Genomic DNA, 55,966 nt, shown 5'->3' on the forward strand with positions numbered 1-55,966 from the left:
TTACCTTCACAGGAGATCACACGTGGGACAATTAGAAGAAAAACTAGAGCATGGGTTGTAAACTAAAAAATAAAAAAATGTTTAATCTACAGCGGACTCATCTTCCGTTTGCAAACTGCGTGTTGAGGTGTGTGGAGGAGGAGAGCTGCAGACTCACTGACTCTCTGGATGCTCTCAGTCTGCAGCCTGGTCACATGCAAGGTCCTCCTCAGGACTCTTGTTTGGAATTATCCGAGTTTACAGCGACCCCCAGTGGAGGGAGATGAAACTCCCTCTGTGGCTGTTCTTCTCTTCTTGTTGTCAATGTATGTTTAATGTTATTGTTTTTATTGTACAGCACTTTGTAACCATGGTGTTAAAAAGTGCTATACAATATGATCCATCCATCTTCTATATCACTCCATTGAATCACACGATGCTGCAATCCCAGCTAATTAATGGGAAAAGGCAGATCACACCCTGGACAGGTCATCAGTCCACTTTGATCCATATTTGTATTGAAGTTTTTAAGTAATAGTAAAACTTCATACCCGAGCATGGACACCAGATATATCCAAGTGCAAATACCAACAAGCGACACCATAAGAATATTCCAAATGACCAAATTGACTAATACACGGACGCGCTTGTAAACTGAATTTTAGTAACACGTCCCTTCTATGAGGTCAATTGGTGATTCCAAATTACCTCTCGGTGTGAATGTGGCCTGACAGACGAAATGGGATCGCTCACACACTCCCAGTCCCTCATGAATACACAATTAAACAGATGTGCTGTGAATGGCTAATAAATGTCAAATCAAGAACAAGAATTGAAACATCTTTTACTTTAAAGCATTTTTATCGAAAATATGGAAATATACAGAATCCAAAGTCATGGCCATTGTTTTACAGGATCTTTTAAGCAGAAGAAAAAGCAACGTGATGCGGTGTGTCGCCAAACTACGACAACACTTATCACTCATTTTCCTTATGACAAAGATTTATATCAAATTTGCTTACAAAATGAAGCCTGATATGAAAACACAAACCAGTCATGTGGAACTTGTTAAAACACTCAATCGCGCACACACACACATTGAAAATTGAAAGTGTTGTGAAAACTTAAAAAACAACAACAATGCTTTACATCCACACAGTCACAGATGCTTCAGTCAACACATTCTACCAATTACCTGCAACGTCATCGAGTTAAAACACCAGCACGAGACCATGACTTCATCAGTCTCCTAAAACTTGTACCAAATGTTTCTTTGGTCAAGACTTTGACAAATACGCTGTCATATCAAGAAGTTTGTGTCTGTTGGTTTTTAGAGTTGTATGATCACTCTAAAGTCGAAACCAGTTTCTCCACATGTGACTTTCAGGTGGCTTGAAGCTGAGGTCTGGAGGTACTCGCTTCTTCCTGTGCCAGGCCATTAAACCTGCTGATGCCCGAGCACGGCACCTCTGTCCTTGGGAGGGAGGAGGCAAACAGAGTGTCCAACATCCCCAGGACCTCCAGCAGGTCTTTCTGGAAGTCGATCTCCTTCTCTAGCAGCTCCTGCAGGCGCAGTAGCTGTCTGTCCACCACTGGCGACTGTCCAATGACTGAGCGATAGATGTCCAGGATCATCTCGGCTGCCGGTACGAGAACAGGGGCAAACCTGGGGTCAACCACGTTACTGGAAAAGAAACAAACACAAAGTTTCATTAAACAAATCCATTTTTTCCCCCAGTAGATTCTTGTTTTCAGTATAACTCTAACCCTAAATTACCTGTATGTGTAAATGTGATCAATTGTCTTTCTGTGTTTGTCCTGTGACAGATTCAGCGTACGACCTGACTTCAGAAGTCGGTAGGTATTGGCTCCAGCGCCATGCTAGCCTAAGTTGGATGTTTCGTCTAAATTCAACTCAGCCATCTGTGCTGCTGTTACACAAAATTAATCGTTTGTTCACCCCTGAGACATTCTTAGTTTATCCCCTCATTTTCACCCGATAAGGCCTTCTCGATTAATGAAGGCTGGCGTTATGTGGCTCTTACCCTATTATGAAGTGGAGCAGCTGAGACACCCCCTGTTCATCCCTTCCCGCCAGTGCGTTCTTTAACTTTCCTCTCCGATCCAGCTCTTTCACAACAGCAACAGCGACCTCTGGCTTTTTCACTCTGGTCCACATCTGCAAACAAATGTCATTGTATTGTACTTTCTGCTCAGCTTTTTATTTGTTTGAATTACAGCTGCACATGTTCGGGACACACACCTCCAGAGCTGTATCCAAGGCTTTGGATACATTAAATTTCTTCAGTTGCTTGTCATATTTGGCCAAATGCTGTTTCACCGGCTTACTGACAAGATAATCATCCTGGAAAAAAAAAAGAAAACCCAAGACAATAAGCTCACAAAAGTTGAAACTGAAACTCCGTGGGCACAAATCACAAACGTATTCTACTGCTCGTCTCTGATCACACAGATTTAATCTCTTAACATATTCTGAAAATTATATATAAGCAAATGAAAACAAACCTGTTTAGGGACATAATTCTTCCCTTTTACAAAAACTCGATAGGCTGGTCGCCGCCTCTGTTGGCCTGACATTCCCTTAGACTCTTCAGAGCTTTTCCTGTGTTTGATATTCAGAATACTGTTGGTCATACCAACCACAATGGATTCATCATCCGGCTGAGGAGAAAGACAGAAAAGTGTCAGTGTAAGAGAGTCACTCATTTTCAACACGTCGTCATAAAGTGGAGCAAGTCGCTTCAAGAAGCTCCAATTATTGCAGCGCCGAGTCTGGTCCACCTGCTGCCAGTTTGATATTGTGTACCAAATTCTTACATCTTTGTGGCACCTCAAACAGGAAAAAATATGCAATTCAATGTTTGAAGTTCCCAAATGAAGATTGTGTGCCAAAATAACGTTTCCATGAATGTTAGAATTAGTTCCTTACAGCCAAAGCCAGACTGAGGATGGCCGCGGCGTAGTCGAAGTTGTGGACCACTTTATAGTTGGTTGTGTTGTACACTTTAACGTGCCTGAAAGACAAAGAGAGAATCTGCTTCAGAATCATTCATACGGGCTTTATTTACACAGGGCGGTCACAGTGAGAGCGGTTTCACTCACTTGAGAACAGACGCCCTTCGTAAACATAAAGAAACTTGTAAGAGAAATGTCTCTCGCTCACCTGTCCAGAGAAGCAGACAGCAGTCTTTGTCCATTACTGCTGAGACATACACACGTGACAGTTTTGTGATGATTTCTTAGCGATACCAATGGCTGACCTCCTTTAAGCAAATCCCACACTTTCACATAGCGGCCCCCTGAAGAAAAGACATTGGAATAAAGTTTCACCATCTTCGCATGAGCATGAATAAATACACAGTTATGTCTTAAAAGTGCAGTCTGTTTCAGGAAATGAATAAAAAGAAAGCAACAATTTAAAATGTATTCAGACTGAAAACAAAAGAACATGGCAGTGATGCGACATGGGGTCGGTACACTGAGTTATCGAGGAGGTCACCCAGCTGATTACCTGCAGAGACGAGAAGTCCTTCAGAGGGATAAAGGAGAAGACTCTCCACTGGTTGGCCATGATCCATAGTGAGCACACTCTTATCTGCTCTGGCATCAAACAGTTTCACCGTGTGGTCATACGATCCTGGGATAAAAACATAGTTAGTCAAACCACACATCTTCTGATCTGCGGCCGCACACAATGAAAGACTTCTTCAGCAGCGAATAGGCGCTCGCTTGAAATTACAAGCTACACAGTAATATCCAGTTACTATTTCTATATTTGTTTCCACATTAGGGCTGCAACAACAAATTGATAAAAATTTTTATTAAAAGTGTTGGCAACGAATTTCATTATTCGTCGTGCAATTCATGCGCCACTCGGCCGGTGTTCGCTCTCTCGAAATCATCAAAGTTACGACGCGGCACTCGAGGGAACCGGCAAGCACGCTCCGATGTGGGGAGACAAAACAAAACAACTAGTGCAAAGCAGAGAATGTAAACAACAGAGGATTCATAAGGTCTGCCGCCGCAGCTGAGATTACTGTTGTAACGTCGCATATCTGTGGCGCTCGAAACCCCGCCTACTTTTTAACCTACTCTCTGCGGAGGAAACGCACCAGATTTGGCTCTGATTTACCTTACCGCTGTTTGATCTTGCAAAAATATAGACAATTTCATTCCATACACTGTGACCACAACAAAGAAAAACGTTGAAGTTTAAATTTAAAGGCTATAATAGCAATATTTTACCAGTCTGGTCACTCAGGATGAAACTGGAATGTATGTGGTCCCTGAAGTACATTAAATCTTATTTAACAATTATCTTGTACACATCTTATATACATGTGTATATATGCATTTATAGTGCATACATCTTTGTATTGGTTCAGTTATGTACTTTTAAATAATCATAACATATTTGATGTTTGGTTCGTTCAATATCAACTGTTCCCTTTTTTACCGACATATAAGCCACTTTCAACTCATGCCTCTTCAAAACATTAACAACAGCTTTTAAAATATTCAGATGATTGTGAGATGTCCAATACACAAATGTTAATAGGCAACCAATTTCCCTCAACGTTTTTTCTTTAATCAATTTAAGACACTGCTCTTCTATCTCACCTGTTATGAAGAGATCTCTGTTAAGTTTGCTCGTGACACCACAGCGGATATAATCTGTGTGTTCCTGGTAGGTGTTGAGCTCGGTGGCATTTGGCATGTCCCACAGACGGCAGGTGTAGTCGTCTGACCCAGTGAGGATCTGATAACGGTCTGAGGTGAAGTCTGTTACATGTACAGCTCTGAACAAAAAAATTAAAATAAAAGTGAGATAAAAAAAACATCAGTTTGCCTTCTTGAACAGACATTCACAGATTGGTAACGGCTTGTTGTCAGAGATCTTGGGAATCATCATGAAATTCAGTCGATGGATCACTCAAGAAATCATCATTCAACAATCTGCTGTCTCTCTATTGCAAATAAAAGTTTGGACATGACACACCCCAATAATTATATGAAGTCAATTGAGTCCACCTTTCATTGTTGAACAAAACAATTACAATACATACGGACAGCATCATGGACACTTACTTTGTGTGTCCTTTAAACATCCTGAGTGCCACCTTGCCGCTGATATCAAACAGCCGGACGACGGAGTCCTCACATCCCGCCACGAGCAACTGACCGTCTGATCTGAACCTGCCACAGTATGCTGTGTCCTTAAATTTTGTGAATGATTTGATGGGCTCCTGGGAGAACGGCCCGTAAATGTGAATCTGCACAGGAGCAAGAGTGGTAATCAGAACACAAGACATTGATGAAAACTGTTTAAAAACAAAAAGGACCGATGCAGCAAAACTGGTCTTACAGAGTAAAAATAGAAAAACTTTAAATTTACACATGCAAACAAACTTTTTTGAAACATACTCTTGTGAATGCTGTCACAGCGAAATTATGTGGAGCCACAGGAGAGAAGTCAACGTTTGTGACTGCACCAAATTCTTTGATCTGCACTGGAGCCTTAAAGACAGAGAGCCACATTATCGACATTAGCAAATGAACATACACAACATTTTTAACAGATCACATTGAGGCAAAATACATTAATTTTTATCCCTTCACAAAATACCCGATAAGAGTCTTACCTTATAGTTTTTCCAGTACAGTGTGTCTTGTGTGACTTTCTCTCCAAGTTTAGGGTAGACTTGGATTTTTGTAGGTTTAAAGGACGCCATCGGTGTGCTGACCAGAATAGCCTAAACCTTTGGGAATGCAGGAAACAAGCTGAATAGCGTCATAGAGCGTCCAACACATAGGCATAGCTCTTTATGTCGAGCTCACTCAGATTAAAAGTACACACGCGTCACAGGTTTAATTTGACTTATTCGCATGTTCAGTTATCAATGGAAACGTGAAACAGTACCCTTAACCACAAAAAAGACAACAGAGATGGAGCAGCACCCGAAGTCTTATTCAACGCGGCACAAATAAAGAAAAATGGGTTCCATCAAAGAAATAGCCATTCTCTGCTCTCTCCAAATAACAATCAATTAAACATAGATATATGGGCTTGAAGTTTATAAAGTAAAACCGGATCATTAAAACAGATAGACACAACGTGCTCGCGACAGCTCAACTTAGCACAGTGTTTAGCCTGTTAGCATTTCTTCATAAACTTCGCTCTGATGACTCTCACCTTAAAATTAAGAGGCCCGGCAGTGAAAACGTGTTGTTTTTTCCCGTAAGCTGTTCTAAGATGAACTGGTGGCGATATGATATTTCGGAGAAAAGTAGTCGATATAGTCATTTCAATCTGCAATCACGTTGCCTCTCAGCACACAGGGCGACGCCATGACTGTATACTAGTGATGATCAAATTTGAACGAATCGTTCAAAACCCGCGAGTCACTTTACTGAACGGTGACTCACGAGTTTTCACGTTCATTAACTCGTTCACTGAGTCATTTTTGCTACAGCCTCCTTGTAGCTGGGCCGCTAAGCACAGCAGCTTCCGGCTCCTGACATTCACGTGCGGCAGTTTCAGCACACTCGAGTCAGCTTGTCGGTGTCGTTCAGCGCGAATGACCGACTCACCTTCCCTCAATCGTTCAGCTCACATGCCCGAGTCAGCTCGCTCCAATCGTTCAGCTCACATGAACGACTCACCTCCCTTCAATCGTTCAGCGCACATGACCGACTCCCCTCGAAACTCGAAAGAGTCGTTCACTGAATCGGTCAGTAGCACTTCCGCTGTATCGTTCACCTCATGAGCGGTGAGCGGTGAGCCCTCCCCCCCTCCCTCACCTGAAAATCTGCAGCGGCGCTCCGCTCAGAAAGTTTCTGAGTGACAGCGGAGAAGAAAAAAAAATACATTGTTTGTTTCACAAAGCTTGAAGAAATAAATACACAATAAATTATGTTAAAAATACGACTTTGTTGCCTTCAATGCTGTCCCCTATAATTAGTTTCACCCTTTATAAATCACGTTATTTATTAATAGAATTAAAACTATTTTTGAGAGTTGTGAGAAGAAAATCAAAATGCTGGAAGTGAAAGGTTTCCTATCTGAGCAACTCCTTCCCCGAACGGCCGACCTTCTTGTGTGGTGGAGATCTGGTGCCCCAGTGTTCAAAAACACAGTGGAGGTTATGAAAACCAAACTGTGCATAGTGGCAACATCAGTGCCTTCAGAACGGATCTTTTCCATTTACTTTGGAAGATTGTTTACGAGATTTGCACTAATTCATAATTTGTGAAACGCCTTCATTTACATTTTGCACATAGTTATTTTATTCGTATTTATTCATTTAAGTGTAAGTTCCAGTTTCTGTTTACTTTCTATTCCAAATTTTCGTTTTTGACGTTTCAATTGTGATGTTTCACATTTACCTTTGAGGTTGTGACAGAAAAAAAAATCAACATTTGCATTTTAAGAATTTTTTATCTTTCTGTCTTTTTTCTGCTAAAAGCAGCTTGTAGCTGTAACGCCAGCTGCTAAGCACAGCAGCTTCCGGCTCCTGACATTCACATGAGGCTTTCAGCACACTCGAGTCAGCTTGGAGGTGTAGTTCAGCCCGAATGACCGACTCACATCCCGTCAATCGTTCAGCTCACATGACCGACTCCCCTCGCTTCAGTCGTTCAGCGCACATGACCGACTCCCCTCGAAACTCGAAAGAGTCGTTCACTGAATCGGTCAGTAGCACTTCCGCTGTGTCGTTCACCTCATGAGCGGTGAGCGGTGAGTCCTCCCCCCCTCCCTCACCTGAAAATCTCCGAGTGACGGCGGAGAAAAAAATAATACATTGTTTGTTTCACAAAGCTTGTAGAGATAAATACATGAATAATACATGGCTAAATACACAATAAACAATGTTAAAATACCACTGTAGCGTGTATTGTGTTACATTTAATATTGTCCCCTATAATTAGTTCTGCCCTATGAACGTCACATTATTTATTATTAGATTATTTATTAGATACTAGTAAAAAAAGAAAATCAGAATGTTGGAAGAAAAAAAACTATAAAAACATATGTATACATTAATATATACTGTATATCTGCCATTCTGGATGCCAGGTATTTATTCAGTTTAATCATTTATCTAATTTATTTTCTGATTCAACTAAACCTTAAAAACAAAACACATAATCTAGAATAAGGAGACCAGGATCACTAAAAACTAGTGTGTACTTATTGTTTATTTTCCTCAGAAGTGTTTCATCATTTTACTATGAACACATGATTCTCCCCCTGGTTCATGTCGCAGTTCAGCTGAGCCTCCAGGTCCTGGAGCGGGTGGAAATAGTGCGCATGCGCAACTGAATCAAATGACTCAAATGACTCAAATGACCGATTCACTTGGATGAACGACTCAAAAACCCGTGAGTCCGTTCGAGGAGTCGGGTTTCTCATCACTACTGTATACGTAACCGCGTTGCTCTTCTTCTCTGGGCGCTTTGCGTAATGGATAGCGCCGCCTTTGGGACAGGAGGACCATGTGCAAAACACCGTCAGTTTCATTGATTCTCTTTATATTTCTACATTTATTTCCTTTTAATTTTGGCACTCCTGTGATTCCATTGGAAATGGGTCTTATTGTCTCCAGCTGAAGTCGAACGTGATGGTGACTAAATCATAACGAAGGAAAATAAACAAATATATTCAAAGCCACATAGTATAGTATAGTATAGTATAGTATAGTATAGTATAGTATAGTATAGTATAGTAAAACCGTGAGTCAGATATAAATACAACAAAGAAAGTAGGCCAAAGGTTAAAATATTTATAAGCATGATGCATGAGGCCAGGCAATGATCAGCACAGTTTGGGCCCAGCCGGTTGTCGTTTTTCTGTTGAGATGGTAGGGGTGTTGTCCATGGCTGCAGATAGTAACTAAACAAGTCTGATGTAATCTAACGTTGTTATTTTTAATGATAAGTAATCAATTAAGTAAGTGGGTTACTGTTCCTGGCGATGATGGGTAACCATACAGGAGAATGAGCTCCTCGTTTTATGCCAGCCACAAGGAGCAGATGCTTAAACTTTGATATATATAAGAACACCATGACAGATTAGACACAAAACTCCTGGTTGCCAATTTGTGATGAATAAAATATCTATATATATTCCAGTCTGTGTAGAGTAACACTGTAAGGAAATCCCGCTGGGATCATTCTATTCTATTCCATTCTATTCTATTCTAACTTCTTAAAATATGGTTCATCCCCAAAACATTGTAATTAATATCATAGCTGACATAAGTGACATAAATGGAGATGCAATCTCAGGTTGTAATCTACTCATATGCAATGAACAATTTTGAAACAACAACTTTGAAAGGTTGTGTACATCCTGCTCTCGGCCCATGTCACGACGTCACTTCCGGCCGTCCCCCCTTTTCTCCGAGCCTCTGCCGCCTGTGTGAGCCGCGTGTTTACACACTCCCAGGTCAGTTCACGTCTGTTCAGCGCTTTCTGGCAGTCTCCAGTTGTTATCATTAAAATCAAAAACAAAGTAAACACGCACCCGGTTCACACTGACCCTGAAAATGTGACAAAAGAGGCAAAAACACTGGAATGGTGTCACGCTTCTGAAGAGGCCTGCACTCGCTTCGTTAGCTCGGTTTGCTAATTTAGCACTTCGGGTGTCAGATTTGGAAGAGTTGTGTTTTTAAGTAGTAAAACCTCACAGTCATCAAAGGTGCTGCTGCTCGAATCAAAGTGGAGAATGTCCGGGCTCATTCAGCACTGATCCTTGAGAGAAAAGCCTGACTTGTCCGATTCATGTGCAGCTATTTCTGGCCTGGCAGCTGCGCTTTCGTTTGTTCCTACACGATCATTTCTTAGCCATTGCAAAGGTCATGTGTTCTACGATCTCCTGAAGAAATACTGTCGATGATCGTTTTACTTGGTTAAAAAATGCTCAAGCTGTTGCTTGTTACAAATGCTTATGTTTGAAGGTTTAATGTAAAGCTCACTGCAGTTGAGAAGCAGTGTTGATAAATTAAGTCAAGAGTTTTTTTATGCATTTTCCAAGTCCGTTGGTGAGAATTAATTTCTCCATAATAATACAAGAAAAGAATGAAAACGACATAATAAACTCTTCTCTCTCTTTTCAGATGAAGGAGACTATAATGAACCAGGAGAAGCTTTCCAAACTGCAGGCACAGGTCCGCATAGGTGGCAAGGTGAGTAAAATGTATATAGATGACAAATGCCTGCTGCTGTTAGTGTCCACAGATTCAAAATTGGTAGACGTGTTATTCATTGTGTTTCTGTGTGCCCTGTAGGGTTCAGCTCGCAGAAAGAAGAAGGTAGTGCACAGAACCGCCACAGCAGATGACAAGAAGCTGCAGTTCTCCCTCAAGAAACTGGGAGTCAACAACATCTCTGGCATTGAGGAGGTACGTCAAATTATATGTGTATCAAAGTTAGCATACTAATGCGTCAGTCAAAATAGTTTTGTAAAGAAAGAAACGTTGTACTTCATTAATCCCATTTATTAAATATTTATGTTACAGGAGCATAATACAACAAAATAGTAACGTACTGTCTCTTCCCATTTGCCTCCAGGTATTCCTAAATAACAGGTTGTAGCTTGCCATACCATCAGTATTATAGCAGTCAAGATGCTTACAGGCTGTTTTTATGTTATTTAAATGATGATTAAATGAAAAACAAAACTAGTGATTTCACAAGAAACATTGAAGCAGAGCTGAATGTGGGACAATGTTTTTAAAGATGCATCAAAACACAGTTTAAGCTATCATGTCACACTGCCTGCAGCCATCTTGAAAGTCAGAGGCAACTGGAAGTTTTAAAATGTGTTTAGGTAGAGGGTTCGAGTCGACTGAGTTCTTCACTCAGACTTTTTCTGTGTTGGTCCCTGCAGGTGAACATGTTCACAAACCAGGGGACGGTGATCCACTTCAACAACCCAAAGGTTCAGGCCTCCTTGGCTGCCAACACCTTCACGATCACGGGGCACGCCGAGAACAAACAGCTCACAGAGATGCTCCCGGGAATCCTAAACCAGCTGGGAGCCGACAGCCTGACCAGCCTCAGGAGATTAGCAGAGACCCTCCCCAAGCCAGGTAGCCACAATGGAACTGTCCTGAGGTCTTACGTTTTGTACCAGAGGTGGGTTACAGATGTGTGACGTCTGCTAACGACTTGCTTTCTGCTCCGCCTCCAAGCTGGAGAGAACAAGGCTCCCATGGCGGCTGTGGACGAAGAGGAGGATGATGAGGTTCCAGGTAAGAGAATTTACCCTTCTGCTTTATAAGACATTTGCTGTGATGTTAAACCCAATTCAGCCTTCACATTTTCAATACTGTGAATTTGTTGCTTGTTGGTTTTACTCTGTTCCCGTTCACAGCTTTCACCTTCCGTCTGTTTTCAGATCTTGTCGAAAACTTTGATGAAGCTTCAAAGAACGAGGCCAACTAACAAGCACCAGCAGACTTTCAGCGCCCCTCTTGACTCACTGTCTTCTTCACTGTTATTGCTCCGTGGCTACGACACTCACATGCTTTTTAACTGTAACTGGGACAACTTGGCCACAACAAGTAAAACCACACGGTCTCTGTCTCCTGCTGGCTGCTCTACCTGGCCTGCAGGTGAAATTTATTTAATTTAGTGGAATGTGCACACTTTTCCCTTTCTCCCGCTGCCTCTCCAGCATTGTGATGCCCACACATCAAAAACGTATCAGTGGAATCAATAATGTAATAAAGATTACATTTAATTTCTTTGATTTGTGCTCCATTATTTCTTAAGTACTTCAGAAAAGGTTATTATTGTAAAAACTGTTGAGTCTCATTAGTGGGAATCAGTAGTCGTATCATGGCACCACTGTGACATGAGAACTCACAAGCACTTTACCAGCTGATGCAGAGGAAACAATAGTTATCCTGAGTGGAGGACGACGGATTGATCTAGAAGCCTGTCAGGTCCATAGTATAAAGGATTGAAAAAAGTGTATTGACTTATTTAAAAGATTGCTTCCAGGTTAAATGTTAGATATGCTTTTTTTTAATAATGAAGAGGAGTGACCTGACAATTTTGGTCTATATATTTAAAATTCGTAGAGCTAAAAATGTTTTGTCAAGAATGTAATAAAATGGTAAAAGACTTTGTACAACCAATGATTGAGTGTAAGTTGCAGAGTGTATTCCCCATGTGTAAATAAGATGAATATCTCATCCACTATATTGATTTTTCTTCAGTAAACTTCACCAAACCTGAAAAAAAAGCTTTTATTTCCAACAAATGCAGCCCTATTTATATATTATTACATCACTGGCTGCAGTCCTTACTTCTTCTTTTTTTTTAAGTTATATATAGTCAGTGAAAGTCAACATGTCACAATAATGGAACAAATGTGTTTTTACACTATTGGCAACTTATGGACTTTATTACATTGAAAAGAGCCAAAAATATAACATTTGGGGATATATTTGTCCTCTTGATTAGCAATGGCCACAAAATGGAATAGTGTGGTTTGTACATAATTGCACTATGACAGTGCTAAGAATGAGTAAGTGGATGAAGTAGACTTAAGTTAATGCCTTTCATTATTTTGCTCTCAGTGTTAAAAAAAACAAGGAGACACTAAAACCAGACCATACTACTATGACGTCAACCAGAGCAAAGCTTTGCCCCGTGTGATTCACTTGGTTCTATGTTAAATGATCTGGCATGGCTCTGCGCTGTATTTGAAAGTGAAATAACATTGTGTTGTTTGTACTCATACTTTTCACATGTAAATTATATTTATGTAGGTATATAATTTTCATATATAAATGACTGCAAAATGTCAACTCGATGCAGATTTGAGAGAAATATACTTCTGCTAATGATACCTTAGTAAGAATGTCCCATTACACATGTGACCATGTAATAGCTTCTGCTGACAGTCCCGATGAGTCTGAGGGGGTTTTTTTTCTTACATTTTTTAACACTGGGGGTCTTTCTGTTGCCTGGACTAAAGTGGACAGTACTGAACTCTGTGGAATCGGATCACATGCAAATAACTGTGAACTGAGGGGGAACTTCTGGTTTTCCTTGAACTCTTTCACTGACTTACTATGTAAGAACTTTCATGATCTCAAAGCCGATATCATAAAACCACCAAAATGGAACTGAACTAACACATCCAAACATAATTCACTGCATAACAATTGATAGCTTTATGGAATCCCACTGTTAAGCCATAGTCTGCTGTCTTCAGTGGATCAGTTGTGATTCTGGTGAAATGTATTTTTGGATGTGAATGTTTCAAACAATTGGACATTTTTGCATCTTTCACTTCAAAGAGATGAATAAAGCTTTCGAGGATTTTGGGGAAGTGAAACCCGTTATTTCTGTACAGATGACGGAACAAGTTTCATACAACTTGAATCAAGACTCACGGTGAAAATTAAAGTTGCGGTAGATGTCAGCTTCTCGTGAAACCCAGAAAAACTGCAAAATATCACAATGAATATTAATGCAGTCCCTATTCATTTTGCCCTTCCTTCTCACACCTGACAGAAACACGATGTGTGTACAGTGTGTGTGTGCAGCCTGACACATGAGTAAAATGGGCTTTTCTTTTCCCGTGCGAGCTAAATGTCGAGTGCTACTTCCGCCAAACATGACATTCTGCCAAACAAAACTGGTTGGCCTCAAACATGAAAAACATGCGGGGAAGTCCTGTTGTATCACCTTCCATCATGTGTGTGAAAGTTTCTCTGCCTGTTTACCAACTGGAGGATCATCGGATGGTCTCACGATGGCAACATGGGGGGGGGGGGGGGGGGGGGGGGGGTCTCTTTGAGCAAAGTGGTATTCAATCATTTCCATCATTTAAACTTGTAGAAATCTGCTACAACAATATTTTTTTTCCCATACACCACCAGTGCGTGTCTCCGTATGATTTCAGCTTGTGTTAATCGGACACAGTCCGTCTCAGCTGAGTCATGCTGCAGTATCACAGCCTAAAGATTGAGGGCAACCCCCCACCTCCTGAACTCCCACACTTCATATCTCGTCTCCCAGGCCCTTCTTGGAAACTCTCGGTTTATCCTTTAACCATATTTGACATGCAAAACAACATAGAGGAAATACACATCACACTGTTTCTGTCAATAGACTCTTATCAGTTTACTATATCGGTAGGGCTCTCTGTGACCTCTGAAGGTGTTATGACAGCCACGATGATCACCATGATGCTGCATGATATGCAACTATAAAAGGAAGCATGGAGGAGGCAGTCATCAGGATTTCTACCACTGAACATCTGACTTCACTTCACCAGCATCAATTCAGCACAACTTCACACAAATGGTAAGGAAAGACACAGCATAGAGCAAAAACTGTTTTACTGACCACTTTGACTGTCACTCTAGACTTTAGTCACAACTTATTAGTGCTCCACTAATCCTCTTGCTGTCTCACACACCCTCAGGAGACGTGGACTCGGTGGATATTCAGTCTGCTGTTGATCAGCTTCACAGGAGCGCATGGACTCAATGACTTTCCACAAAATTGTGCGTCTTTAAGTAGAGTTCATATGTACTTCAGAACTATACTGCAGTTTATCGCTCTTGGTTCAGAGCATACTGTACTAATGTTCTGTGTGTGTGTGTGTGTGTGTGTGTGTGTGTGTGTGTGTGTGTGTGTGTGTGTGTGTGTGTGTGTGTGTGTGTGTGTGTGTGTGTGTGTGTGTGTGTGTGTGTGCGTGCGTGTGCGTGTGTGTGTGTGTGTGTGTGATCACGCAGTCATAATGGCAATAAGGAATGATGTGAATCCAGTCACACTGACCTGTGGCGCACAGACCGACGGGGCCGTCATTTGGAAGTTTGACGGTGAAGCGATCGAGGACTTGGGTGACAACATCGAGCAGCGTAATCAAAGCCTCGTCCTGTCTGAAGTAGACACTCCAATGTTGGGTGAATACAGCTGCTGGAGAGGAGACAAGATGATATCGTCAACCTACCTACTGCTGCAGGAAGACGAGGAAGAGGAATTGGGTCAGAATCCTTTTTCTCTTTTATTCGTCTCTATTTGTCATGAGTGGATGAACTGAAGGGTCTCGTAGTAAACATACAAGTCATCGTGCTTCATTTGTATTCCCTCATGTTGCGTATTGTTTTAGATTCCCTCCTGAGATGTCGGGCAAAGTCGTACGACTGTGAGTTCAGCTGCAGCTGGACCAGCAGTGGATACACAGCAGTGCGTCTCGGACTGGGCCCCGACTGGTAAATCCAAAGAACGTAATGTTGTCGATGAAGACCGTGTCTTTTCTTTATTGTGAAATTCCCTGATTGCGTTTTGCTTCCCGCCTCTGCAGCAGTGAAGGTGGGAAGTCTTGCCACTGGGTCACAAGAAGTGATCAACGTCCAGACGGAGGACTCCAGTTCAAGCTGTCCCACACGCTCATGCCCTACGCTGAGGAGAGCACCGTGCTGGAGGTCACTGCTGAGGCCGTCAAGGACCTGTCCATCTTCAGGAAAACCAAGAGGTTTTATCTTCGAGACATCGGTGAGACGATGAGTGGTATGGGAAGATGTATGGATGGTTTAAACAACTGTAAATGTTGCATTCAGTGGTTTCTCTCCGTGCAGTTCAGCCTGATCGTTCTAAGATTGTCAGGTGTCAGGAGGTGGGGCAGGACCTCAACGTGACCATTGCCCCCCCCTCCAGCTGGTCTACTCCTTACAGCTTCTTCAGTCTGGAGCATGAAATCGAATACGTACTCAAAGATGACGGCAAGGTACACAGAAGCTTCTCCAGAAATCACAGCCTGCTGATATCTGGATCCTTTCAGGTCATCATGTTAATCATTCTCACTCTTCTGACTTCAGACCGGACGTTCTTTATCTTCTTTGGTTCCGAAGAAGATCAGCAAGCTGAGGGTCCGCTCCAGAGACCCATTGGTGCTCTCAGCTTGGAGTCAGTGGACTCCCTGGAAAAATGTAACCTACTGATAAGTTTTGAACCCAACACTGCCTGCTCCTGCTTTTTCTGTCTTTCCACATGGCTGTGATTTCCTCTAACTTGCTTTTCGAGGTATAAATGTGTGCCCATCTCAGTGTGGGCTAAAACGAAGGCCAGACGATAGCCAAGCACTTAAAACACATTTTCAGTAGTAATAACTTATTTATGATACGCTCAAACTATTTATTCATGTATTCTATTCATTATTTATTCATCATATATAGAATGTAAAAAGAAATACATTAGAAGACATAGGGGACACAATAAATAACCAAATGCATCAGTCTTTCAAGGTTTGATGATTGTGTGGTCTTTATAAAAACTTTACACCGGTATTTGTTATTTTTCTTGTATGTGCATTGGTGTTTCTGTTTATCTTGGTGGTTTGGGGTTGAGCAGAACAAATACCTATTAAAATAGCTTTGTGCTTCCTGCAGCATTTTTGTTCCTTCTTTATTTGCGTGTGGCTGGTTTCATCTGTGCACTGATGATTAGAATTTCCAGTTCTGGGTAATGCACCGTGAACTCATGCTTTGTTACTCATGGGACTTATGGACGCTTCAGTAGATCAAAGTCTATAAAATCAGAGAAATTGTTTTGTCTTCATCAAAGAACAACAACACTGATGTGTTCTTCTGCTTTCTCTGAACATTAATGAACCAACACCGAAAGCAGCTTGTGCTTTTTTTGTTTTTTGTGTTATTTGAAACCATGATCATGTAGAGACACTAAGATCAACAAATCAGTGGGAAATCTTCATTCCTCCCACTTGTAAGATAGATAGATGGATGGATGAAGGAATGAATGAATAAATAAATAAATAAATAAATAAATAAATAAATAAATAAATAAATAAATAAATAAATAAATAAATAAATAAATAAATAAATAAATAAATAAACTCCATATCAAAACATTATTATGGATGTATACAAATTGAATAATTATTAAAAAAATTACTCTAAAAATAATCAATATATATCAAATACATTAGAAGACATTTTTCTATATTTTGCATTACAATCTATTGCAGGTTAAGTGACTGTGTAAACATAATGTAATCCTGCACAGTCTTAAAAGTTATTTTTCCTAACAAAATCATGTAATACTTGTTTAAAGCCTTTAAGACTTGCCCATTTTTTCCTTAATGTGGATTGATTCATTGCAGGTGAGATCATGGAAAAAGAACCCATGTCAATCCAAAAAAAGGCTATTGCCACCTGGATCCTTGGATCGCTGCAAGAAGGGAAGGAAGAAAAGCAACAATAAACAATGCTGAATGAGTCATGTTTAAAATGGTGTATAACAGTGAAATTAACCATGATATGCTTTGTGACTGAGATGCTGCGGTACAATATCCATCAAGATCAAGAAAACTATCTTTGCCTGTACAAGTCATTATTGAATGAGAATTTAAAATGTCTCTGGAAATAAAATCAATCCTGACTGATCAGATTATTCAAAAGAAAGTTATTGGGAAAATGTGCTTTTGTAGTTAAGTAAGAAATTATATTGAATTTTCTGTCAGGAAACACCCCCCCCCAGGAGACAAATACACAGACATGAAAAGTTTAGCAGAATTTTAATAGTTTTTACTTCCACAAAGAGACAATATGTCCAACCTTAGCAAGATTGTTAGGAGTTTGTATGATTTTTTTCTTTCTTCAACAGATCAGCCTTTTATAGGCCAAAACAAACAAATGATTTTAAGACAGCACAGGTGCAGACAGTTGATGCAGCTTAAGATCAGACTGTATTGTGAGCATACAATCACACTTCATCGTTGATGAGCAAAAACAACATTCTGTCTTATTTCAATTGTACTGTATTGTCTTAATTTTGTTGAAATTCTACAATGACAAAAAACGATTATATTCCATTCTGTTCCATTCTATTCTATTCTATTCTATTCTTCCCCAGGTAAATAAAGCAACAATAAGCATATTAATGAACTTTTGTTCAGATGTGCTAAATTGATCTTGCTTTTTATGATCACAGTGTTGGCGTCACTTTATAAGATTTTACAGCATTTTTTTAATAAGTAAATCCGACTTGTTTATTGCGGCTATTTAATGATTGTTGTTTTAAATATTACCTGAGAATTGATTTTTTTTAATTCATTGGGAAAAAAAAGAAACAAAACAAAACAATTCAATGTAATACAAAACAAACGTTTCCAAACTTCTGAAGGAAAGGGAGCATGAAAAAAAAAAGTTATTATAGATGTTTTGCAATGTGCCCGCTTTATATCAAACAATCCCTTTATAATGAGCATTAAAAGCAAACAACAAACACATTCATGTGTTTTTCTTGTATCAGGGCACTCAACAAATCACGAACCTAATGAAATAAACCGCTTCGGTTATTTCCAGCACGCAATGTTCGAAGAAAAACCAACATGAGTTATATATTAAAATGAATGAATCATATATAGACAGAGAGCAACTGTGATATCCCAGAGGGTTAAAATGCAGAGTGCAGGCTTGGCTCATTATTCCGATGATTTTGTGGGAGCCGCCTTCCCATGCCACGAGCTGACCCTGAAGAAAATTATCATAGACAGGTTAAATGTGCAACTTAGACATTTCAAGCAGTTGTTCATTAGAGCAGAGGACTTTTTACCATTACCCCCTTGAACACAAATATCTCAACAGAAAATGATTCAGAGTTTATATTGAAATTATTAAATTAGATGACAGGAAATGAAGAGTTGCATTATATGATTTGATGCAAGTGCACTAAAATACACTTTCTTTCCAGTTCAAAAACACATTTCCATGCTAAATGAAAACGTTTAACTGAAATAATGTGTTCGTTTTTTATCCCCCAAATTGGGATTCAAGTCATCATGATTTGTGAATAATTAAACGGCCTGCATGTGTGCGCATATACATCCATGTTTGTGTCCAAGCACCAGGAAAAAGGTTCAAGCTGTCTTCACTCTTTACACGTGTGTTTTGAGTGTTTTTCCTCGCCTCCTACCTGCTCTTGCACCGGGGACAAACTCTTCCCCACACCCTCTTCACCATGGCCTCCCGGAGCGCAGGACTCCCCCATATGTACACGGATGGTGTGCACAGCGCATTCAGACGAGCCATGATGGCGAACACATTCGTGGCCTCGTTTCTAAAAACGAGGCCATTTCCTCCCACGAACCTCAGGATAATATTTATAAACGAAGGACACCATAAGACCAAGAAGCTAATGACCACGAAGATGATGATTTTCAGCGACTCCTTCTTGGTTTCCTTCTCTGCGCTGGGAGGATCTCTCTCCAACTGGAACTTGGCAATTACATACAGTTTGATGGTCATGACCACTTTGGTGAACACGACCAGCTGGAAGAGGATGATGCTGATCACATAGAGCTGCATGGCTTTGGAAATCGGCAACACATTTCTGGCGAGCAGGTGCGCAAAGTTGTACACCCAGCAGTAGATGTTGACGCAGATGACAAAGGGCCGCGTTATAAAGCGACTGTAGATGAACGGGTAGCACACGGCAAAGTACCTGTCAAACTGTGCGAATAGAAAAGTTAGTATGTTGACGCCTAAAAGTGAAGGCAACACATTGTAAGTGCCGTTTCTGGAGGGATATCCCTCGTTCACGTCAAACAGGCCCAGATAATAGACCGAGAAGCCGACCAGCGTGTCACACACACTGGTGTTCAGCATGAAAATGAATCTGTTCTGGAGGCGCAGAGCTCTGGTGGCTGCGATGCTGATCACCACCGTTCCAGCCAGAAGAACAGTACTTGTGGCATAGAGGATCTGAAAAATGAAGACCAAGTAATCCTCAGGACTGTCGAAGTCCACTGAGAGAGCCACTCCTCCCGCGGCAGAATCTGTCACGTTGAAGAGGGGCATCGTTTGTGCGCAAACGTTTCCTCTGCGCACCCAATATATCACCGTGTCACACCTCCGCAGACACCTGTTTTCCTCCTCCTTTCCCCCATGATGACATGCAAAAACTCTGGTCAGAGTTTTAAAATGTTATTCTCTGTCATCAAAAGATTTCTGTCAGCTGCTGATAAAGCGATTATTGTTATTATTATTATTATTATTATTATTATTATTATTATTATTATTATTATTATTATTATTGTTGTTGTTGTTGTTATTGTTGTTGTTGTTGTTGTTGTTGTTGTTTTCTGCTGACTTCCTTAAATAAAGTACCGATTCTGGATTGTTCCCCCTTTAACATAATTAATATAGGAAGCCACGTTTTACCATATGGGGTAAGGGACACACACGCATGTTCACAATCAACAAAATGAATTCTGAGTTACGGAGTTAGGATGAATTGTGTTTCTATAAACAGTCAGTCTTTGTTATGTGTATTTTATCCATATCACCGCTCGGTGGTGCTATGGTCTTTTTAAACCGAGAGAAGAAACGACGTTATCGGTGAAATAACGTTTGTAAAGTGCATTAATTCACTTTAAACAGCGTGCGTTCATTTGTTCTCATCAGCTCCTCGCCATGAAGGTGTCCAGAAATACCTGTCTTATCCAATAGTATAATTTAATTATACATTTTGTATTAATTCGGAGAAATACAAAATGTCACATTTCTGTCACTCTCAGTAATCTGCAATCCAAACGAATCTACAAAGCATTTGAAACTATGAAATTCTTTGTGCATTTCAGATTTTCATGGTGTTTGTTTAAATTCAAAATTTTCCCGTGGCAATGGAGGCCTGTCGATGTAATTCTTGAAAAAAAAAAAAAAAAAAAAAGCAGATCAGCTTTGTACCGTTATCAGAACATCTTTACTCTCAGTAGCTGTGTTTTTTTTTTTCGTTTCTTTTCCTGGAGTGTCCAGTGCACTTCTATAATATACATACATTTTATGGTTGGTGTACATGTCTGGATGAGTACCACTTAATTGTCACGTATTCTCCTCGTTTACACATGGTGACTTCAGTCACTTTCTGTTATTTTTCAACTCCAGAGGTTACTTTTGTTGATTTCATCCGACAGGACACAGACACTGAACCCAATCGTGCCATGGAGCAAACTGTCACGGTGGTGTATGTCATAAAGAATGAAAGTGTCGAGCCTCAGGATGATCCAGAGGACATTGGTGTCCTCATTGAAGGTGTGGAGGTCCTGAGCAGTTTAAGCAGCATTGCATTGGCTTTTGCTCTGTCCTTTGGACTTGTGCAGACTATTTGCTGTAAAGGTACGGCCAATTTCCACCAGTATTATACTGTATTAATATAATACAGTTTTGTACTGTAGTTTGCAATGCATTGTGGGGCTGTTCATGTGGTTCATGGGGTTGCTTCTGTTGCGCTCATATGTTGTCAAAATTATTGTTTTGAGTTGTGCAGTCATGTTCTGTGTATGAGGTGTGCAAATTAGGATGTACACAGTTTAGAGTTTTTCTTGCCTGAAATGTAAAAGCATCACCAATTGTGATGTTGTGATGCTGGTCTTACAATAAAGTTTGAGAGAACTGTTATTCAGAATATTCATGGTATCAGAATAGGTAACATCTGAAAGCCTGTTTTGTCAGTTTACTTTTGACTACTGGCTTTTTATTTTATTGCCTTGCAAGCCTTTTATTTTTGTGTTCCAATAATAATTTTGTTTAAAACATCTTTGATTTTTTTTTATGTGTGTGTGCACTAATACAGTACATCAGGCAATGTAATGCACTTTTCTTCCACTTTTTTGTGAGGTAATGATATATTTATGTACGGTCATGTTATTATTGTTCAGTGTGTTTAAAAATAAAACATTTGTTTTGTTTAAGAAAAAGTTCGTGTTTTTAGTGAAACAAAAATAAAGTTGCTTAAAATGGTTTGTGGACTCTATTTAAAATAGTGTACATTTGAAATGGGAATCTTATGCTTAATAGCTGTACCAGCTGCAAGAAAAGTAATTGAAACGATATTTATATTAATTAAACTTTTGAAACCTACTTAATTCATTCAATAAGTTTAGTTTCAGTAGAATGTGTTGATCTAGCAAGGCTGGATTTTAATGTGTTGAAATTCTTGACCGATGTAGAGTGAATTACATTGTCATTAATTTGATGCACAAAAAAATATTTTGATTCTATGAAACGTCAATCTATTGAACATAAATATCTAAATAATGTTGCATCAATAAATAAACATGTTGTTCATATAATATAATTAAAAGGGACTCAATCGACTTAATCTGAACAGATGGAAATGTGTGCCATGATTAAATTATGTTAACTCAACAAATTCTTTTTTGGGGGGGATTGTAGACAAGTTAAATGTGCAACTTACATTAAAAAATATAGACATTTCAAGTAGTTGTTCATATGAGTAGAGGACTTTTTTTTTTTTACCATTACCCCCTTGAACACAAATATCTCAACAGATAATGATTTAGAGTTTACATTGAAATTATTAAATCAGATGACACGAAATGAAGAGTTGCATTATATGATTTGATGCAAGTGCACTAAAAAAGACTTTCTTTCTAGTTCAAAAACACATTTCCGTCCTAAATTAAATCGTTAAACTAAAATAATGTGTTTCATATCCACTCCTTATTACACACACACCATTCGTTCTTATTCGGAAAATATGTTTTATTCCAAATTGGGATTCAAGTCATCAGGATTTGTGAATAATTATAAACGGCCTGCATGTGTGCGCAGATACATCCATGTTTGTGTCCAAGCACCAGGAAAAAGGTTCAAGCTGTCTTCACTCTTTACACGTGTGTTTTGAGTGTTTTTCCTCGCCTCCTACCTGCTCTTGCACCGGGGACAAACTCTTCCCCACACCCTCTTCACCATGGCCTCCCGGAGCGCAGGACTCCCCCATATGTACACGGATGGTGTGCACAGCGCATTCAGACGAGCCATGATGGCGAACACATTCGTGGCCTCGTTTCTAAAAACGAGGCCATTTCCTCCCACGAACCTCAGGATAATATTTATAAACGAAGGACACCATAAGACCAAGAAGCTAATGACCACGAAGATGATGATTTTCAGCGACTCCTTCTTGGTTTCCTTCTCTGCGCTGGGAGGATCTCTCTCCAACTGGAACCTGGCAATTACATACAGTTTGATGGTCATGACCACTTTGGTGAACACGACCAGCTGGAAGAGGATGATGCTGATCACATAGAGCTGCACAGATTTGGAAATCGGCAACACATTTCTGATGAGCAGGTGCGCAATGTTGTGCACCCAGCAGTAGATGTTGACGCAGATGACAAAGGGCCGCGTTATAAAGCGACTGTAGATGAACGGGTAGCACACGGCAAAGTACCTGTCAAACTGTGCGAACAGAAAAACTAGTATGTTGACGCCTAAAAGTGAAGGCAACACATTGTAAGTGCCGTTTCTGGAGGGATATCCCTCGTTCACGTCAAACAGGCCCAGATAATAGACCGATAAGCCGGCCAGCGTGTCACACACACTGGTGTTCAGCATGAAAATGAATCTGTTCTGGAGGCGCAGAGCTCTGGTGGCTGCGATGCTGATCACCACCGTTCCAGCCAGAAGAACAGTACTTGTGGCATAGAGGATCTGAAAAATGAAGACCAAGTAATCCTCAGGACTGTCGAAGTCCACTGAGAGAGCCACTCCTCCCGCGGCAGAATCTGTCACGTTGAAGAGGGGCATCGTTTGTGCGCAAACGTTTCCTCTGCGCACCCAATATATCACCGTGTCACACCTCCGCAGACACCTGTTTTCCTCCTCCTTTCCCCCATGATGACATGCAAAAACTCTGGTCAGAGTTTTAAAATGTTATTCTCTGTCATCAAAAGATTTCTGTCAGCTGCTGATAAAGCAAAACATATGTTAGTTTTATTTGTATTATTGGAGTTATATAGTAGTTCGTGCTTTATGAAGCAATACGGGACATACATCAATATTGTGATCACATAATGATGATAATAATAATAATAATAAAAATAATAAGAATAAGAATAAGAACAAGAACAAGAACAAGAATAAGAATAAGAATGAGAATGAGAATAAGAATAAGAATAAGAATAAGAATAAGAATAAGAATAAGAATAAGAATAAGAATAAGAATAAGAATACAAATAAAAATAATTCATTGTATGACTTGAAAAGACATTTGGTAGAAAAACATTACATGGAATAATATTACATTCTTAAATACCCGCGAATATGTTGTAGAAAATGTGTTGGCATCAACTTTACACAATGTTTTTCACAACTGTATTCTGAATCAGTTCAAGTGTCGTAACACTTTCTGTTGGAGGTGCGCGACAGCGCTTTGCAAGCTTTGTAAGTAAACAGATTATTTAAGATCAAAATATTCCTTTTCGTGGTCATTTTGACAATTCTTGGCCATAAACAGTATACTCTGCATATGCATATGCATATACATATACAAATATATAGTATACGCTCACATGTAAACCTTTAACAATATGTCTTTTTGCTTTGCTTTATGTCTATTTGCTTAGTGCGTTTTTACATGAAAGACAACACAGGTTTTTTTTTAAATATGGTTGCAGCAAGATCCTTTTTACTGACCACACTGACTCTTTACAACAGCATCATCCATACATTTATATGTGTTGTCACACAGGTAAAGATGTCGTAAGCAGTTGCAGTAAATACGCTGCTTGGCTATGATATGGGGCCTTTTCAGAAAGTTTTTTCATCGTTCAAGATTCTAAAGATATATTCATTTCGTTCGGATATAAACTCAAATAATCACATAAACTGGCTGTCCATTGGCAGAAAATGACATCGTAGTTTATTTATCGTGAAAAAGTCTCCATGTTGATAGCTCGGACACGATCATATGAAAAATTGATGCGTGAAAGCTATGAACATCAATCTTCAATCTTCAAGAAAACCTATAAGGAGAAAGCATTATTATTATTATTATTATTATTATTATTATTATTATTATTATTATTATTATTATTATTATTATTATTATTATAATAGTTATTATTATTATTGTTGTTGTTGTTGTTGTTGTTATCATCATCATCAATAATAATAAACATATCTCTTTTTAGTAATTATTCTAGAAAAGGAGTTTATTTGTTGTGACAATTTAATGACTGGGAATGTACGATGACGTTTTCTCAATTATAAAGCAAAGCTGACCTGATGAAGGTGAAACAAACGATGTATTTTGACATTTAGTTTGTTCAGGGTCACTGACCTCTATCTACTCGTAAAAAAAAAACAATTGATAACAATATGAACACAATCAATGTCAAAACTGTGTGCCTCTTCGAAGCTAAAATATTGCAATTTTAACAGTCTGATCCTCGTTCAGGTGAATGGTGACCAACCTTAATCTGTGCGTTCTGGAGCAGCAGACTTTCCCCCACACTGTCCTCCACACTGCGGCTCTGAGCGACGGGCTCGCCCACAGGTAGAGGGACGGGGTGCACAGAGCGTTACTCCTGGACAAGATCCTCAGTGGATCTACCGCATCGTTTTTAAAGATAATATACTTCCCAGTCAACCATGACACAATCGTATAGAGCAAAGCGGGAAACCACAGTATCAGAAACAATATGACCACCACTATGATGATAAGGAGGGACTCTTTCTTGCTCTCCCTCTCCGGGCTCGGAGGCTCTCTCAGCAGCTGGTACCTGGCCACGATGAGCAGCTTGATTGTCATACTAATCTCCGTCACAATGATCCCTATGAAACTGATTCTGCTAAATACTCCGATTTCTATGGCCACGGACAGTGGCACAAGGTGTTGTATGAGCAGCTGCCCATACACATGCAGCCAGCTGTACAGGTTGACGCACACGATGACCCGTCCGCTGATGAAACGAGCGTAGAAGAAAGGATGGCACACGGCGAAGTAGCGGTCAAACTGAGCGAATAAAAAAGTCATGATATTCACTCCGAGGAGTGAAGGCAGGATGTAATATGTACCGTTTCTGGATGGGATGCCAGTCCTTACATCGAATAAATATTGGTAGAAAATACCGCAGCCAGTCATAGTGTTGCAAACAGTCGTGTTCAACATGAACAAGAAGCGGTTTTGCGCCAGAAGCGCGCGGGTATTAATAATGCCGCAGACCACAGAGCCGGCCAATAGCACAGTGCTGATACCACACAAGAGGTGGAAAATGAAAAGAATAAAATCTTCTGGACTATCAAAGTCAACACTCAGAGGGGGAACAGTAAAGTTGACCATGATGGTCAGGATAGGAGTGCGCAAAGCAGCGACCTGGACTGCGACAAAAGAAGACTTGCTCTGTTAAGAAGGATATGGTTCATGGGTGGAGGCAGTGATCTGAAACGGCCTCCAATCACCAAACACACACCAATAAAAAAAAAGAAAATATTTTACTTTTATTAATTGATGTTGTGCAGTTAAATCGAAATATTGATTCAAACATTAACACATTCTTGGGTTAGACAAAAGCTTTCAGTTATTGTTTAAAAGTGTTTAGATTTCATTGAAAAGGACCGATATATAAATAACCATATTATATCATGTCACACTTGAAGATGTGACATACCTTGCAATGCAGCAAGTTTTTTTGTGAGCTTCATACGGTATAAGATTGGATATGTTTCAAAAGTTGTGGATGAACTCTTACAGAAATCTGAACCGTCGGTTCAATCACAGAAAATGTCATTAAAGCTTATCTCAAGTCCAAAAGTCTCCCAACACTGCTTTCCCGTAATCACCACGGCTTATTATTATTATTATTATTATTATTATTATTATTATTATTATTATTATTATTATTATTATTATTATTATTATTATTATTATTATTATTATTATTATTATTATGATCATCAACAATAATAATGTATTTCTTCCTTGGTCGTCCTTATAAACTGTGAACGTTTATTTTGTGGAAAATGTGCAATTTATAGAGCTCACATTAAAAATGCATGATGAGGTAAGTTGTAGAAACCATTTCGAATTATACGATGTCGAGGCCGACATTCTAATCGTCCACATGTATATAATCAAAAACACAAACGAGCTGCTAAAAATGATAAACGATCGAAATAAACAAATAAATACATAACAAATAAACAAACAAATAACCAAACAAATAAATAAATAAATAAATAAATAAATAAATAAAAAAAAAAAAAATAAATAAATAAATAAAAAAATAAAAAAATAAAAAAATAATAAATAAATGTCGGGAGACGCAGCCATCAAATCAAACTTTTTTTCTTTTTTTTTTTAAATACTAAAATTATTTTATATAAAATCTGTATCTGTTTCCCCTACATGTTCCTTGTGACCAACCTTAACTTGTGCGTTCTGGAGCAGCAGACTTTCCCCCACACTGTCCTCCACACTGCGGCTTTGAGCGACGGGCTCGCCCACAGGTAGAGGGACGGGGTGCACAGAGCGTTACTCCTGGACAAGATCTTTAAAGGGTCCACTGCATTGTTATGAAATGCAACCGCTTGTCCTGTGAGCCTCGATAAGCTTGAATGGAGCAAAGCGGGTAACCACAGTATCAGAAACAATACGACCACCACTATGATGATGAAGAGGGACTCTTTCTTGCTCTCCCTCTCCGGGCTCGGAGGCTCTCTCAGCAGCTGGTACCTGGCCACGATGAGGAGCTTGACTGTCATACTAATCTTGGTGATAATAACCCCCATCAGACTAAGTCTACTAAATACTATGATCTCTTTGGCCACGGACAGTGGCACAAGGTGTTGTATGAGCAGCTGCCCATACACATGCAGCCAGCTGTACAGGTTGACGCACACGATGACCCGTCCGCTGATGAAACGACCGTAGAAGAAAGGATGGCACACGGCGAAGTAGCGGTCAAACTGAGCGAATAAAAAAGTCATGATATTCACTCCGAGGAGTGAAGGCAGGATGTAATATGTACCGTTTCTGGACGGAAAGCTATTCCTTACATCGAATAAAAATTCGTAGAAAATGCCGCAGCCAGTCATAGTGTCACAAATACTCGTGTTCAACATGAACAGGAAACGGTTTTGCTCCAGAAGCGCGCGGGTATTAATAATGCCGCAGACCACAGAGCTGGCCAATAGCACAGTGCTGAACCCCCATAAGCAGTGGAAAATGAAAACAATAAAATCTTCTGGACTATCAAAGTCAACAGATAGTGGAATTAAAGTAATGTTGGCTAAGAGAATCATAATGGCAGTGCGCGATGTAGATCAGAGAATATGCTGTGCTCTGGAAAGAGTTGCTCTTCGAAGACTTTTAATGGCTGCATAAAAAAACGAGGGAAATGGGTGCAAGTAGGAGGAGACCGCGTCTCCCCTGTGAATTCTTCTTCTTTACCATTTACCACGGGCCTTATGGTTACAGGGCTCATCAAGAAATTATTTGGGGTTTAAGTCAGGAGGACCTCAAAGTGATCTTTTGATAATTAAAGGACATGAATCATGTTGAGTTGGTATATATATATATATGGACATACAGTAATTGGTCTGGTTCACTTCATAATTATTTGATAAACTTTACATGTAAATGAATTAAAGAAAAAACAAATGACATGAAACCAGAAAAGTAGAGTGGGTTTTATTGTCAAGATTAGAGTAGCATATTTACCTGTTTGACTGATTGTGTACACAACAGCTAACAAAGACATTATTATTACTTCTTCTTCTTCTTTTTTTTTGGATTAATTTATTTATTTTTTACAGTTGATCGAAACGGATTTGTTATTCAGACTTTTTGGTAACTGTCTCTTGAATGCATCATGATACAACTTGGAAAAGACTCTTCTCATGGTTATGGAAATAACAGCTTGATTAATAATGAAATCCATCAGTTTTCTGTCAATCTTCAATTATGATGATTAACATTTTGCTGGCACGATGTTGATGAACTAAACTCAATTACCATAATTGTCGTGCACAACTCACTCTGCTTCTATTTCTTGCAGTTTGACGCAGGGAAGAGATCACAAACTTCTTTATCACGTCATAGTGAGTCAAAATGGAAAGAGGTCTGGCCGCAGAATAAATTGGATGAATTGAATGGTCATCCCAGATAATCTTTTATTTCAGTTATTTTGTAAGCAGGTCTGCGAATATAAACTTATCTAACCGTTAAATGTATATTGTTGAATCCCCACCGTGACGTTACAGTAACACTGTGCTGTGCGTTAATGCATGAATATCACATTGATTTCAGTGTTAACACACACACACACACACGCACACACACACACGCACACACACACACACACACACACACACACACACACACACACACACACACACACACACACACACACACACACACACACACACACACACACACACACACACACACACACACACACACACACACACACACACACACACACACACACACGGGTATGAGATAAACTGTTGAGCTGAGTTACATGAGAGTTATGAACTTGTCGCTTCAGTTTCGACCAATGCGTTTTAGCAATCGAAAATCAAAAACAAACCCGACCCGTGAATGAACCACAACATTTTTTTTAATTTGACATGTCCATTTTGTTTCAGTCAAAAAAAAAAAAAAATTGATTAAGGACTTATTTGTGACAGAAAGCCATTCATCATCTTTCTCATTACATCTTATGATGATACCTGTTAGGACTGCTTCCCGGTCATTTTCTTGTCACTCCGTTAAAGGAGAAACCAATTCTGCAACACAGAGATGATGGGGTGATGAGAGAGCGGCAATGGCCTCTGAAAATAACATTTTCTCGCTCTAACCAATCTTTTTCACCTTGATTTTAGGCTGGGATGGCCTCTCACCTTGCCCTGCGCCTCGGGAAGAGCCTCCACCACACCGTCGTCCACACGGCCGCCCGCAGCGCCGGGCTGCCCCGGATGTACACCGCCGGGGTGACCAGCGCGTTAAGACGCGCCATGATGGCGAACAGGTTGGTGGCTTCATTTCTGAAACGAAGACCCTTCCTCGTCAACTGTCTCACAATTATATTGACAAAGGACGGGCACCACAGAGCCAAGAAGAAAATCACCACGAACACGATGATGCGCAGCGACTCGTTCTTGCTGTCTCTCTCTGCGCTCGGCGCCTCTCTCACCAGGTGGTTTCTGGCTATGATGTACAATTTAATTGTCATGAGCACTTTGATGAGAACGATAATTTGCAGCGTCATGACACCAAACGCGTTTATCTGAGCTGCCTTGGAGATGGGCACCATGTTCTGCACCGTGAGGATGGTGTATGTGTAAACCCAGCAGAACGCGCAGATACCGATGACCACAGATCTGGTGATGTAGCGGTTGTAGAAGAAAGGGTGGCACACAGCGAAATAACGGTCGAACTGAGCAAAGAGGAAGGTCAACACATTAACACCCAGAAACGAAGGCAAAATGTAGTATGTGCCGTTCCTGGAGGGGTAGCCCTCCTGGACGTCAAAGAGGCCCAGATAATAGACAGAAAACCCGGTCAGAGTGTCACTGATGCTCGTATTCAGCATGAAAATAAAGCGGTTCTGGCCTCGGAGCGACCGAGTGGAGGAGATCCCGACCACCACGGAGCCCGCCACCAGCACGGCACTGGTGGCGAACAGAATATGGAAGGTGAAGATGAGAAAGTCTCCCGGAGTGTCAAAATCCACAGACAGAGGGACGGTGCCGTTGAGGAGCATCCTTAAGCTCCAAGAGAGGATGAGCCTCCTTCATCTTTATAGAGGCGTGCCGCATGCAGCAATTACTGAAATCTCTGGGGCACATGTCCAGTCGAAGCAAGTGACATGTGTTTGCAGATGATGCATGTCAGAAAGTGAGAAATTGAGTCGAACGACACACTGGTGATGGTGAAAACAATGACATCTCAATTCTGTGCAAATATGCTTCCAAACTTCTTGCAGCATATTTCTTTGTTTAATACTTTCCACCCAGAGTGGATATCCCCAAACAAAAACAAAAACGTATTTTCTCTTTATGAATAAAAAAAAAAAAAGACTTTACTATATTTTGTCCTGCAGCATTATTGAGTACTGTTTCCTTGAAATAGTATACTTTTCTCAATCAAAAATAATAAAATGGCTTTCTTGTGAAAGTTAGCAAGATACACATCTAGTCTATGTACCTGCAGCTAAAATGAATTCATAAATTGCGTTATTCTCATTTCAAAGAATAAACGTGTGTTGTTGCTCCGGACAAATATTATCTGTTGAAAATTGACAAAAATCACAGTTTTGTTCAGGTTACACACCCCTGGTCTGGCAATATGCAACATTTAAGTTGCGCGAGTGCATGCGATTTTATGATGGTAAGTGAATAACCTCGGAATTTAACACAGAAGACAGTAAAGGTGGTTATCTTGCCTTCTTATCTCATTTTGAAGGACATGCATTATAAAGAAGTGGACTATATGGCAGCCACTAGAGAGAGCTTATTCTTAAAGCAAATATTATCTCTGCCCTGCATGGAGAGCAGAGTTGAGAGTGTATACAGTTGCATATCTCTGCCTTTGCAATGTGATGGAAAACAGAAAACCTGCACAGTCTAAACTCGTCTGCATGAGAAATGTGCAAAGCCTTCCCTGATACAAGATAAACCTCCTTGGACTCGACACATTGACCGACACTTTCTGGATGTGTGAGGAGCCCGCAGGAAGGACGTCCGTCTCTTCTTCAGTTCACTGGACACAGTGTCCATGGTTTCCCAGTAAAATATCAAACATTTATTCACCTAATTATGGAAAAGTTTTCATAGTTTTCTATTTAACATCAATCTAGTTGCAATTAGCCCTGGGCCATGGGACAACAGTGGTGATTTACATACACTTGGGTTTCTTTGCAGCTATGGATTGTGGAAGTCTTGACAACTTCGCTTTGCAGAAAATGGTTTTCAACAGTGTTCTGCAAATTGATGTATTTTTCCATTTTTCACTCAGGGCATTTCCCTAAAATATTCTTTTGTTACTCACCAGGTGTCGAAAAACTTAAATAAAGAGATTTGAGCAGTATTTTTTTTTAACCTATCAACACCTACTTCATTGATTCCTTTGTCAACTTATGAGGTATTGTTGTTGTGACCGAACTCATGAGTTTGTATTTGACAAACTGGTAAAGTTATTCAACAAGCTTTACTTGAGACTCGTCACTCCTTAACTCATGTTTTCAAACGTTTTGCACATGTCAGCCTATTTAATAGTTGGACTATGTGCATTTGTGACAAGGTATTAAATGTAATCCATCATAAACACAAGACTGACAGCATTATACTGTACTCCAGACAGGAAGGGATTTAGAGCTCCACTGGAAGACTGCTGTCTGAAAGAAACAGAAACCTAAAAACACACTTCCCCTATTCACTTAAACAATGCTTGGAAATATTCACCAGTATTTCAGACGTCTTGATAATCATTTTATTCTATGACGAGACGCAGCTTATTGTGACAGTTAGAACTCTTGCCTGAAGACACGCACACAGGCCTCCATTAACGAGAAACGATGAGGCAACACTGCTCTGAAAAAGTGCACATGAATAAATATGCACATTACCGAAAGGATTATTAAATCTGGATTTCTGAAATTCTGCACCTTTCTGCTGCGTTTGTCTTACATATTTATTTATCTATCACATGTGCTGTTTTGATGAGGTGTTGACCCATGTTCTATCAGGGGTGGAGTGATCCCTGGGGATTGAAAGCACTCGGGGCAAAGTCTCCCTATATACTGACCGACTTATACGCTTCATAAATCCTTAACCATTGCGCGCACTTTCTCCGCACCGATGAGAAACATCAGTCTGCTCCTGTCTCCTGTATTGCCCCTCAATAGCTTTGGCAATGTGTTGATGTTTCTTTTTAGCATTGTTCTTGCCGCAGCCATCATTTTCTTCAACGTGTCCGTGTTCGTCTCCATACTGCTGAACAAAGCGCTGCGCAGCGAGAACCGCTTCATGTACATGCTGAGCACCTGCTTCAGTGACATCTGCAGCGGCGTGTCTTACTATTATTCGGGTGTTCTTGACGTGAGAGACACGTTCGGCTCACCAACGACAACATTTTACGTGGTCCCCACGTTTTTGGGCTTGTCTTACATGGCCATCCTGGCTGCGCAGGCGGACAGGTACCACGCCGTGTCGGCGCCCTTCAAATACACCCAGCGCATGACCCGAAACAGGACCCTGATGGTCGTGGTCACTTACTGGTTTTACGCTTTCCTGATCGTGGCTTTGCACAACCTCGTCACACTTGGGATTGCCAGACAGATCACAAGCATCGGTACATTCATCGGTAACATATTCACAGTGGCTATAATGATCGGGCTGAACATTAGACTGTTCATCATCGCGAGGTATCAGCTGGAGCGCGAGCCGCCCTCCGAGGAGAGGGACAGTAAGCGCTCCTCCATCTATCTCATACTGGTGGTGGCCGCGTTTTTCTTAGGGACCTGGCTTCCGATATTCACCCATATTACGGCGTGCTATTTTGTTGGGAGGCCTTGTTATAGCTTTAAGAATGAAGGCACAGACCCGCTTCGCATTTTGCCCCGAATCAACGCGACTCTGACGCCCCTCCTGTACATCCGAGGCTGCTCTGCGCTCCGGGAGACTCTGCTCAGCAAAGTGTGGAGACCCTGTCGGAGGAGGTGAGAGGCCGCTGATGTCTGATCACTTTACACTCAAGTCTTTTTTTCTCCCTTGTTTTGTGCTTTGTGTTCAATAATGGAAATTCCTTAAATTATGTTAAAAAAAGAGAGAGAGAAAGAAACACTTTTCACTTCATTCTCAGTGTTTCAAACTCTTGGGAAAACAACATTCTCTTTAAAAAGTTTTCAGATTTGACTGTTTCTTGGCTTTCCTGTTTTCTTTTCATTCTATGAACAGAGTTTATCGTGCCAGCTGCTATCCCAAAAAGACTAATAATAATAATAAACGAATCAATAATTATGTTAAATTAAATAATGGAATTAGTAAGGAATTTGTTATGATAAATGAAACATTTCGGGAAAAAAATAAAGCATTCATTCTCATTAAAAAAAACAACAACTAAATATTCATGTGGACGTAACTCTTTAACCTGTCAGTTGTAAACACTATTTTTCTGAAGGTATCCTGAGCTCAGATGATGCAGTTTTCCCTTCAGCCACACCGTGTCAGGAGAACACTTTGGCACTGAGCCACTGACGGACGCCTGACTATTTTCCCCTTCCAGTCATGTTGCGAACCTGTTGCCAAAAACTGCTCTTTGTTGTCTCCATTGTGTTTCACTGTTTCATAATTTGCAAGATATACTGCTGTTTATAAAATAAAACATGCATCGATTCAATAGTAAAATGTCTTACATTTTATATTTGATGTGTTGCTTTAGTTCTATTGTGAGCAAATGCGAGGTTTTTAACATGTTACCGTAAATGAATGCATCATTATTAACATTTGACATTGGTGTTGTAGAAATGCATGAATCTTGGAAACTCAGCGATCTCACAAATAAATTCTTTCCCCAAGACAAAAGACCTGTAAAGACTGCAAAGATGTAACCAAGATACTCAGATGACACTTTTTTCTTCAGATAACTTTGACTATTTGACTCACATCAAAATGTTTAGATAGATAGATAGATAGATAGATAGATAGATAACTTTATTAATCCCCGAAGGGAAATTGTTTTGTTGCAGCATTCTGGTTTATAAAATACAATAGAATAGAATATAAAAGTAGGGAATAAAAATATACAAATATACAAATATAAAAATACACACATCCTCCTTCTTCTTTATGAGTAACTCATAGCCACATGTTCCAAAGACTCACTAGTGATTGTGTTTGAGAGGGTTTTCTCTGAGTGGGAAGCAAGTAACAATGATTTATGATTCCAATGAGAAAGATTCCTCTGACTTGAAATGTTAACCCACTTTTTGCCAGCTGAGGATTGTGGGGGACTGGAGCCAATCGCAATCATCAAGCCCAGACTGGAACCAGTTCAGGAGCTCTGATGAAATTTTCCTTCCAATAAAGCCCTGCAGTATAAAACTGGATTTTGACAGTTTGTTATTTTCTATGTTTCAATTGCCGGAGCTTTTTAAAAATATGAAGTCATTATGATGACTGGAAACTTCAAACAAGTGTTCACAACAGGTGTGATGCAGGATATCATATATGAATTTCATTATATTGAGGATGACGGAGGACAACGTCAATAGGATTTATTTAGTGAGGTGTTATCATATGAAAGGATAAAGCCATCAAAACCGAATTGTCTTTTGGACATTTGAAAATACCTCTCATACATCATGATTGTGCATGAAAACACTGACTTTGTTAAAACATACTGTAATTACTGAAGTGATGAATTACACAGTTCATTTAAATGCAGCGAACTGAACACATAAGGGAGTATTTCCCTCTATTCATCTCAATTTCCTTGTCATTTTGTTTTTTAATCATTAAACTAGTTTTTGTTGTTTTGATTTTTTTTGTTATACCAAATGATAGTTCCATTCAACTATTTCGGGTTCATCCTGCTCTCTATTTCAATTAAATAGATTTTTTTTTGAAAAATTTAACATTTATCTTTATTTGGTTCCCAAACATCAGAAAACCACTTATTAAGAGGACATAAGCCCAGACATCTCTGTTTCATCATGACTTCCTCAAACTATTCCAGGGATAATCTGAAACTCTCTCAGATCAATCACACATATAACTTCTCCAGTGGATCCTGGGACAACCTCGGGGGCCATTTAATCAGATCCCTGAATCACCTCAACTGGATCATTTTAATTAAATTCAATTAAAGTACTGAATACTCTGAAAAGGAAAAACTCCCATTTTTAAGGGAAGAAATCATATGGAACCAGACTCAGAGGTGGTGGCTTTCTGCTATTCAATATGAAGGAGTAAGTAGCTCCAATTTCAGTCTTTCCTGGAAGGTTTAAGTCCTCACACTAATCACAAAGGGTGAGGTCCAACACCCTACAGAGAAAACACGCTCTAGCCACTTTAATCTGAACATCTCATTCTTTAAGTCATGACCGGCAGTGAGGATGGGGATGCAGATTGACTGGTAAAAAAGGAAACTTTTCTTTACTGCTCTGCATCCCTCTCACCGTGATAGTCTGTTCAAAACCTGCAGCCACTCTCACAACCCCTCTCCCTATAATCGTGTATCATAGACTGAAACTTGGCAGAGTTAATGTGACTCAATATGTAATGAAGGCTCTCATGTCACAGTGCCGACAAGCCATCATCCAAAGGACAAACACAGAGACTCCTGACAAGGCTGCACCTTGTCCATGAAGATCACGAACACAAAAAGAGGCAAAGCCCGACCTTGGGAGAATCCATCCAAGAGCTCAACTGACTGAGACTTAAAATCAAGTTGATGGACACTGAACTTTTCATTCAATATTTGCATTTTAGGCAGAAGTTCACTTTGCTCTGTGAGGACAGTAAATAGCTGTTTACATGTTAGTTGAAACAAACAAAATGCTTCACCCTGTGCAAATGACACGGAAATAGACAATCGATGTTTTGCATCTCATTGGATTTTTGATTATTTGTTGTATGAAGCATAATTTTCTGGTGACAGAGAACAAATAACATGTTTTCTTGAACAATGCCCACATCGATTGACCCTCACAGAAATGCATATCTCTATCCTAAGTGTGGTATAAAAAGGAAAATGACAGGATTTCCATAAACAAGATTGAATGTCAAGGATTGTTGCTGCAGCAGCAGCAGCAGCAGCAGCAACAACAACAACAACAACAACAACAACAACAACAAAATGTTGTTGTTGTTGTATGTGTAGTTAATATTGCAGGATAAAAGCACACCAGTATGCAGTTCAGTAAATTAAGAAAGCTGAATTGACAACACTTTAAATTACCCTGGAATATATGACCTCTTTCAAAGTTCTGAATAGGTTTAAAAAAAATCTAAATTGACTAAACTAACAGTGGTTAACTAACAAAATATAATATTCTAAGTAAAATGTTTCACGTGCTGCTGGGAATTCTGTTCATCTAACACCATAGCCAAAACAGAAAATTAAAATGTTACATTTTAGTCTTTACAGAGTGAGTTTGCTAGGACTGTGCAATATGATGATGATAAAATATAATCTGGTGAAATGGCGCCCTAATATGTCGTGTTTTGTTTTACTTGCCATATTTCAATGATGTTGACCTATTTGCTCTTGTTGTCTTGTGGTCCTGGGGAATTAGAGCCACCCGGGGCGAAGTTCCCCATGTTTGGCTGTACTCTCTATAAGTCGGGCCAGACGTGGGGGCCCTGGGCTGTACAGGTACAGCTGCTCTGCGGGGAGTCTTCACTGCGCAATGAACACCTGAACTATTCCGCGCACCTTCTCCGCACCGATGAGAAACATCAGCCTGCTCCTGTCTCCTGTATTGCCCCTCAATAGCTTTGGCAATGTGTTGATATTTCTTTTTAGTATTTGTCTGGCGACAACCATCATTGTCCTGAACGTGTCTGTGTTTCTGTCAATTATGCTGAACAAAGCGCTGCGCAGCGAGAATCGCTTCATGTACATGCTGAGCACCTGCTTCAGTGACATCTGCAGCGGCGTGTCTTACTATTACGCGGGTGTTCTTGACGTCAGAGACACTTTCAACTCTCCTACAACAACATTTTACATCGCACCCACGTTTTTGGGCTTGTCTTACATGGCCATTCTGGCTGCGCAGGCAGACAGGTACCACGCCGTGTCGGCGCCCTTCAAATACACCCAGCGCATGACCCGAAACAGGACCCTGATGGTCGTGGTCACTTACTGGATTTATGCCTTCGCGATTGTGGCCATGAACAACCTGGTCACACTTGGGGTTGCCAGACAGATCACAGGCATCGGTACATTCATCGGTAACATATTCACAGTGGTTATAATGATCGGGCTGAACATTAGACTGTTCATCATCGCGAGGTATCAGCTGGAGCGCGAGCCGCCCTCCGAGGAGAGGGACAGTAAGCGCTCCTCCGTCTATCTCATACTGGTGGTGGCCGCGTTTTTCTTAGGGACCTGGCTTCCGATATTCATCCACATCATCACCTGCTATTTTGTTGGGAGGCCTTGTTATAACTTTAAGAATGAAGGCACAGACCCGCTTCGCATTTTGCCCCGAATTAACGCGGCTCTGACGCCCCTCCTGTACATCCGAGGCTGCTCTGCGCTCCGGGAGACTCTGCTCAGCAAAGTGTGGAGACCCTGTAGGAGGAGGTGAGAGGCCGCTGATGTCTGATGACGCCACACTGTTAATACCTTGTGCCCTTTTCATGAATCAATCTTATAGAATAAAAGAAAAAAAAAACATGATCTGTGGCGTCTAACAAAGTGATGAAACAGAACAAAGTCCATAGGGCTGCTTACAGCAATTAAAAAAAGCCAAAATAATACAACTTTATACCATTCCAAGCTTATTCACGAATGTATGCTTTTACACATTCGCTGCATTTATTGTGCCTCTGAGACGTTTGATGTGATTTTCTGCCCTGTGTAGTGGCACCAAACAAATAATCTGCTCCAATGTGCTTTTTCTCCTTTCTTTTCATGACAAAGCGGGAATTCTCGGCGACTTGGCCCTTCCAAGCATCCAGTTACCGGATCCAGTAAATAAAAAAAAAACCTCGGATCGTTATTTGCAGGATGTTAACGCAGGCTCTGTGTAAACCAACGCCGACCACCTTCTCTTGGCCGTCTTGGATGACGTTCAATTGGTCTGACTCATCACATCTGACTGCGAGAGTTTTTGTTTGCTTGTTTGTTTGTTTTTTTAATCTTTCATTTGTTCTTATGTAGTAAAAACAACTCTGCGAACAAAAGCCATGTTAAAAGAAAAGTGATTCCACTCTAAATTTATAAATTATCTAAAAAAAGTATGATTGTTTTTTTTTTAAGAATGGAATTATTTCTATAGAAATATTCAAAAACTTGACTCATGAATAAAATTAAGACAACATTTGCAGCTTTGTGCATCTTTTCTTTGGATTTTCAACAGGTTGCTTTGAATCCCTAAATTAGATTAATCATTCGGAAATCCTCGACGTTTGTTTCTGTCAATACGCAGTTATCCCCAATTAGAAAATCACATTTCTAAGGACTACTTTATCAGACTGAAGCCTTTCAGTAAATAATCTGTCTGAAAACATGCTGAGTGCAATTACGCAACACAGTTTATCAAACATCCACTCAGAAGATGCAGTTTCCGAGGCAACCACACAGTGTCAGACGAGTACTTTGGCACTGAGCCATAACGTGGCCAGGAGCTGAATGTGGACCATAGACAACACATGAGTGATTGGATTAAAGCGTGTGAGGTATGTGAACATAATAATCACTTATAACTTATAATGTAATAAAATATGTATTTTTTTTCTAAATGTATATATATAAGTAATTTTTTTTTGTTTGTTTAATGATGGGATAAAGAAACAGTTGCCGTCAGTGAGGTTATGGAGGTTATGTCCAGTTTTCTATTGGCTGAGGGGGTCTGGGGTTTCCATGCAAAGAGGAGGAGCCTGCATATCACTATACTTCCGCACATCTGGTGCCCAGTTTGTGAACCTGAAATATTCCTGCCCTGCCTCGTTTCTCTCATTTTGCAAATTCTTCAAACAATAACCCCAGCTCGAATTATATTAAATAGCATCCAACATACAAATACCAGTCTCAAAAGTGAACATCCGTGTACATCCACTGTATGAACCTGCAGAGATATAACACATAAAATACAAAAACAATATAAATCGATGACATGATGTGTCTGATGTTAGGATGAGAGTGTGGAATTTCAGATAGCAATAAGCTTCTATTATCTCACTCAAACTGATTTACAGGATAAAGTCGAGGTTGTAGTAGGCAAATTACGCACAGTCAAATTGGTGTTATTTGAGAAACAAAATCTGCAGACAATCTTCAAAAATATCAGTTTGCTGAATCCGCAGAGATGATTTGAGCATCAAATCTGAATAAACTGCACCTATTTGTAACGTCACAATTAAAACCACAACATTTGTTCTTTATTTAAAAAACAAACCAAAAAAAACAAACAAACAAAGTGCAACTGTATTGTGGTGAAACTGCAGTCGAAGGCTTCGACTTCAGATCAGGTATTCTTTGTATTGAGGAAATTGGCACCACGTAAGTGTACATAGAGATAATCTTTGCATTGTAAGTAGCAGCAGGGCTGAGTGGAGCTGCAGAGAGAACAAGGCCCTCACTACCCCTGTTACTTTGGAGATATTTCCTCTCTGTCTCTCTCTCTGCCATCTTGCAGGTAAAGTTGCCACCGGGAACCCGGTTTGAGGAGAAGTGGCCGAACCCTCCCACACAGTGTGATGTTTTCTCTGCTGCACTCGGGGCTGGTTTCTATTCAAATGTGGGTCAGGGGTGAGGAAGCCTAACGTCATAAGCTTGCAACATGGCGTCCCGAAGGCTGTGAGATGAGCAAGAGGATGGTAAAGAACGCTCGAGAGCAGTCCTACTAGATGTAACAAGGTATTTAAAAGAAATTCTCCCCGGCTCGAGGTGGATTTGTGACCCTGTTACGGCGCCGCTTTCGTGCGCGTTTCGGGCGCGTCGTTTTCCTCCACAGCTGCTGCAAGAATCGCTCGGCTTTTCGGCGTTACGGTGTTTTTTTTCTCTCTCTCTCTCTCTCTCCGCGGCGTGCCAACAAAAAAAGAAAAAAAAACGGGTGCTTATTCTGGTTCTACCAGCCTGCTTGGCAAGCCGAGAAATCCCAGTTTACTCGCTCGTGTTCGTCGCTTGTCGCTTTCGGAACAAACAACGCGGATCGTTTCGCAAAGAAATGTTGTGGCGTTTATTTTGGTGTCGTTAGATTAGAAGAGATGCCCCCGCAGCAGGACGAGCGAGCACCAAGCGACCACCAGGCTGGCAAAGCACATCAGGCGTGAGGGAGAGAGACAGGGGGGATCCACGCTCGGCGTTCACCCAAATGTTCCGATATTCTTCACATCTACGGTTTGTAAAAATCTAATGTGATCAATTTGAATTGTTTACCACGACGTCAACAGACGATAGCTCGAATTTAAGATCGATTCCTGTCATGTACGCTCAGTCGACTTCTTTTTTCTTTTCCTTAAAATGGTCATTTAATTGCCTTTATCGTTAAACGAATAAGAACCGACCGTGTGGGTTTTACGCACGCTGTTTTTACGCATTCTCTCCGTAATCTCTTAATGTAAACGATTGCAATCGTTACGAACAGTGTGGGATGAATTGTTTATATGTGGGTTATGCTACCTTGGTCTTAGGTGTAGCTAATTAAACACGATTTAAACAGCGTGAGTTGCGAAACATACCGAGCGCCACTGTAAACGCAGTTTATTCCGTGGTTTGAAAACGTTAACGCGGCTTATATCGATGCAGTGGCTGGTATATATCTCTTTAGCCTATAGGTGGACCAGTGTTATACATCGACCATCTTTGTGATCGGCTACAGTGTGGGTGTAACGTTACACTGTGACCTAAAACTGGTGTGTTTTCATAGAAACAGATATGCGGATTCGACGAGGGTCTGGCCAAACCAAATGGGGACACCACGCTGGCTTAAACCTCGGATTGTTAGAGTCCGAATTTTAATCAGCCACTTATCACTTGGTTGTTTATCAAACAATGCATGTGGTCAGGTGTGAAAGCAGCAACTCAGTTCCTTGGGTGATTGGGGTTGTTAAAGTACCAAGGGGCATGGTGATAATAAGGCATAGGAATGTCAATAAGGCCTGTTCTTTTGACTGGTTGCTGGGCTTTCTTTTCCCCCACAACTAAAATTTCAGATCTGTAAAACAGTTGTTTTTTTTTAAACATTGCTGTTCTACATTTCTTTGGTTTAGCTGTTGTATATTTAACCTCTTGTGTGAAGTGACACTGTATTAACTCAAAGTAAACATTTCGTTGCAATATGTTGTTTTGGTAGGAGCGTGATAAAAATGCAAGTAAAAAAACAAAAACAACAACATGCTTTTCTTTTTATGCGTTTGCTCTTGTCACTCATTTTAACTCTTCATCCTGCTTAAAGCTCAGAGCAGGTTTATTTAATGCACATTTTAAGTCCTTGTTTTCTAACCTGTTGTGTAGTTTTGTATGAGCATGTTGTATAAATACATCCATCTGTTTTTCACAGCCTCTTATCCCGCTCAGAGCTGTAGGGTGCAGCAGCCTATAATATGTAGATTACAAGGCGCCATTTAGGTTGGTTACACCCAGTTAGAAGTGGTTCCAAGTTTTCAGTGGCTCTACCTGCTTGGCCATCACTATCTGACTGGTGCATCACACCATACACACTGACGAGTGCTGGATTATCAAGACTACTTTAGACACATCCGAATACATTTTACACTTATCTACGTGATCTAATTTGTTCAGGCCTTTAAAGCTGGAATAAGACTTTAGGCTGTACGGCCTTAAGCATTTGATGATCTCAACGCTGTATCTGTAACAGCATTACACATTGAATACAGTAAGTGTTTGTGTGCCCTCTGTCTTTCCAATCACTCTTCAAATTTCTGATTATCTTATACAGATAGTGTGGGATTGACGAGTAAAGTAAACACTGACAATGTATTTTTATGGCTGAGTGGCAACTAAAAACTGCAATCTGTACCACATGTATTTGCTAAACAGTAAGACTGCGGCAGGGTTAACAACTTTTTGAAAGTATGCGATCAAATGGCGTGGATTAAACAAGTTAATTTAGGTAATTGAAGTGACCAAGTCATGTCAACTGATCAGTATGACTAATTTCATTAATTATAATGGTCCACAAGTTGTGGCCTGAAGGGTAAGGACCGCATGTGTGTCCATGTCTGTGTGAGTGCCTCATGATCCTCATGATCGGCAGCTTGGTCTTGCCTCACCCTGTTTGTTTCTTAACACACACACACACACACACACACACACACACACACACACACACACACACACACACACACACACACACACACACACACACACACACACACACACACACACACACACACACACACACACACACACACACACACACACACACACACACACACACACACACACACACACACACACACACACACACACACACACACACAGAGCATCCTGTGAACACTGTGATCGTGGCTTACAGTGGTATGTGTGGGCAGTAAGGCTACTTAGGCTATATGTTCTGCTGACATGCTGGACGAGGACTTATAGATTGTGCTTGGATGTTGGAGCCACTCGGATCTGCCCGCTCCGTGAGACGGTGCCTGGTCGAGGGCAGTTTGGTTTGCTCAGTGTGGATAAAGCACCTCGGGGCAGGGTTGTTGTTGTTCTTTAAGGAGAAGAATGTGGAATGTAGTGCTGATAGCCAGAAGGTTATGCAGTGTTTAAAGGGTAGAGAAGGAGGAGGTGAAGAAGAAGAGGGGGGTAGCAGCAGCAGCAGCTCTGTAAAACTTGAACCATACAGGATCGTCTCTCTCCTCGCCCAGCCTGCCTATCTTTTAGCCAAAGCATGATGACCATGTCATGTGGTCTTCTGCTTTTTTTCTACTTTATCTCATCAAGTTGATGCTCTCAAGACAGAGGCCACTTTATCACACCAATCATAAGCTCATGTGAGTAAAAGGGTTGATTACTTCAGTTTGGATGAGGGCACACCCTGTGTTACATCCTGTCTTTTGTTTCAGTCGTTATTTAGCTGTTTTCTTCAGGTTGTCCTGAGGATGAACTACAAAACACAAGTAGAACATTTTAATTAATTTCATGCTTTAAGTTTGATTTGGCTTCCCACAAACTTTATGCATTTTGCAAGCGCACATGCTTAAAGTGTAGGTTCTTATCGACATGAAACTGTCGACATCAAAGTTGTGAAAGTACCAAAGGACACAAACCCACATGATATCAGCCAATTTGTCATGATACAAAAACAAATTAGTCAAGCCAAAACATTCATCGCATGTACATTTGCAAAACACGATAGTCTATCACATATTTCTTGGAGATGTTATGTTTCATATATTTGGCTGAAGTGATCATGAAAATAAGGAAATATAATATAAAAGCTAAGGATTCATTCAACAGTAATATGGGCCTCCTGTGTACACACTGATTAGTGCGAGTTATCACAATACATAAGGAAGATATTTATTTAGTAAAGATTCTTAAGTCTATTTATTCCAGACTGTTTTATATCTGTTGTTGTTACTGACCTTTTTAATCATAACAATGAACTATGTCATGCAGATTAATTCCCGCAGAATTACAAGGAAGAGATATTTGTTCAAGTGTTTTTAACTAGCACACTCCCTGTAGTAAAATCTTAAAGAAGCAGCATACACCCATGAAAGAGGAGTCTCTTGTTTATTTTGTTTGGTGGGGTTTTTTTTTTTTGGTTCTTCGACTAGATTTAGCTGTGGCATGATTACCTCCTGCTGACCTCCAGAGCAGTAGAGATGAATCATTCTCTACTGTTATGATGTCGACACTCGCACCACTGTTTCTTCATTATATAAAGGAAATTATTTGCACTCAACGCAGTCTTTTGAAAATATCTTCACAAAGGAAAGGCAGTTTTCTTGAGAATTGAGTTTGTCTTGAGGTTAAGTTTTTCACAGGGTTTGTGTGTGTTGCACTTGCGTACCTTGTAGTGCAGTACTGGCACATCTGGGGTGCACAGCAATTACCGCCCCCACCCCCCCTCCTGTGATGAAATGAGCATGGCTCTTTTCATTCCACTGCACCCTTGGCAGAACTTGTTTGTCTGCAACATGGCTGAGCTGCCTGACAGAAAATGAGTCTTAATTGGAAGGCTTCTCCCCAGACTGCTGCATGGGTAGTGCAAAACATGTACTCCCTCCTTCGCCCTTGCAGCACTATGATCATGCACCTGTTCACCAGCATTGTGAATTGAGGAATTCGGCAAAAATTCTATTGAGATCAGGCTTTAAATTCTTGTCTTTTTTATTCTTTTATTTCTTTTTTTTTTGCAGTCGGGGCGTCTCTCCTGCAGCTTTTCTGAAAAGATTGTATTCAGAATTGGGTCAGTGTCCAGAATTCCAGCAGTTGCTCAGCATCACAGCCATTTAACCATTTCTCATGGAGGCACGAGCGTCGACAGGTTTTCATTTCCAGCCAAGACCGCAGCAAGTGGTTTCACTTGTTATTTTACCCATGGTCGTTTCTTACAGAAAAGAGACGAATGTATTTGGCCCTGCATGGAGGCTATTCTCCCAATGTATTCGTAGATCTAGTGATGATTACTCCAATCGTAAAAGTGTTTTGGATACAACTGTCATAGCTTAAAATCAGGATTCTGTGTCCGACCAACAAATGCATTGTTGTGGGTTTTTCTGCTGATTTCTAATGAAAATGAATGGTCACCTTACTTATTCAAGTTGTATATATCATTGGATTGGTTTTGGATTACTTGGCTAATCTTGCTCATTTTCAATTTCTATTTAGTTCAACTTTATTTATATTGCATCAAATACAACGGTAATTTCAAAACGCTTTTACGGAGATAACCCAACAACTCCACATGAGCAATCATAAGCGACTGTGAGAAGGAAAACCTCCACTTTTTTTCACAACAGAGGCCTGATTGACATTGTTTCTGATACACAGACGTTCTAACACAGGTTTCCCTGTGTTTGTGTCCATACAGAAAGTGCATCTGTGACAGTAAATATAGTGTCATGAATGGAAACGGTAATAGTAAAATAATTTTATTGGTCAATCCAAGGTGAAATAAGCAATCCAAGTTCCACATTTCAACAGTAGACTATTTGTAAAGAATAATTGCATTTTACCTTCCTGCTGCAAAGCTTGCCCAGTCACTATATAAACAACCTTACCTCTTAATTGACTTCAACCTTGCAAGGGGAAAACATAATTCTCTGCAAAACAATTACTTAGTAATTAAATTGGAGTGCAATTTTTTTTTTCAATTGCCCTGCTGTAATTTGATTGGCAAGAAAAAAAAAACAGTTGCCTGTTTTGTGGGAGCATTTAAACAGTCAACGTATAAAGTGATGTCTGAAACCATGATATATATTCAGAGTGAGGTTTGAGGCTTTTCCTCCATTGGTGCAGACATGTCCATTATGTAAAGGGGCATGCAGAGTAGTTGGCTGAGGAGTCCAGCTGTTTGGGTTAATCTCCTCATTGTGTTGTGAGCTGTTCCCCTGCTCGCCATGGTTCTGCATGTCGGACTGTTCCCGTGCCCACCAGGTCCTGCTCGGATCAGCCGTACCCATGCTTGCAGTGTGAGCCCTGCTGAAATGGCTCAGAGGTGGTTGCTTGGTGTTTGTATTTCAAACTGGCTTTGTACCATCCCCCTAGCCCCTCCCCCACTCCCTCTGCCCACCAGCATATTCTGTGTGTGCTGTGTGTGCATGTGTTTAAGTGCACTGTCCCTCGGTGCACGCTCACAAGGAGGCCTTTTTGCTCCTGTACATGATTGCCTTTCGTTGCCTTCTTCAGCCTCTCCTGCCTGCCTGTCTCCCTTCCCTGCCTATTCTTGCAGAATGTGACAGTCCTACAAGGTCTGTCCCTCCTTTTTAAAATAAGAAAAACAAACTACTATGAAACAATACTCTAAAATAAAGCAAGTTGTGACATTTGTTTTCATTTATTTATTTTTTTTAACTTGCCCGTTCTTTTCTGTTGGTTGTCAGCAGATGACCTTTCACAGTAGTAGGGTGTGTTTTGTTATTGCGCCACAGGACTTTGCCTCACCTCTGCCCTCTCTCCTGGGTCTATACCCTCTGTTCAGGAGATTAGTGCCACAGCCCACCGCGCTCTCGGTCACCTTCGCTGCATGAGCATGAGCTCTAAACAGTTTACTGACTCGCCATTTAATCTGTAAACTCCTTGTAAAAAGAATGCACTGACAGGGGGCATTAAATTAGGTCCAAACTGATCATCCACATTTCCAGTATAACCAGTTGAATTCAGAGAAGACTAACATTGACTTACTCCCCAGGTCATTTGCGACGACACACTTGTTTACAGTAACAAACACTTAGATGCATCATCCTGGTCATGTCTGTCAATCGTACGTAAACATCCCTATGTACTCATGAGCTGGCATCCGGGAGGAAAAAGCAACTGTCACGGCTAAGACTGAGCAATAAGGTGCAGTGTTTTTAAAATGAGGTGGCCTCCTCTATCATTAAGCCATCGTTTTTGAGAAGGTTAACACTCCCAGCAAGGTAAGCTGATCCTGTGCCTATGTTTGAAGGGCACCGACTACCCTGGTCTGTTACAGTTCAAGCCCAAGGCGGACTGTGGATGGTATGTGGTGGTATATTTGGTCGGAGCAAGTCTTGTTTCTTATGACTCTCTTGACCACCCATCGTGCCATCTCTCACCCTGCGTGCCAGCTCATAGAACTGGCTTCAGAATCCAACTGCAGGAAACTTTGCTCGCCAAATATGTAACTTTATAGGCACAAACTAGTCATCTGGCGTATTAGAAATCTCTTGCCGGTCCTGTCGGATCATCTTTCTGATGGATCATCCATCCCTGGATTTGCACTGTAACAGTGTAGAGCGGCCAAGCTCCAGTGTTGGAAACGTTTCTGCAAGGTGCACAGAGTGCATGCAGAGCGACCATGTTGGTACGGGCCTATCTGTGCCCCATGTTACTATGTCTGTTTTCCTGGGCAGCATCGCTGGAAGTGGAGCTGGGCCTACACGTGTCCCACCCTAGCTGCATATAGATCAGCCATAATCCATTAGCAGCTCCCTGGAATCCAGCCGGCACAGCACAGCACAGCACAGCGCTGAGGGGAGGGCTAGAGAGAGAGAGGGTAGCTGTGCGGGTGATTGGGGGGGGGGGATGAGAAGAGAGGAGGGGGGTGGGGGAAGTTTTTTTTTTTTTTTTTTTCCCCTCTCCTGAGCTGGCTGCTCTGAGCCCAGCCCCCTTTTATGTTGGACCTGCTGGAAAAGCCTCTTGAATCCCCCCGTAAAGCCTGCAGAGGTGTGTGTGTATGTTAAGAGAGAGACTTGAATGATATATGGCTTCCTGACTGGCATCATAGCAGAGGCCCTCTTTTCTCTAGCAGCGCTCTTCTGCATTATCGCCTGCGGGGGCTGAGCACTGGAGACTCCCGTTGCACAGTTTGCAACAGATCTGAGCTCTCGTTCGCAGTCAGGGGGGTATAGGGAGCTGTTCGAGGATGTGCCTGTATGTCCGGTGAGTGACTGGTGAGGGTGGAGATGTTGTAGAGAAAGGTGGAGAGGTGCAGGGAAGGAACGGGGGAGGGGAAGAAAACCATGAGTGGAAGTGTCAAACCAGAGGGGGCAAGCCCAGGCCTGGGCCTGAGAGTAATGATCACTTCAGCTGATTGTATCAGCTAGTCTGACTGTGACAGGCCAGCCTTTGCTACATCAGCCAGCCATCTCCAGCTCACAATTTTACTCTTGTTGTTCTTGTAACATTATTGCCTATGACGCGCAGTTTTATTTGTAATGATTTATGTTTACTTGGGCTGAACAATTTTTTTTAATCTTGTCTTTTTCTTCATTGGTTTTAGTCTTACCTTTGTTTGTGTGTCATTGGCCAGTTTTTTTAGAGCCTCGGTTTAAGATGCATTATAAACCTTAGAAGGAATTTCAGAATCTGTAAGTATCCTAATGTAATAAAATAACATTAAAAAGGTGGTTGTGAGGAATGCATTTAAATGCACTTTCTGCCTGGGCTGTTGTTTTTACAAAAGAAACATTATTGTTTCTTTTGTAACATATATTGAGTTCTTGAAAACATGAGCACTGTTTAAAATTCTGCTTTATTTTTTGGTCAATATATATTTGAAGAAGGGTGGCTGCATTTGATCTCAGCCACACTCAAGTTTGGGAATTATGGCTTTTCGTCAGTAAAGTATTTAATGAAACACTTGACGTGCTTTGCAGGGAGGTTTGGTGCTTTGGTCTGCCTAGCTCAGTTTAGGAACTGCTGCTTTCCTTCCCGCTGTGCATTATGGAACATGATTTTCATTAAATCTCTCGGTTGGCATGGGGTTAAAATGGCACATTTGCACATGTATTTACAGCTTGAGTCAAGCATTTCTCTGCATTACTGGGTAATCTCTTGTAATGCGGTATACCCTGCTGTGGTCAGGGGCATTAAAGATGTGTGTCCGTTTTCCGAACAAGTCCATGGGTTTTAGAACATGAGGAGCATGAGTCATACACAGGCTGTGCTGCCTTAACTACGACACACTACTCTTTCCCTGCATCTTTACGTGTTGCAATAAGGTTTTGTATCGAAATGTATCTAGTTTCAGAAAAGAAATAGGTGTTGTGGTTGGAGTAGGTCATCAGCATGTGGTTTATCAGTGAATAGCATTCAGCTGTCCTATTTCCATAAATGAGGGCCTCTCTGGGGGATCAAGTGATGCTGTCCTTGTGTTTGAGCCACACCCTCCCCCCCTCCTCCTCTGCCCAGAATCCTGTGTAGTTTTACCTGCTCAGGTGTCACCTAATCTCTCCCCCTGGCCCTGCTGTGCCACCGACCCCCACCCCCAGACAATGGGGCAAGGCTGACATTACCATGACCTAATAGAGACTAGAGTGATCCGAGTTTCCAAAGAGGGCACCCCACCGAAACTGGAGTTGCTCTGGTGAGATAGGGAAGAAAAGCTGAGAGGAGGCACCTTAGAAAAGTAGTTACTTTACCCTTTCTTCTTCTCCACCCCTGTGGCTTTTGTACCACAACAGTGGCAATGTGTACAATCAGAACTTGATCCACGCAGGGTTGCAATTTGTTTAAAAAGGAAGATGAGAGGGAAGGAAGGGTTCTGGTTTCTCAGCTTCCGTGCGATTACGTGGCACGCCGAACTAACAGTTTGCCAATTTCCCTGTGAGAGGTAAAAGCTTAGATTGATGTACTCGCAGTGTGGGTGTCATAAGATATGCATTTTAAATGTTACTGTGTCATTGACCTCTGTGACGGAACTGTAAGTTAAAGTACGCTTACAGAAAACGTGGTGCTTTTAAGGAACAATTTGTGTTCCATTACTAAAATCTATTCATGCACCCAAGTGAATGCTTTATAATTGTCGGTTGATGTATTGAATGTTATGATTTCTTTAGGATAAGTCAGTATACACAACAACCTGTCATTAATTGCCATGTTCAGTGAATCCTTCGGATTTTTCCCAACACCCTCTTTTTTTTTTTCTTTCGCAGGTTTAGGTGGTGCTCGTGTAGGAAGAGAGAGTGAGAGAAGGACAGAAGGAAGGAGGAAATGGAACTGCCAAATCATGCCAAACAACTGCTGCTGCAACTCAACCAGCAGAGAACCAAGGGCTTCCTGTGTGACGTTATCATCGTGGTGGAGAATGCGCTCTTCCGTGCCCACAAGAACATTCTGGCTGCAAGCAGCATCTATTTCAAATCTTTGGTCCTCCACGATAACCTCATTAACCTCGACACAGAGATGGTTAATCCCTCTGTATTCAGACAAATTCTGGACTTCATTTACACTGGGAAGCTCCTATCCTCGTCAGACCAGAGCAGTGAGCAGAACTTCAGTGCCCTCTTGACCGCAGCCAGCTACCTCCAGCTCCATGACCTCGCCGCCCTGTGCAGGAAGAAGCTTAAGCGCAGTGGTGGGAAACCCCTCCCAGGTAAACCCCTCACTCCAGGTCCCCTCAGCCGCTTACGCCTCAACAGTCAGCGCCTTTCCTCCTCAACCCCTGCTGGCCCCAACAACCACTATCCTCCGACCCCTTCTGAAGCTGACCAACCTCAGCCAGATGAAGGCCTTCGGGACAAACTCTCAGACGACGAGATGTACATCGGCAGCTCTGGGAAGAATGGAAATGGGGGAAATGGCAGCAGTAATGGTAACCTCAGTAGTGGAGGAAGTGCTGGGGAGCCAGATCTCGGACTAGACCTGTCCAAGAAGAGTCCCACCTCTGCGGGCACAGCCACTGATGCCCTCAGCCCGCACAGCATCTCCCAAGAATCCCCTCAATCTGCCTCAGTATCCACAACCAACAGTGCCTCACTGGATGACTCCTCCACCACCCTCCCAGGTGTAGACACCTGTGTCTCAGAAACCATGGAGCTCAACTCCTCTAAAACCTCAGAGGAAACCCAAAACCAGTCTGATGGGCCTCCACCACAGAAAAAATCCCGCCAGGGTGCTCGAAAGAATGAGTGGCCTAAGAAAGAGGCATCAGGGTTGAAGTCCGAAGATCATGACAGGCCACTGGTTAACGGGGTGATTGTGGGTCCTAAAGACAGCCGCTCTTCTGGGATCGGAGGAGGTGGCAGCGGAAGTTTTGCATCTGATCAGTCTCTCCCGTGCAAAGACGAGGAAGAGGGAGGAGAGAATGGCCGGGACCACAGTGATGAAAGTGGGCAGAGTGACGGAGACAGTGCAGGAGGTGGAGGACGAAGAACCAGAGGGGGACACCACAGCGCCAACTACGTGTACCGGCAGGAAGGTTTTGAGCCAGCATTTGGAGACAACCTCTATGTGTGCATTCCCTGTGGTAAAGGCTTCCCCAGCTCGGAGCAGCTCAATGCTCATGTGGAGACGCACACCGAGGATGAGCTCTACATTAAAGAAGAGGGAGGGACCTTTGTGAAAGAAGAAGATGAGGAGGAGGCTGAGGACCTATCGGCTCCTGTGGGTCCCTCCAACTTTGGTTCTGAAGCCCGTCCGTTCAAGTGTACAGTCTGCAGTAAGAGCTACAAAGATCCAGCAACACTGAGACAGCACGAAAAGAGCCACTGGCTGACCAGGCCCTTCCCCTGCAACATCTGTGGCAAAATGTTCACTCAGAGGGGAACCATGACTCGCCACATGCGTAGCCACCTAGGCCTCAAGCCATTTGCATGTGAAGAGTGTGGCATGCGCTTCACACGCCAGTACCGTCTGACAGAGCATATGCGCGTCCATTCGGGGGAGAAGCCGTATGAATGCCAGCTATGTGGTGGGAAGTTTACCCAGCAACGCAACCTCATCAGTCACCTGAGAATGCACTCCTCACCCTCTTAGAAATGCATCAAGCCAAAGAACTCTGGGAATAGAAAGAAAAGAAACATTGCTCTACCTTGTTCCATCTCAAAAAGCAAAGAAATGCACACATGCACATTCACAACTGCACGCACACACCCACACCCACACCCGCACACACCCACACCCACACACACACACACACACACACACACACACACACACACACACACACACACACACACACACACACACACACACACACACACACACACACACACACACACACACACACACACACACACACACACACACACACACACACAGTTCTACGTATTGACTCCAGTTTACGATGCCCTGGCTAAGTGAATGATGTAGCTGTTAGCCACACAATGCTCGTGGTGATGGTGGGATCTTGTTGATGCAAGGATCAAGTCATCATTTCTGTCAAATGACTGCTCACCTCTCAGGAGTTCTAGAGGGACAATTTACTCCGGTCTCTCTCCAAAGTCACAAAGCCATGGTGGAGTGGCATGGCTTCTGGTCTGTTTAATGTGAATGTGGGTACTGATATAATGTCAAGACCCCCCTCCCCTTCCCTCACCTCATACCGCTCAGCAGCCTTCCTCTCCTCTACCTTTTGAGCATTGAGTTGCTCGGATGGTTCCTCAAAAATATTAACTCAAGAGTCCCCTCTGTACTCAGTGCTATTTTGACCAAAAAAAAAAAAACGACCCGTGCAAACAATACTGGCAATAATTCAGCAAAAAGATTATTTTTACCCAGACAGCTTTATAGCCTGCGTTATGTTGGTGATGGGTATCTGTATGTAAGAGGAGGGTTATCTGGGTTTGGGACCATCTCCATGCTTTAACTGAAAGTCCTGATAAAGGTTTATGTTGGGATGGCATTGGATAAAGTTTCTATTTAACTATATACAGCAAGAACTCAAAGTCCTCTCCCTACGGCTGTTTGCATTAATGTAGAGGAGATTTTCACTGTTTTCAGTTTTGCCTGGTAGTGCCGCCAGGGACGAGTCCTGGTTGGAAAGATGAACCATTGAGGTACTCGTTTTACTTTAAGAAGTTGTCATGTTTCAGTGAATGTTTAAACTGGAAGATCTTGGGATTATACATGTGGAGGGGAGGGATGGGGGTGGGGTGGGGTGGGGTGCTAATGGGGATAAGGACAGGGGTGTCTTAGACTGAACCTTGGTGTTCAGTGGGTACGTTTATTTTTCTGTCTGTATAGCTTTCCTCCCCTCAGAAAAAAGAAAAGTCTATTTATATAGGCTTGTGACCTCGCTACCTCTGATTACTCTTACAAACTCTATGTTGATTAGTTGAAAGCTCTTATGTAATTAATTGTAAAAAGTGTGTAGATTATGGTAACGTTTCACCTAATGCTTTAACCTGCCCATCTCTCAACACAGGTTTTTAATGCTCATAGATTTTACACATTTAATATTGTTTGTAGCTGTTGTTTGTATTTGTCAGATATAGCTTTTTGGGTGCCCCGTTCATTGCGGTCCCACTTCAAAGTGTACTGTAGCTTCCTGCCTGGAGCAAATAGTGGCTAGTTGGTTAGTTTAGATATATAGTGTTCCAAAGATCTTATGAATGTTGAGGAGAACAGAGCTAACTAACAGACATTGCTAGACAAGTTCATAACCAAAGTTTTAAAAAAAAGATATACTTAAAATATATAGCATACTAAATTATTTCACTTTTGATTTCTTTTTACTGTATAAAACAAATTATGAATTATATTCTATGTCCAGACAAAGAAATTCATTCTTTGATGGAGTTTTGGCCAATGACTCTGAGACAGGTTGCAAGGAAAGCTTGTGCTGATTGGTGGGCTGGTATGACATAAACTTTGCCATCTAACGTAACTGGTAAAGTTTAAAAACATGTTCCCTGGACATGTTTTTTTTTTTTTTCTTTAATTGTTTTTGGTTTATCCAGAGTCCTTATCACTTTATATTCCCTGACTTTAAAAACAGGACTTAATGACATTTTTCGTGTTCTGTTCAGACCAAAAAAAGAGAGAAAAGGAAAAAAAAAAGAGACAGAAATTATAATCAGAATTTTAATGTGAAGTTGCTTCTTAGGTTGTTTTTTTTTTTTTTTGAGCCAGACTTGTGAAAACTTGTAATAAGAAGGGAGAAGCAAAGATGCACTGGACAACTGGACAACTCGTTGGTCTTCTGCAGCATACTTTTGTTTCTGATTGTATTCCATTTAATTACTAAATCATTTTAAATTATTTTAAGCTGTTTTGAAGCTTTACCTCAACCGAAGCAGCCACAAGTTTGGAATGGCCCCTCTGTTGTCTGTAGGTTTCACTGAAGCCTGTCCAGTGTATCTACTCTAAACAGTCACACTGTGGAGCATGATCCTTCACTACAAGTTTTTTTTTTTTGTAAAGGCATTCCTCTATTATGTTGGATTAACTGTTCTATTGATTTATGTTAAAATTCCTCTTTTCATCCTCATAATGTTATAGTCTGTAAAACCTTTGTTATCATTGGGATGCAGCTACAGTTACACACACACATCGCTGTTTAAGGTACCTGCGTCCTGGACTCCCGGAGTTGTTACTTGCTTATGTTGGTGTCTTGCTGTTCAGCAGTTACTGTTTAGTGATTGCATGGTACATCTGTATTTTTCACACTCCCCAACCCCTCGCCCACAAACATGTTATTTATCGCCTGATACATTCTTGCATGTGACCTCTTCTCACTTAAGAGGGAGTCCACAATGCATTGCCTTCAAACGTTTTTGTACTTGTCAGCACTTATTGCAACGCAGCGTAAAGTCTGTAATGCAAAAGTTCGCTTTTGTACAAGAACCTCTAGCCATCTCTGCAAATGATTTCGAATGCTTGCTTGTTTGACATTACAAAGAAGAAGAAAAAAACCTACGAACTCCAAACTGTGACCATACTACTACTATTACTACTACTACTACTACTACTCGTACTACTACTATTCAAATACTTCAGGGATTGTTCTGTATCTGTGAATGCAGACTCTCAGCTACATTTGTAAGATATTGCATTGTATCAATTTCTCTGTATTTTAATCATGGGAAAAGCAAAACACTAGTTTCATATTTAAGACGAACGGGGGGGTACTTTTTCAACTAACACAAAAAGCCTTGACAAAGGCGAGGCAGCTCGAAACAAGTCTACATTTTAGTTAGTAACAGTATGTTCAAGAAATAGTTGCAAAGTTGTACAAAGAACTAAGAAAGAAGAAGAAAAAAAAAAAGCTCATACCCAAATCCACAAACTATTTTTTAAACCAAAGCACATTTGAATGATTATGGAACCATGTGTGGCTCTAGAAAGAAACATATGTATTTATCTCATTGTTTACATAAACTTTTACAGTTTTACAGACCTCAGTCGAGACTCGGCCAGTCAGGGATGCAGTTTTTTTTATTTGGTGTGTGTATTTTTATTTTGTCTTTAATGGGGGCTTTTCCACAGAGGTTGCTGCCAAAACAAAAGCATAGCATTTAAACATGGGCTGAACTACTGCATATTCAATGAAGGGGAGGGTGTGTGGTTAAGGGAGCGACCCACCCTACCCTACCAGCTGGCTTTGGAGTGACCCTGTGCCCTGATCCCCCCCCTGGCCTCTGGCCTGTCTTCAGATGGGACCACAGCAAACGGGGGGTGGGCAGTGCGTCCTTGACGTATTAATCAAAAGGCTTTGTTTGTCGGGGTCTTTTAGCTCAATGTTATGTCTCTGTTTACCCAAATGCACTTGAGGACTGCCTCGGCTGCTTGGGTCTCTTAATATGTAGGAGTGGGTGCGTGATGCTTGAATGGTTTGGGTCGTAGTCTAACATGGTACATCTCTTATGCTGGCGGGTCTTGAAACCTATCTGGAGAATGTAGCTTTGACTTGTTCACTGCATGTAAACGGGCTCATCTGGTAGTCTTAACTGTGAATGTTGTTCTTTTTTTTTCTGCTTTTGTGATGACTGCTTTTGTTTTCTTTTTATCTGCCTGTGTTCTGTGGGTAAAAGCAGCACAAACCTCTGGCTGGCCGAGCCTCAAACAAAGTTGGTGCAAACACTTATTGACAGTGTTCTTTTTTATCAAATGTCTATTGTCAGTG

The 55,966-nt window shown here is 41.1% G+C and overlaps 11 protein-coding genes across 11 annotated transcripts; 5 read left to right on the top strand and 6 right to left on the bottom strand.

The window, feature by feature from the left end:
• Positions 1-836: 836 nt before the first annotated feature.
• utp15 (UTP15 small subunit processome component) lies at positions 837-6,331 on the bottom strand. Its single transcript, XM_080499398.1, has 12 exons — positions 6,194-6,331; positions 5,643-5,759; positions 5,425-5,517; positions 5,089-5,273; positions 4,621-4,799; positions 3,512-3,637; positions 3,164-3,299; positions 2,930-3,014; positions 2,506-2,661; positions 2,243-2,344; positions 2,025-2,158; positions 837-1,663 (listed from the first exon to the last, which is right to left on the bottom strand). The coding sequence occupies exons 2-12, from the start codon at positions 5,730-5,732 to the stop codon at positions 1,363-1,365; spliced, it is 1,587 nt and encodes a 528-aa protein (XP_080355524.1). The 5' UTR covers positions 5,733-5,759; positions 6,194-6,331; the 3' UTR covers positions 837-1,362.
• Positions 6,332-9,391: 3,060 nt separating this feature from the next.
• Positions 9,392-11,751, top strand: LOC308132324 (transcription factor BTF3-like). Its single transcript, XM_080499380.1, has 6 exons — positions 9,392-9,448; positions 10,119-10,187; positions 10,290-10,403; positions 10,892-11,093; positions 11,196-11,255; positions 11,402-11,751. The coding sequence occupies exons 2-6, from the start codon at positions 10,119-10,121 to the stop codon at positions 11,446-11,448; spliced, it is 492 nt and encodes a 163-aa protein (XP_080355506.1). The 5' UTR covers positions 9,392-9,448; the 3' UTR covers positions 11,449-11,751.
• A 3,016-nt stretch (positions 11,752-14,767) lies between these two features.
• il12b2 (interleukin 12B 2) lies at positions 14,768-15,971 on the top strand (the record flags this gene model as incomplete). The annotated part of the gene is made up of 5 exons (XM_080499972.1): positions 14,768-15,014; positions 15,140-15,242; positions 15,335-15,525; positions 15,609-15,757; positions 15,849-15,971. The coding sequence occupies 5 exons, from the start codon at positions 14,768-14,770 to the stop codon at positions 15,969-15,971; spliced, it is 813 nt and encodes a 270-aa protein (XP_080356098.1).
• A 2,988-nt stretch (positions 15,972-18,959) lies between these two features.
• Positions 18,960-19,847, bottom strand: LOC308132460 (uncharacterized protein; the record flags this gene model as incomplete). The annotated part of the gene is made up of 1 exon (XM_080499561.1): positions 18,960-19,847. One exon carries the CDS (start codon positions 19,845-19,847, stop codon positions 18,960-18,962), a length of 888 nt encoding a protein of 295 aa, XP_080355687.1.
• A 2,865-nt stretch (positions 19,848-22,712) lies between these two features.
• LOC308132053 (uncharacterized protein) lies at positions 22,713-23,600 on the bottom strand (the record flags this gene model as incomplete). Its single annotated transcript, XM_080498995.1, has 1 exon — positions 22,713-23,600. The coding sequence occupies one exon, from the start codon at positions 23,598-23,600 to the stop codon at positions 22,713-22,715; it is 888 nt and encodes a 295-aa protein (XP_080355121.1).
• A 1,612-nt stretch (positions 23,601-25,212) lies between these two features.
• Positions 25,213-26,136, bottom strand: LOC308132789 (uncharacterized protein; the record flags this gene model as incomplete). The annotated part of the gene is made up of 1 exon (XM_080499973.1): positions 25,213-26,136. The coding sequence occupies one exon, from the start codon at positions 26,134-26,136 to the stop codon at positions 25,213-25,215; it is 924 nt and encodes a 307-aa protein (XP_080356099.1).
• Positions 26,137-27,197: 1,061 nt separating this feature from the next.
• LOC308132790 (uncharacterized protein) lies at positions 27,198-28,097 on the bottom strand (the record flags this gene model as incomplete). The annotated part of the gene is made up of 1 exon (XM_080499974.1): positions 27,198-28,097. One exon carries the CDS (start codon positions 28,095-28,097, stop codon positions 27,198-27,200), a length of 900 nt encoding a protein of 299 aa, XP_080356100.1.
• A 1,598-nt stretch (positions 28,098-29,695) lies between these two features.
• LOC308132921 (uncharacterized protein) lies at positions 29,696-30,562 on the bottom strand (the record flags this gene model as incomplete). The annotated part of the gene is made up of 1 exon (XM_080500130.1): positions 29,696-30,562. One exon carries the CDS (start codon positions 30,560-30,562, stop codon positions 29,696-29,698), a length of 867 nt encoding a protein of 288 aa, XP_080356256.1.
• A 2,095-nt stretch (positions 30,563-32,657) lies between these two features.
• Positions 32,658-33,521, top strand: LOC308132663 (uncharacterized protein; the record flags this gene model as incomplete). The annotated part of the gene is made up of 1 exon (XM_080499832.1): positions 32,658-33,521. The coding sequence occupies one exon, from the start codon at positions 32,658-32,660 to the stop codon at positions 33,519-33,521; it is 864 nt and encodes a 287-aa protein (XP_080355958.1).
• A 3,728-nt stretch (positions 33,522-37,249) lies between these two features.
• On the top strand, positions 37,250-38,113 carry LOC308131897 (adenosine receptor A1-like; the record flags this gene model as incomplete). The annotated part of the gene is made up of 1 exon (XM_080498780.1): positions 37,250-38,113. The coding sequence occupies one exon, from the start codon at positions 37,250-37,252 to the stop codon at positions 38,111-38,113; it is 864 nt and encodes a 287-aa protein (XP_080354906.1).
• An 11,999-nt stretch (positions 38,114-50,112) lies between these two features.
• On the top strand, positions 50,113-51,876 carry hic2 (hypermethylated in cancer 2; the record flags this gene model as incomplete). The annotated part of the gene is made up of 1 exon (XM_080499822.1): positions 50,113-51,876. The coding sequence occupies one exon, from the start codon at positions 50,113-50,115 to the stop codon at positions 51,874-51,876; it is 1,764 nt and encodes a 587-aa protein (XP_080355948.1).
• Positions 51,877-55,966: the final 4,090 nt, after the last annotated feature.

The sequence above is a fragment of the Blennius ocellaris genome (assembly GCF_963422515.1).
Source record: "Blennius ocellaris genome assembly, chromosome: 7".
Classification (NCBI taxonomy): domain Eukaryota; kingdom Metazoa; phylum Chordata; class Actinopteri; order Blenniiformes; family Blenniidae; genus Blennius; species Blennius ocellaris.

Bases quoted from the DNA above. Each gene is read 5' to 3' on its own strand.
- utp15 (XM_080499398.1), bottom strand. From the start codon at position 5,732: ATGGCGTCCTTTAAACCTACAAAAATCCAAGTCTACCCTAAACTTGGA. The intron at 4,800-5,088 runs GTAAGTGTCCAT...TTTTTTGTTCAG, and splicing joins ATGTTTAAAGGACACACAAA to AGCTGTACATGTAACAGACT. The intron at 2,662-2,929 runs GTAAGGAACTAA...CTTTCTCCTCAG, and splicing joins TCCTCAGTCTGGCTTTGGCT to CCGGATGATGAATCCATTGT.
- LOC308132324 (XM_080499380.1), top strand. From the start codon at position 10,119: ATGAAGGAGACTATAATGAACCAGGAGAAGCTTTCCAAACTGCAGGCA. The intron at 11,094-11,195 runs GTAGCCACAATG...TCCGCCTCCAAG, and splicing joins AGAGACCCTCCCCAAGCCAG to CTGGAGAGAACAAGGCTCCC. The intron at 11,256-11,401 runs GTAAGAGAATTT...GTCTGTTTTCAG, and splicing joins GGAGGATGATGAGGTTCCAG to ATCTTGTCGAAAACTTTGAT.